Below are 56,809 nucleotides of genomic sequence, written 5' to 3'. Positions count from 1 at the left end.
ATATATATATATATATATATATATATATATATATATATATATATATATATATATATATATAAACATAATAAGTTCCAATCCAGGTTATAACCCTGGTTTATGTCCGTTTATTCTGTTAATTTTTGTTGTACCTTATGCTATAAAAGTTGTACTACATAATTTTTTGGACAAAAATATCCCTACCGTTATAACTCTGTTATCTTTTCACATTATAATTACCATGCACATGCATACACAATACTTTTTCTTACCTTCCTTAGTGGTAAGTTTGAATTTATTTAGGTTTTAATTAAATATTACCATAGTTATATTTAGTAATTTATCATTTCTATAATTCTTACTTCAATAATATTAAAATGAATTCTACAATTATAAATAAATAAATATTATATATATATATATATATATATATATAGGGTCATGTGTAGGTGTTGCCGCGCCTTCCCGTGCGGCTGTGCAGTTTACACCACTCAATGTTAAGAAATGCATCACTCAATATTTAGAAATGCACCACATAAATATGCATTATTAGGTACACATCACCAAAAACACACCACTAGGTATGAAAAAACATACCACACAGTGTTCAGAAATGCACAATTAGAAATAGGGGAGCTATGAGGTGTTTTTATGCATTTTCATTGTGGTGCATTTCGTAACATTGAGTGATGCATTTCTTAACATTGAGTGATGTAAACTGTGAGCTAATAAATCACGTAATAACATAAAAACGTGAATATGTGATAAACGGATCTTTAAAATACTAACCTCCATCCATAGCTTTTGATTGATGAAGTTTGTGTAGTCACGGGACTGCTGCAGCAGAGTAACAATATAGTTTCTCTCACTTTCTCAACCCTCTCTTGATGGTGTATGAGGAATGAATTGTCAAGCAGTGAGAGGACCAAAGGGCTCTATTTATACTAACCATATCCCATCAATATGGTAACTGTATCCCTTTCCTAATCATACTTCCAATCATAATTAAGTCTTACCTTAATTAACAGAAGCTTGTATGGAAGTAATGCACCAAATAATATATTACCTTAATTATTATAATTTACTACCAATATTATAATAATGTAATAGTGGTAAGTGTTACATTCTCCCACTTGGTGCAAAACTCCATAACCCAAAAACCAGAAAACACCAACCATAGTGATATGTCCTCCTTAAAACGAGTAGCATCCATTATGATCAAATGCAAACTATTTTTGAGCACTTAATTTAGGAAACAAAAAACTTAACGAAACAAACCCTATGTTTATTTCAAGTCCAACTGAAGTACATTATCCCAATAAAATAAAGGTGTACAAATTTAAATTAGATAAATGTCTGAAAGCAAAAGAATTTCATTAAAATTGAATACTAAATGTATATACAAATTACAAAGTGGGCGTAAGTCCAATTTCTTTAACTATGTCTTAAGTAGAGATCTCTTGATGTTAGCATAACGCTAACTATGTTCCATTACTAGTTTTATAACTTAACTTAAGCACTACCTCTAATGCCAAGAGCTTGGAGTTGACACGTCTGTCACTCCCACTCATCAAAATAGCCAAAAGATAGTTTAATTAGTCATAGAAGCATTCCAACAACTTAGACAATAAACTAAAATTCTAAGTCCATAAATGCGGAGTTTTAAATATACACCATAACTTCCCAAATAACTTTAAGGTCCACTTTATAATGAACTGAACATTATGAGTCTTACTTTTATGTCTTGCAAAATTGTCTTGAGCCTTAGAAACAAAAAATGGCCCAGGATCAATTTTGAAGAAACTAAAGACTCTATTAAATGCTAAAGAATTTATTTAAATAACAGTGTATCACAAGTTAAATGTTTTGTTCTAATAAACTCCTTAATATTGTTACAACATTTTCATAAATATGTTGCACAACCAAATGTTCAATAATTTGAACTTATGAATTTATATGAACAAATACAAGATTGATACTTGTGGAATCTTTAGTGGAGCATCTTAATGATCTTTTTCTAAATGATCACTCCCACTGATTAAAATATTCTTCAGCAGAATTAATGATATACGTACTCACAATTGATTTGACCTACTAAATAATGAAGATATAATTCCCCACCATTAGTTGGGCATACTAAATAATCAATATTTGGTTCCAATCTAACTAAAGTAATAACTAATGGGGACATAACTCCCACCATAGTTGGACATACTGAAATAATAAAATACACTTTTCAAAACCAAGTTGGAATTTGGCTCGAAGAGGTACATTTTATTCTTGGAAACCAAAAGAGGTATATCGAATATATCACGTAACTTACTACAGTTAGTCCAAATAACCGAGCAAGATTCGCGAAATAATTAATAAAAGTGGTTAAATTTTGGGAAGTAACTAAATACATGTTTTGCCAATGCAAACCATGAAAACATAGAATTATAATTGTACTAAATTTATAAATTCTAAGAAATTGTGATAAAATTATTATCTAATGGGTGAGGGATTTATTGACATAAAACTTGCCTGTATGCTAAAGTTTTAATTCTATTAAATCCAATTAAAACCCTTATGATAATATTTCATCTCAATTATTAAATTGACAGAAGAATCTAGAGACACAAAACTTGCCTGTGGGCTAAAGTTTTACTCAATTAGATCCAACTGAAATTTTATGATGAAACAACTATCAAATGTGTTAAAGAATCAAGTGATATAAGACTTGCCTGTAGGCTAAAGTTTTAATCAACGAGATTCATTATAACTATTATGATAAAACTTAAGAAATCATGTTCCTTTTCTTAATCCCTGTGGGTAAATTAAGAAATATGATCTAAAGTTTGCATCATAAAATTGAACTTTATGATAGAGATGGAAATTATTTACAAATAACCATAAAATAAATAAATTTATTTATTTCTATCATTACTGATAAAACTACTAAACTACATTCCGATACATAATTACATGTGGGCTAAATTATGATCATAGTCCAGTATTTAATCCTAATTAATCATACAAATATAACGATATTGCCCGTGGGCTAAATTCCATCATATTAAATACAATTAATCACAAATGATTTGTCTAAAATTTTATGTGATCAAGATAAACCGCTCAATATAATTTTAATTGATTAAAGGATGCTGTGGCTACTCCCCAACCAAATTAAAAATTATAAGATCACTAGACAATTATCAATTCATTGCCTAACCTTTATGTGATTCAAACTTAAGAGAAATCAGTAAATTAAAGATGCTATGGCTATTCTTTAATGAACTGAAATCAAATCACATTGGCAAGGAATAAAAAAAATAATAATTTAACAAACAGCTTATACCAGATCGTGATAGGAAAATCCAAATATATGATATTTAAGGGGACTAGAGGCACTAGATGTTCTTAAGTCATGGCCATAAAACTAGTATGCCTCCTCAATTCATATGCACTCAATGTATAACTGTTTGGGTGTATAAACCTAAAAAAAAAATTGTAGGGTATACACCAAATTTACATGGTTCACCTATGATTAAAGATTAAATGGGCGAACTAAATCAACGGTCCAAATGTACTAAGTTCAGGCACTACCGTAACTAAAGTTTATGCATAAGTCCAACTTAATTAGGAACTAATATAATGTCATCCTAAATTTATGCATTGCTAAAGGCATAAAAAAATATTTTTCATAACAAAATATTATGCGTTGGACAAATTAATATGCATAAAATTAGGCATTTAACTCATATATTCTAAACAAATCGCACAACTTTGTCTGAGCTCCTCAGTATTAATGCTCAACGACTCTCAATGAAAGCACCAATGACGGTAATATTAGTTACCGGAGATATTTTGAGTATTATTGAGTGATGTTGAGTACAATATTTGAGTACAGTATAGTGCTCAGTTCAGTGTGTGTTTTTTGTCTGGTCAAAGTGTCGTCCCTCTGCAAGTGTTGTGAGCGTCTTTTTATCTTCCTCAGCGCAGTAATGGAGCGTTAATGCTAAGGTGCTGAGGAGCCGTTGAGCATTAATGCTGAGGAGCTGAGGAGCCTTTGAGCATTAATGCTGAGGAGCTGAGGAGTCGTTGAGCATTAACGCTGAGGAGCTGAGAAGCCATTGAGCATTAATGCTGAGGAGCCGTTGGAGTGAAGTGCTGAACGACTAGTTTGAACATCCGTTGTCCTGTCTTCGGGTCAGTGCTGAACTGCTGATGATTTGGGTCAGTGCTGATGCCCAATTATCCTATCACCAGTCCCCTCACTCCCTATCCAACGAGAGTAGTAGAGGTGGTTTGGGAGTAATGACGTGTGAATTATTATTATTATTTTTTTTTTACGATAAGAGAATTTTGGCCGAGGCAACATACCTCGGCCCAAAAAGAATTGGCCGAGGCATGACCTCGGCCAATTGATTTTTGACCTCGGCCAATTTTTTTCTGAGGTCAAATTTCATTATTTATTATTTATTATTTATTTTTTTTATTTTTTATTTTTAACCAATAGGTAAAGGAGCATTATTTTCATTCAAAGAATTCAAGCCATGCAAAAATGTTGAGGTGTCATTTTTTGCAGCAGTAGAAGTATTAAATTTGAAAATATTGTCGCTGTGGCTACCGAGATTACCTGGACCAGTTGCATTATTCAAAGCATTTTGAACTCCAAAACTAGAATTGACATGGAAATTACTTTGAACGCCAACACTTGAATTAACCTGAGCAGTAGCAACATCACTAGCCCCTGTAGTGAATTCAGTCGACCGTTGGACTGCCCCGACACCACCTGAGGTTTGCATACTGTCTTGGACTGTTGTTGTTGAAGCAGAGTCGCGAATGAGAGGAGCTAGCGCCAGCTGAGTCTGGAGTTGCGAATGGATGCCAGTCGCCATTCTATGCTGCTGAGCCTGGGTCCGAACGTCATGTTGCTGACTGGAATTTCGCGACGCAACAGGGAGTTGAGCTCCATGATCGCCAGTGATAGAAGGGAGGGTGCCGGTCTCCAAGCTAACGCCAGTCCTATTCTGATCACGCATGGCCTCCATTGACACAAGACCTGCTTGAGTATGACAACTATTGGTCTCACGAGCAGACCGAAATTCTAGATGTTGATCGACATTCAGAGTCGTAGAAGGGGCATCGACGTTCAACTGGGAAATCACCGGCGGAGAAGCGAAGAGACCCACGAGTCGCAACTCTGCCTAGAACCGTCGAATAATGTTGCTGGCAGGGTCTGGGTCATCTGGAGGGCGATCACCCATCTCCATGATCGTCTCTTTGGTGGCCAAGTTGTTTGGAAAAGTGTTGGGACGAAACATGGAGGCATACGTGGACGACATGATTGTCAAAAGCCGCATAGGTGCCTCTCATGTCAAAGACCTTAACGAGGTATTTTCCATTATGAAGAATTTTAATTTACGCTTGAACCCAAAAAAATGCACCTTTGCAGTTAATGGGGACAAGTTCTTGGCATTTATGGTTACTAGAAATGGAATAGAACCAAACCCAGAAAAGGTGAAAACGATTCTTGACATGGAACCCCCGCGGTCCATAAAAGAAGTCCAAAGACTCAATGGTCGCCTGGCGGCTTTGGGTCGGTTTTTGTCTAGATCGGCCGAACGATCCCTCCCCTTCTTTCAAATACTGAAGAAGAGCAAGAGGTTTGAATGGACTCCAGAGTGCCAGTCGGCCTTTGACGACTTGAAAAAATACTTATTATCCTCGCCACTGCTTGCAAAACCAGAGGCGGGTGAAACCTTACTCTTATACCTGGGTGTGTCACAGGGTGCGATCAGCTCCGTGCTGGTCAAAGAGGAAGGAGGGACTCAGTGTCCCATTTACTATGTGAGCAAAGCTCTGCACGATGCAGAACTACAGTACACCGCCGTGGAGAAAACGGTATTCGCTACGGTCACCGCTTCAAAAAGGTAGGCCCATTACTTCCAAGCTCATCCCATCTATGTACTCTCACATCAATCGTTGGGGAGTTTCTTATGAAACACTAACTCTGCTAGGATGGCGAGATGGGCCATGCATCTCAGCCAATTCGACATTGAATTCAAACCGAGGCCCGCCATCAAAGGTCAAGCCCTCGCAGATTTTATAGTAGAATGCACAGCTCGTGAGGTGACCGAGCAGGTAGAAAATGAAGATGGTGGACCTTGTCTACGGATGGCTCGTCCAACAGTAAAGGCTGCGGTGGTGGGATAGTACTCATCACCCCAGAAGGATTTCGCGCCTACTATGCAATCAGGTTCCACTTCAAATTATCTAACAATGAGGCAGAATATGAGGCCCTCCTAAACGGGCTACGGTTAGCAGCAGGACTACGAGCAGAAAAAATTCGTATCCGATGTGATTCTAAGCTAGTGGTCGGCCATGTGACTGGGGAATATGATGCCAATGAAGGAAACATGCAAAGATACAGGGACGCAGTGCTGCGAACCTTGCGTGAATTCGAGGGATATGAAATTCACCAAGTACCTCGAGAGCAGAACGCTGACGCTGACATGCTTTCCAAGCTAAGCACTAGGATCCCCGACCACATTCACAAGATTGCTCGAGTGGAGGATTTGGAGACATCCAGCATCGACATCTTGTGGGTTTGCCCCGTGCAAACCAGAGAGCCATGTTGGATTGACCACATCCATGGTTGCAGTAGGCGCTAGGCGCTAGTTGGGCGCCTGGGTAGCGCCTAGCGCCTAGGCGGGGGCCTAAGCGAAATCTAGGCGGCGCTAGGCGGGCACAAAAAAAAAATGGCAGACTTGCAATTTTCAACATTCAATCAATCATCCAATGATTCAAAGTAGCAAACTATAAAAAATATCAGGATATGGTAATAATGTTTGTTAATTAATGAAGTATGAAATAAATCAAATAAATGAATAATTATTAATTAATAAATTGGATTATAGAATCAATGAATAAAATGTATTAACTAATGAAATAAATTAAATGTTTAAAGTTTAAAACTTTACCGTAGCAGTCTAGACTCCAACGACCAGTCAAAATCGGAATAACTCGGTCAAAATCGGATGAAATCGGTCAACTCGGCCGAGTTGACCGAGTTGGCCGCCTAGGCCGACTAGGCCGATTTTGCCGCCTAGCCAGCCGACTAGGCGGCCGACCGATTTTTTACCGCCTAGCAACGAAAGCGGAACGGCCTAGGGGCGCCTAGCGCCTAGACGGGCGCCTAGGCGCCGCCTAGGCCGATTTTTACAACAGTGACCACATCACAAAGTACAAAAAGGATGGCACTCTATCATTGGACGAGCAAGATGCAAAGTTGACAAGGTTACGGGCACCTAGCTACGTAATACTATAATACAAGCTATATAAACGATCCTATAATGGCACGCTCTTGAAATGCGTATACCTTGACGAAGCAGAGATGATGATGAGAGAAGTCCATGAAGGAGTATGAGCATACACCATAGCTCGACGCATCATGTTGCAAGGTTTCTTCTGGCCAAAGATGTTGAAGGATTGCGCAGAATACGCCAGGCGATGCCCTAAGTGTCAAGAGTTCCAGACACTGCCAGGACGACCTGCAACCAATTATACTCCGGTGAGTACAGCAATTCCCTTCTCAAGATGGGGAATAGATTTGGTGGGAGCCCTTCCTACGGGCTCGGGAAGCCGGAAGTATATTATTGTGGCCATTGACTACTTTACCAAATGGGTGGAAGCAGAACCTCTAACTAGTATCACAGCAGCAAGGTGTAAGAAATTCGTGGAGAAAAATATACTATGCCGCTTCGGCATCCCCATTCAAATAATCACAGACAACAGACGCCAATTCGAAGCAAGGGAGTTTTCAGAATGGTTGACGGAATGGGGCATCAAGCACAGCCGGGTGGCGGTGTCATACCCCCAGGCAAATGGTCAAGTAGAAAATGCCAATAGAACCATCCTTGATGGTTTGAAAAGGAAGTTGGAAGCAGCTGGCGGGGCGTGGGTTGAAGATCTGGACAACATTCTTTGGACCTAACGCACAACGCCAAGGAGGGCCACTGGTGAAACTCCTTTCGCTCTCAGTTACGGGTTCGAAGCTCGAGCTCCAGCAGAGGTGATGGTACCAAATAGAAGGATGGAAGAATACGAGGCAGGATAGAATGAGGTCCAGCAAGGAACCGACCTCAATTTCATAGATGAAAGACGAGAAGTTGCGTTCTGTAGGATGGAAAACTACAACAGGCAATTGAAGTCCTATCACGACGCCAAAGTTCGACCCAGGTACTTCCAAGTAGGCGATTACATTTTACGAAGGAGAGAAGCCAGTCAACCCCTGGAAGGGGGCAAGTTCGCGAAAAAATGGGAGGGTCTGTATATCATAGATGAAGTAATTCGCCCAGGAACTTACAAATTGATAACTGTAGGGGGCAGATTGATTGATAGGATATGGAATTCAGAGCGGGCAAGTTCGCGAAAAAATGGGAGGATCTGTATATCATAGATGAAGTAATTCGCCCAGGAACTTACAAATTGATAACTGTAGGGGGCAGATTGATTGATAGGATATGGAATTCAGAGCACTTAACAAAGTTTTATCGATAGAAAATTCAGTCCTGGTTCGTCCAGATTGTTTCAGTCTTGGTCCAAAGTGTTGGTTCGTCCAACCCATTTGAATAAAATTATATTTTCATTCTTTGTAATATAAGGGTTGCACTAGCAAAAAAAAAAAAATGTCGCACTTCGGCACGAGGTCCCACCTCGGCACAGGCCTAGATCCCACCGAAACGACCTCAGCCCTGTGCCGAGGTCAAACATAGCAAAAAAAAAAAAACAATTGGGCATGAAAACAATGAATCTAGTATTCAAAACACAATCGATACGAATCTAGTATTCAAAAACAATACGAGTGTTCAAAACACAATCGATACGAATAATAATGCGAGAAAACTAGTATTCAAAACAGAAATAATACGAATGTCAACAAAATAATGAGCTAAGCATCTTCCGCTACAGTGGTGGGATCCTCAGCAAATATGTCTTCCATAGAAACCGGGGTAGCAGTGTTGGTGTTTACAGGAAGATCAGAAATGCGAGACATCCCAGAGTCAACAACATCAGCAGCATCAGCAGCAACCTCATCTTCATTAATAAGTACGTGGCGATCAGACTAAGGATCGGGATCCTCCATAATCTCTGGCAAGCCCATAGCTAACGGATCAAAATCGGGATTTTTTTCCCTAAGCACCGGGTAGATATGTTGCTGCATGGTGTACATTCCGAGATCAAATGCTACCTGAGACTCGGCCTCAAGTGCAACCTGGCCCGCCTGGGACTTCAAGAACTCCTCTACAGCTTCAGGGGTGCTCATAAACTCTTTAACATCATTCTTGAACTCAGCGGATTGTTTGTAAGTCTCTCGTGCTTCTTTAAGAGACTCCTTTAGCTTGGTAACAGCAGCACGAGTCTTCTCATGCTCCTTTCGTTCCTCCTTCAGCTCCAGTATTGACGTTGCATGGTCAGATTTTAGCTTCTTCATCTTAGCGTTGTCAGCCCTTAGTTTCTTAAGCTCTGCGTCCTGCGACACTAGTAGCCGCTTGAGGTTCTTCCTTTCCCCAAGGGCCTTGTGGAATTTAGCTTCATACTGAGAGTGAAGAACTTGCCCCTCCAACATAAGCTCCATCAGATGTTTGAGATATCGCTCCCGTAACACGGTCAGCTCCTGCCCTTCAAGAAATTCCGCATCCGCTGGAGGGAATATATATTATCATTTGTAAATCAAAATCTCACAAACCTTAATTACATAATTAATTCTAATATTATGCACTTAATGTGATCAAATTCATGAAACAATCTAAAGAGTATGAACTAACTATAAAGTACGAATTTACACTAAAAATTCATTATTCATACTCAACCAAATATAGACATAAAAATCATAATTCAAAGAACTTAAAGAATTATGGAATTAGTGGCAATAGCTAGTTGCCTTAGCAAATATGTTTTTCCAAAATTACTAAATTGATTCTCCATAACCCAATTAATAATATTATTATCATTAATGGCAAATTGCAAATAATCCAAAAAACAATAGCCATAATAATATTATCACATTAAATAGGAGACGAAATATGGAAAAACAATAGTTAAAACCACTAATTGTAGAAACATTCTCAGATATAATTTTGAAACTTAATAAAATTTAAACTCCGAAAATTGCCAAAAACATAATAATGACCAAAGTATTTTCTTAACTGGAACATTGTCACATAAACTTAATTGGAAACAATTCAGGATTTATAACTGAATATCATATTAATATTAATGGTTTCATTAATTAAAATATTTGAGGGTAATAATCAACATTATAACCAACATTAATATTTAACAATGACAACCAAATTACGGTAAGACACCTTCTTAATGTTTCCATATTTGTAAAGATAAAATATGTGACTAGTCTAAATTAGTGGTTAACTTAAGGCTTGGTTAGGATTTTTAAGACACATAATAGAGAGAGAGTAACTGAAGTACATAATATTACCAAAACTGAATGGTGGAAACGGAATGGGTACGGTTTGGATAAGGTTTATCCACCTTTAATGACAAAACTACCAAGCTATATGACGATGCATAATCCCAGTGGGCAAATTATGATCATAGTTTAGTATTTTATCCTAATTAACCCTTTAAATATAACAAAATTGCCAGTGGGCTAAATTTCGTCATATAACGCAGAATTAACTACAAAATTTCTTGCCTAAACTTTATGTGATTAATCCTTAATATGTAATTTTATTAAATTAAAGATGCTGTAGCTACTCTTTAATTGACTAAAACTGAACATAATCACAATGGCAAGGGTATTTAAAGCCTAATCAAACAAATTAAACCAAAACATGATAGACAATTCTTATGTATACTCCCAGGAAAGTTGGTTGGTGCTAAGGCTCCATTAAAAACCAACTCCTTAGACAGAGTAGCATCGCAAGAGGACTAGTAGCAATATGGTGGTTTAAGCCAGCAAGGCGTGAAAGCCAAGGCCATGGAACTAGTATTCCTCCCCAAGAAACTTCCCTGAATCATGTGTTCTCATATTTGAAGTAAAATCGTTAGGTTGATCTATATGAATGTAGATTCACCTAAGGATGAGACTTTAAATATGGTAGTACTATGAAGAGTTTTATGTACTTTATGTGCTTTGAAATCCTCCAAAAGAAGTGGAGTATTGACTAAAATAGTAAGAATATGCATAATCTATTCTTAAAGACACTAAATTCACCTAAAAGGTACTAAATTCAATCTTAATGAACATGCTTTTCTAAAGGCATAATTATAACAATCAAATAATATAATTAGTGCAATAAAAAAACATATATAGGATGCTCAGACTATGCATATTACGAACTCAAACTCTACAATTAAATATTAAAATTGTAACACTGAATACAATTTAAATCGAATATTCAATATTAGAATTAAAATTCAAACAAATTTAGAACTTAATAATTTGTTCAAAAATAAATAGTAATTTCAATATTGACTTTAATTAAACATTCAAATTGTGACACTTAATACAATTTAAACTGAATATTCAATATTAAAATTAAAATTAAAACAAATTAAAACTTAATAATTTGTTAAAAATTAAATAATAATTTTAATATTGACTGTAGGCAAAATTCAATTGGATGATTTAAGTGAAGAAGTCCAAATATGATTAAGGTATTAAAAATTTTAGAGAGCCCAAACCAAACAAGCCCAGAATAAAATAAAGAATTTTTTTTTTTTTTGTAATTCAGCCCAGATTTTGGGCCATACCCGGCCCACCCTTCATCATCCTCTTCAATCTTCAACCTAACAGCAGCCATGGGCGTGAACCATCAGCGAAGCAGCCATGGACGTCGCCGACGTCGCGTGCAGGAGGAGAAACAGTAGCTTCGTCGCCGGTCAATCTCGGCTCTGCCACCGCCGCCGCCAACGACGCAACACCAGCGCCACCGCTCGCCGCCATCCTCCCGCACAACCGCAAGCCAATCTTCGCCCAGTCGTCTTCCTCCGTTGCTCCAGGTCGCCGGTGAAGCGAAGTCCGGCGAGCAGGCAGGCCGACGGGGAAAAAAAACGACGCAGCATAACGGCCAAAAATTCTAATTGATTTTTTTTTTTTAATGTAATTTTATTTTTTGTTTGTTGTTTCTTTATGGGAAAAAAAATTGAAGCAACCCAAACAAACAACAACAAAAAATTTCAAAAAATTGAAATATATATCTACTTAATGCGGAATAAAAAATTCAGCAGTCCACAACAATTGCATATAGGTATTCACATAATAATATATAACATACGCAATCAAAACACTTAAGGCTAGGCAGAGATAAATTAGGCTCTTGATATCAACTGTGAGCTAATAAATCACGTAATAACATAAACACGTGAATATGTAATAAACGGATCTTTAAAATACTAACCTCCAGCCATAGTTTTCTATTGATGAAATTTGTGTAGTCACGGGACTGCTGCAACAAAGTAACAATATAGTTTCTCTCACTTTCTCAACCCTCTCTTGATGGTGTATGAGGAATGAATTGTCAAGCAGTGAGAGGACCAAAGGGCTCTATTTATACTAACCATATCCCATCAATATGGTAACTGTATCCCTTTCCTAATCATACTTCCAATCATAATTAAGTCTTACCTTAATTAACGGAAGCTTGTATGGAAGTAATGCACCAAATAATATATTACCTTAATTATTAATATATATAATTAAGTTTGTGTAGAAATATATATATATATATATATATATATATATATATATATATAGGTACACACTATTATTTAAAAAAAATATTAATATTATAAATGAACAGCAACATAATGCATTTGCAGTTGAATTGAAACAGGATTTTTGGATATCAATCTGTGAAAATTGTTGAATAGAGATAGTTTAAATTAAGTACTATGTATATCTATATATGAATATGCATTTATAAGGGATATATCTCTAATTAGAAGAAGTTTACATTTAAACAAATTTTATTCATTTTCAAAGACAAAAAAGTTGTAATACAACATTGAGTACATTGGCGGAGCCATAGTGGGGGCAGTGGCTGCCCCCACTCCCCCGCCCCATATTTATAGTATATATATTAAGTATATTAATATTTAACCAAAGGTTAACGTAGCTTGGATGGTAAGGCTTCTTTGATAAGATGAAATAAGATGGTCTATTGGTTTGAATCTTGTACTTATCATTGAATTTTGTTTTCAAATCTTTTAATAGTGAATAGTGAGAATTCAATTCGAACCTGTAGCATTAGAATTGAATTTTGTTTTTGAAATTTTTTAATATCAATAGTCAGAATTTTAATTGAATTTTTTATTTGTAATATTTTTTTTAATTTCTTAATATTAATATATAGTGAGATGAGTGAAATTTTGTTTTTGACATATTAATATTTTTTTGTTTTCAAATCTTTTAATATCAGTAGTGACTAGTGAGAATTCAGTGTCTAGTTCGAACCTGTAGCATTAGAATTGAATTTTGTTTCTGAAAATTTTTAATATCAATAGTGAGAATTTTAATTGAATTTTTTATTTGCAATATTTTGGTTTTTTTTATTTCTTAATATTAATAGTGAGATGAGTGAAATTTTATTTTTGACATTTTTAAAATATTAATAGTGAGATGAGTGATTTATAATGTGTTTTCCATTCAAACTATTTTATCTAATTAATTATGTTTTATATTTTGTTTTAAATACTTTTTTTTTTATCTTAGATGTATTTTGATTTTTCATCTCTAGTTAATACTAGTAATATTTATGACTCGATCTCTAAAGTGTTTCATTTTTTGCAAAATATCTCGTTAGTTTATCTTTTGCCCCCACTGAAAAAGTTTTCTGGATCCGCCACTGGTTGAGTACCCTTAAAATTACAGTGGAATATATTCATCACAATGAATGAAATTTCAACAACTCAAAATAAAAAAATGCATTATATCTATTTCAAAATGATTTACTAATTGTGTTTAAATATTGGGCACAAGTCTTTGCGCAAAGCGCGTAGAAAAACCTAGTGTATATATATATATACACACACACACACATATAGGGGCGCTCTAATGAGAACGGGTACCCAATAGAGAAATAAGAACGATCCATAGCCGTCCACGTGTCCAGATCAACGAATCAAATGTAATTTAAAAAAACGACGCGGTGACATTTTCGTAAATATCTCGAACTTTGGTGCAAGTAAATGTGTTATAAATGCAAGTAGTTGGTGCACATTTGCATGTAAAAAGTGCAAGTAAAATCACTTACAAGTGCACATATTTTCACTTACAAGTACAAGTAATTTACATTGTTAACATTCGTGAACCTAGGTGCAACTAATTATACCATTAGGTGCAACTAGTTAAATGTTATGTGCACTTAGTATTTATGCTCAATGTACATTTTACTTGCACATGTAATACATTTTACATGCACTTGTGCACCTAATTTCACGTACAAATGTAAGTAATTTACCTTGTTAACATTCATGGACCTAAGTGCACCTAGTTATAACCTTAGGTGCAACTACATTTGGACACGTGGCGCGCTGCGATTGGTTCTCAGCTCTCTCTTGAGCGGTGCGTTCTCCAGTTAGATTCTTCTCACTCAAACCTTCTTCCTCCAAATATAGCCACAAAACCAATGAGTTAAGCTTGTGCGGACCTCTCACTCAAACTTGCCTACAATGGTTGGCAAACCTCGTGGACTAATTTTAAAATATAACACCCATTTAAAAATATTTTGGACTACCATCAATAAAATAGATGCATTTCACATGTTTATATATGGATTTCATAAAAACATGATTATACCCGGATAAGCATGATTGTACACACACACATATATGTTGGAATCCCAAACTGAGCCAGAAAATGCTTGACTCGTGTATGCCGGCACCTGCGGGCACGAATGTTGTCCGGAAAATTGAGAGATCGAACTGATCTCTCGGCCGAGATAACGGGCACTGATCTCTCGCGAGAAGTAGTGCGATCTCTTGCGGCTAGCGGAGTCAACCTCTCGCGAGAGGTCGTGCGAGCGCGATATCACGCGGACCTCTGCGATGTCTCGTACCGCGACTCCGGTGACCTTTCGACTGTGACCTTTCACCTACTGGATCCGTTGATAGAAATGACTCTTGGCATTACGGAATTAATATGATTAATTCCAATCATTATTTCAGAGTTTATCTCTTATTTAAATGGATTAGTAGTGGGTGTAAAAATGTTACTAGTGGAGGGAGGTTACACATGGGAATTAAATGCCAAATTTAATGCAATGATCCCATCCTCTACTATATATTCGTTGGTGAGCAGCAGATTTGCAAGAACAAGCATCACAGAACACACAAAACACTTTCTCTCCTTAAAACTCTGCTCATCCATTCCTTCAAGCCATCTGCGTTTCATCCCACGTTTTAGTTCGCCGGGCTCCAAGTTTGTGTGCTCAAACGCAGGAGTCGTAGTACGTTTTATCCTGGGAAACCTAGGCCGCAACGCTCCAGCATCCCGGGAGGCGGTAAATAAGGTTTTAAGGACAGTGGCAACACGACTCGTGCTTCCAACCACCCCGAAGCTCATACAGTTCAACCCACTCAACGTCCAAATTTATTCAACCTCGTGTGGCTTTATTTCTTGGATGTAATCAATCCTTTGTGGATTATTTCTGTTATTATTTTTGTTGTATTTTCCATCTTCTTTGTGATTTTCTAGAATCAGATTTCTACAATATATAGTCACGCTCCAATGAGAAGCATGATTGTACACACACATATAGTCATGCTCCAATGAGAATCGATCCACTCCCACATGAGAACTGTGGATAATTCAGAACTGTAGAAATAAAGAGATCAATGGTCTTGATTTAACCAAGGCCTATAATTCATTACTGTACAATTAGCAGCACAATTTGAGTGAAATTCACGATTAAAGGACAATTTAATCCATCCATGTGCACACAACATCCATTTAAAAAGGAAATTATTTTGGTTAAATTAGAGAAATTAATTATCATAATGAAACATATTCTGGTTCAAATGCATGGGATAACATTATTCTGTGTTACAATTATGGGAGTAAACCACCACAGGGGCAATAACCCTACACAAGGACAGTGTTGAGACATGATCTCCGAATATGTGCATCAATGTACAAATTTGTCTGCACTAATGTATTGAGATAAAAATTACAGATAGAGTGTGCATTAGCACTTAATGTGATGTGCACACTAATTTATTCAAATTGCAATGATGAATGCGCACATTTGTAGATGTAGTCATGAAGATGACTGCATCGGTACTATGAGACCGACCTTTTTATGAGTTTTGCATTGACAAAAAAGTGAATATGACAAGAATAAACTATTGTGGAAAAATTGATAAATAAAAATCGAGTATCAGATATCAAAATTTATTGAGTTTTTGAGATGAATGTCAAAACGTAACTACAATTGGAACATATTCCACACACGTCTTTCTAAAGTGCACATATAATGTCAAGCAAAATGCACACAACGAATAAGAATGTGAACTGACGTCCATAAGATGTGCACCATTGAACCAGGTCACAAACCAAGGCTAGAAAGTAAGAAATTATATGAAGGAATAAACCAGCACGATAATAATGCATGCATATGGCCACGTGAGTGCACACTATGGCAAACTAGCTACAACCGCACAACACAAGTGCACACAAAGGTAATCAAGTGCATGCGTTTGAGACATACAACAGTGCACATATTTGATAATACAAGTGTGCACACCACCAAACAGTCCACGCCACAGTATACATAAATTATGGAAAGTAAACCATTAAAGAAGTACTAAAAAAAAAAAACATTATCTATTTACAAACAAACCGTAAGAAAAAGATGGTAAAAGCAAATAGATTAAATAAACAACAACAAAACAACCATGTAACCAACAACATAGAGCAAGAAACTACGAGTCTAGGCAATTACAACTATCATGATGAGCAAGTTGCTTACAAGCCCTTCACAAACTTTCATTTGCTTCCCACTACTCCACTTTTTAGCAACATGATGCGGCCAGCCTACTGAAGATCCATTAAGAGTACCAATTGTGCCAATCACACGGTCAAAGTCCAAACAATTAAGACAACTTTTCATTGTTTATGTTCGTAGATAGCGGAAATCAAAGTCAAGCCCAATTGCAAAAGATGATGAAGAACTCAAGGCTTTTTATAATTGTTTAAGTGTTAATTTTGGGGATTAAATTAGGCCCAAATCAGTCCAATTATATTTTTCCATCATTAATTTAAATTCTTTGGCATGAAAGAAAAAACACTAGTTTGTATATAGAAAGGAATTCCTTAAATCCCTTTCTAAATAAGATTATATTTACTTGTTTTATAGATTAGGTTTATGACTCTTTTTTCCATTGTATTTAGGATTACAATGCTAAATATAGAAAGAATACTTCACAATGAACTCCATGAAGAAAACCCGGCCTCAAATATATAGGAGATTTAGTTGAAACCTTATAGGTGAGTAAATTAAAAGATGATTCAATTTAGAAGATATGCCTTATTTTAAAAGAAGACTTATTGAGTTCTAATAAAAAATGTATTTGACCATAAAATTGACCACCAAAAAAGGTATTGGATTGTAATGTAACTCAATTTTTATTCAAATTTTCCCTCTTTTTTCAACAAATTAAAATTAAAACACGTATGAGTAGTTTTATTTTCACTCACTCACTCTCTCTATCTCTCTCTCCCTCGCTCTCTCCATAACCGCGATAGTTGTCTACATACAGTTGGGCTAAAGGGATACTTCGCGCAGCCTCCCTCACAAGTCCCTACCTGGCCTTTCGTTGTGTGTATATATGCAGGTAGAGCTGCATAGAGATAACTTTGAACGTCGATCTCCTCCAGTAGCAGCTTATTGCACACATTCAATCTCTACAGCGTGAAGTAATGATATTCATCATCGCATATAAGTGTTTTTTGCTTTGTTTTGTTCTTTTTTTAAATTTATTTTATAATGTCTTCCGTGTCTGGTTTTTTAATATGCTGGAACTTTCTATTTTTTACCTTGTTATTGGTTTTACAGCCATGGGGTAGCTATACGGTGGGCCAACATAACTGTAAAATAATTCAAAGGAAAAGCAAGGGGGAATTTGACAGAGTAATTGCAAGTGAATTTAATTTAGAACCCATTTCAATGTGCCCCACGGGGTATTCATACAAGATTTACATGCCTTGAAAAGGAGAGAAGAAAAATTACCAAATTTGGACTTAAGAAAGCCTCCCAAACTGCCACACTTCTTTCCTAATGTTGAAAAAGGAAATCCCGCGCAAAATCTGGAGGGGGGGGGGGTGGATATCTGAAAGATCTCTTCTAATCGCCTCTGAGTGTAGCACTTGGTCAAGGGCCACAGCCCAACCGCCAACTCTAGGTGGGTAACCAGACTGTCGGACCGTTCCTGCCAACCGAGCAGCGTGGTCGAGTTGCCGGCTCCTAGTACTGAGATATACTCCTGACTAGGTACCCTACTCGGGGTATCCATCACTTGTTGTTCTTTATTTGAGTTGGATTTCAAGTTTTTAAGGCCAAGAATAATACATGCGCACACGTACTGATTCTCATTTGTTACACTGCCACCTTACTATCCATAAAATAAATTATGCAATACTATACTTCGACAAAACAGAAAAAAAAAATGACGAATTTACTTATAGTCGGTGACTCCATCGAAACAAACAAATGAAAAAATGACGGAACCTTTATTGATTACAAAGCTATAGAAAGAACCTAGTCCAATACTAGGATTCCAAATGCACAAAAAAATTAATAATCCACCCCTCCATAAATACATTTAAATAAATAATCCAACAAATATGAAAAATCACAACTCGTAAACGAACCCAAGACATGGGCTCAGATTATTTCACAGTTCTCATGTGGGGAGGAGTTCTCATTTGATCTTGAATATATATATATATATATGACTGCATTCAAATGAGAACGCACCGCCCAGGAGAGAATTGAGAACCAATCGCTGCGCGTCACGTGTCCAGATGTAGTTGCACCTAAGGTTATAACTAGGTGCACTTAGGTGCATGAATGTTAACAAGGTAAATTACTTGCATTTGTACATGAAAATAGGTGAACAAGTGCATGTAAAATGTATTACATGTGCAAGTAAAACATACATTGAGCATCAATACTAAGTGTACCTAACGTTATAACTAGTTGCACCTAATGGTATAATTAGTTGCACCTTGGTGCACGAATGTTAACAGGGTAAATTACATGCACTTGTAAGTGAAAATAGGTGCACTTGTAAGTGATTTTACTTGCACTTTTTACTTGCAAATGTGCACCAACTACTTGCACTTATAACACATTTACTTGCACCAAAGTTCGAGATATTTACGAAAATGTCACTTCGTCGTTTTTTTAAATTAAATTACATCTGATTCGTTGATCTGGACACGTGGACGGCTGTGGATCATTCTTATTTCTCTCCTGGCCGGGCACCCGTTCTCATTAGAGTGCGCCCCCCTCTCGTAAGAAAACAAATAGTGTTGAAGTACTTACCATGTTGAACTTTCATTGAGCCTGATTGCAAGCCCTTGCACATTATCAGTTAATAATTGGTATTTCCTACATGCAATCAAAAAATATTAACATGCCCATTTTATTTTTTTTTGAGTAAAAAATTATGGTTCGTTCGGAAAGTATGAAAATGACTTTTGGAAAATGTTTTCGAGAAAAATGAGTCATTTTTCAGAAAATATTTTCCTTTCCACTGTTTGGCTGCACAACAGAAAATGTATTTGGGTGTTTGATCCATTTTCCAGTTAATGAGCATAATATGACAACAAAATTCACAAACAATGAGCAGGGAAAACAACGAAAACAACCCAATAGTGAAAGTGCTAGCTAGCTTTAAGTGAAACAGAATGTTAAGCCCAAACTCCACCCTCGACTAGCTCAACTTATGCTCTATCTCAACCCCATCCGACTTCAATTTCGCGGTCATCTTCGCCTTCTCTGCCAATTACTCCCAACTCCAACCTCAATTCTTCCACCATCTTCACCTTCTCTGCCAACTCCAACCTCAATTCTTCTTCCACATCTTCGCCTAGAATTTAGAGCTTTAGCCCCACTCCAAAATTTTACATGAACTGAGAATTCGGGATTTGGTTCCAACTTGGAAATCTAGATCTGTGGGTTTCCAAGTCAAAAACCAATACGTTTCCTGCTGTCAATTTTTGTATTGTGGTGGACTGCAAAAGGGTCCTGATGAGGAATCATGAATTGGTGGAGGGAGCGCAAGTCTGGTTTGTACGATGGTCACTGGACTAGAGATCGTGGATGGACTCGCCATTTATTTCAGTGGAAATCAATATGATGAAATCCTTGCTAGAGAGACTATGGGTTCAAATTGTGAGTGAGAAGGGTGTGAAGAAGGGATTTTGGCAGAGATTGAAGTATGATTTGGTGCCCTGATTTTGTATTGGATGTTGTAGATTTCGGCATTTCTTGAAGGAATGTCGGATGGGGAAAATAGGGGTGGAATTGCAACGGAGAAGCCAAATGCGAAGGTCGTGAATAGCGGAGAACAAAGCCCAGAAAATGAAAGGGGAAGTCATTTTCTAGAAAAGAGCAACTATTTTACATTGACTACAACTCATTTTCCTTTGACTTCTATTTTCACTTCCTATCCAAACACCGAAAACCAAAAAATTGATTTCCATCCAGGTTTCCAAACACACCATAAGTTTTACGTCGGAATTGAACTTATATAGTTTCAATCACATCATCTATAGCAGCAACAGAGTCTGTGAGAAAGGTAGCAATCAATTCTAGAAAAAAATGGTAAGCTAGAAGTCTCATTCATCCCATAACACATTTGCAGATAGTAATTAACATAGCCCTGCAACAAATAAGAATCAGTACGTGTGTGCAAGTATTATTCTTCGCCTTAAAAACATGAAATCCAACTCAAATAGTTTTGGCTAAAAAGTATACCTGTATATTCAATTTATTCAATCTGCACAGGTAAGTAGAAATGAGATTTTGGATAAGACAATTGAATTACCAAATTCAGTCCATAGAATGAGACATATTGAGCAATGAGCCATGTCGAAATAACTTGAAGGGAAATGAAGGCGTTGTGTCGAAATGATTCCAAGAATTGCAGGAATTCCACGCTCCAAAGCGAATTGAACCTGGGTCTCATGGTTATCTCTTGGTGCAAGAGAAACTGTAAGAATCCCATGATCTAGTAAATCCCCTCCCCAGCTTGCAGTTATGCACCTTAAGCATTAAAATGACGCACCTTAAGTACACAAATCACGCACCTTAATCACACAAACAAAGAACCTTAAAATACATACCATGCACACCTAAAGCTTTAGGCCCACGCACCTTAAGTACACAAACGACGCACCTTAAGAAGGAAAACCACGCACCTTAAGCTTTAGGTCCACTCGCCTTAAGTTTCACCACTGACGCACCTTAAACACACAAACCACGCACCTTAAGAAGGAAACTACGCACTTTAAGAAGAAAAACTACGCACATAAAGCAACCTTACAGCCGCAACAGAGAAGGCCAACTGCACAGGAACTCATTTTTATATATGTGTGCATGTGTGCGCCTGTGTGTGTAGTCTTTTTTTTTTTTTTTTATATAATTACCTTTGATCTGTTAGATTTTTTTTTCTAATGAATGCCTCTGATTGGTTCTTAGTTCAATTCTTTCCTAAAAGTTCTCACTTTTAAACCCTAAAGTGCAATTAACAATATTATAGAGTACAACTTCAACACAAGTACAAGTAAGTAAAACTACAGAGTGTATTGATAAGTCCAGAAATTAAATACAAAGCTAAACCATAAAATTAAAACCTCTAAATACTTCATAGTAAAAAGTGAATCATTAAACTAAATAGAAACAACTAAAACATAAAGTTTAAAAGGTGAACTCTAAGTGAAATTGACTTTTACATTTCATGCACTTTATATAGTTATTGGATGTACTTTTTATTGTTGCTAGGTGCATTTTCAAGGCAAATCATAACTACAAAAAGTTGGGGGAAAAAAAAAACCTAAAATGATATTGTAAGTGGCTATTTTGTGTTACAAATATATGTGGAGTTTACTTCCGATTTGAGTCGGATCAAAGTGGATTCAGATTTTTCGTAGTGAGACGAAAAGATTAATATATTGTATGTTTAAAACAGATAATGAGTGAATGAGAAACTGATTGTCAAAGTAGACCCATATGAATTAGAAAATGAAGGTAGAAAGGTTTATAAGTAGCCTTTGTTTTGAATTTTAAAAAAAATTTGAGATTTGTGGTTCTATATATACAAGAACCTTTTAGAAGCGTTTTAGAAGGAGTTTAAATTGTTAAATTAGGTATGCTCCCACGTAGGGGTGTAAACGAGTCGAGCCGAACTTGAACCTAGGGCGGCTCGAGCTCGAGCTCGTTAAGGAAGGCTTGGCTTGAGCTCGAGCTCGATCGAGCTCGAGAATTGATTTATATAATGTTATTTATATATATCGCTCGCGAGCGGCTCGATGAGACACGAGCTTAAGACATTCGAGCTCGAGCTCGAATTTGACCGAGCTCAAGCCGAATTTTGACCGAGCGGCTCGTGAGCCGCTCTGACTCATTTACACCCCTACTCCCACCCCAGTTAATGTAAATGAAAAATTTCTAAGCAAAATACTACCGCTCAGTATAATTACTCCACTCTTGAATTTATTAATTAAACAAAAACTATGAATTTTGTCCAGAAGTGACTAATGAGATCTTTAATATGTCAATTTTTAGCAAATTCATTCAAATCTATTCTTATCAAATCTACCCAAAATTCTGTCCTCTGTTAATCCCTGGGATCCGAAGAACATAACACAAACCATTGGATATGCAAAGAGCATAACATATACAAACTAAGTTGTTGAGAGTTCAAGAACGTGAGTTTATAAATGTATTATCGAACATGACAAAATCTTTTATAAGATGAAAAAATCTCTTAAGAGAGAAGAGAGAGATGGACACTTATAACATATAGCACTTGTAACGCACAGTCTGCACTTCAAAGTCGCAGCCAACTGAAGTGGCCATTGCAACTATTTTATTATTTATGTTAAAAATTTATAATTATCAATCAAATGAAATTTTGACAAGTTTAATTTAAATATAAATAGCAATAATTATAATTATAATTATACTTTTTAGAGATTGAATGAGGCGGATACGGGACTATAGCGTCAATTTCAGCATCATCAAATTAAGAAATACTTAATTCAAAGCCAAGTATGCAAATAAAGATTTCTATGAATTTAATACTATGTGCCCTCATGTGAATAAGGGCCTATATGTAGGGAAGGTTCCTGTGCGGTTGTGCAGTTATGCACCTTAAGCATTAAAATGGTGCACCTTAAGTACACAAATTACGCACCTTAATCACACAAATAAAGCACAATAAAAACACAAACCATGAGCATCTAAACCTTAGGCCGACGCACCTTAAGTACACAAACGAAACACCTTAAGAAGGAAAACCACGCACCTTAAGCTTTAGGTTCACTCGTCTTAAGTTTCACCACTGACGCACCTTAAACACACAAACCACACACCTTAAGAAGGAAACTACGCAATTTAAGAAGAAAAACTACGCACATAAAGCAACCTTACAGCCACACCGGAGAAGGCCAACTGCACAAGAACTCATTTCTATATGTATGTGTGTGTAGTCTTTTTTATTATTATTATTATAATTACCTTTATCTGTTAGATTTTTTTTTTCCAAATGAATGACTTTGATTGCTTCTTAGTTCTTTCCTAAAAGTTCTCACTTTCAAACTCTAAAGTGGAATTAACAACATTATAGAGTACAACTTCAACACGAGTACAAGTAAGTAAAACTACAAAGTGTATTGATAAGTCCAGAAATTAAATACAAAGCTAAACCATAAAATTAAAACCTCTAAATACTTCATAGTAAAAAGTGAACCATTAAACTAAATAGAAACAACTAAAACATAAAGTTTAAAAGGTGAACTCTAAGTGAAATTAACTTTTACATTTCATGCACTTTATACCGTTATTGGATGTACTTTTTATTGTTGCTAGGTGCATTTTAAAGGCAAATCATAACTACTAAAAGTTGAAAAAAAAAAACATAAAGTGACATTGTAAGTGGCTATTTTGTGGTACAAATATATGTGGAGTCTACTTCCGATTTTAGTCGGATTAAAGTGGATTCAGATTTTTCGTAGTGAGACGAAAAGATTAATATATTGTACGTTTAAAACATATAATGAGTGAATGAGAAACTGATTCTCAAAGTAGACTCATATGAGTTAGAAAATGAAGATAGAAAGGTTTATAAGTAGCCTTTGTTCTAAATTTAAAAAAAAAAATTGAGATTGCAGTTTTATATATACAAGAACCTTTTAGAAGCGTTTTAGAAGGAGTTTAAATTGTTAACTTAGGTATGCTCCCACCTCTAGTTAATGTGAATGAAAAATTTCTAAGCAAAATACTACCGCTTAGTATAATTACTCCACTCTTGAATTTATTAATTAAACAAAAACTATGAATTCGTCCCGAAGTGACTAATGAGATCTTTAATATGTCAGTTTTTAGCAAATTCATTCAAATCTACTCTTATCAAATCTACCCAAAAGTCTGTCCTCTATGCTAATCCCTGGATCCGAAGAACATAACACAAACCATTGGATATGCAAAGAGCATAACATATACGAACTATGTTGTTGAGAGTTCAAGAACGTGAGTTTATAAATGTATTATCGAGTATGACAAAATCTTTTATAAGATGAAAACCTCTCTTACAGAGAAGAGAGAGATGGACACTTATAACATATAGCACTTGTAACGCACAGTCTTCAAAGTCGTCGCCGCCAACTGAAGTGGCCATTGCAACCCTTTTATTATTTATATTTAATATTTATAATTATCAATCAATTTTAATTTATATAAATAGTACTCTCATTTTATTTGTCCTACTTACTAATCATCGGTCAAACTAACTCTTTCTTCTTTGTTTATTTTTTTTAGTATTTTTTTATTTATTTTAAATTTCTTTTTTATGTGTTTAATAGTACTTTTAGTGTAGTTTATAAATATATAAATTTTGTATACTAATACTAAACTTAATATTTTGAAATATTGGATTAGAAATAATTTCAGTCAATTTCATTAACCGAACCAGACACATAAAATGAGAGGAAGTAATAATTATAATTTTTAGAGATTGAGTGACATAGTGAAAGATAAGGCGGATATGGAATTAAAGCGTCAATTTCAGCATCATCAAATTAAGAAATACTTAATTCAAAGCCAAATATGCAAATAAAGATTTCTATGAATTTAATATATATAGCTTTCAAAAAAAACAGAATTTAATATATATTTAAAACCAATAAAAAATCGTGTGCTTTTAGAATTTGAATTTCAGAATCTGTGAATTTTATCGGCCTTGATTAGAGGATTAGCCTTGGCGATGGCATCCCGTCCTTGACCCTTGAAGTCAAAGGTACAATCATGCTTCTCCGGGTACCTGTGGACCCGGCAGAAGGTACAACCGCATCTGCACTTGAATTCCATAAGTCCCACTTTCTTCTTACAACTCCAGCACCTACTCGGCGCGGGCGGAGGAGCCGCCGCCGCCTCGCCACCGCTAACTGCCGGCTGAGACGGATTCGCCGCCAAAGAATCGATTTCTACTCGCAGATTAGCGGACGTATTTAGCGTGAGCTTGTCCATCGCCTCTCGCTCTTCCTTCACGCGGAGATCTCGGTAGCACTTGGAGCACAGTCCCTTCGTCGCCGCCGCGCCAAAGAAGCCGCAGCCGTTTTCGCAGAGTGAGGGTTGCGACGGCGGAAATCCGGTGCCGTAGTCATTCCCGTCGGAACTCATATTGATTTCTATCGGTGTCGGCAAAGAGAGAATAAAGAGGCTCAGAAATCGATTGAGCGGTCAATTTGGATGGATTAGGGCTTGAAGCTGATATATATAAGGGTAAGTTAGTCGGTCGAAGACTACTCCGAGTAGGATTAGTGTTAGCTTCCTGATTTGACTACAGTGCCCTTGTACAAGATTTTTTTATTTTTTTTTAATTATCTCTTCTATTCAATTTCAATGACTTTTCATAATTTTAGTAGGATTCAAACTTTCATATTTTAGTTGGAGGAAGATTTTAAAGTGATCAAACAAAACAATTTAATTAACTGTTGAATATTAGGAAACTCCTAGTGGGCTGGATTTAGTTTCCTATTCCTATTATGGTAGATTTGGTAGCTAGTTTAGTATATATAGAGGCATAGAGAAGAATCATATATTATATTATTCTCTGGTTTTCTTACATACTTTGCTTCCGCTAACTGGCGGGTGGTTGTTATTCTCCACCCGCCAGGTCTTTCAATCCCTCAATTTCAACATGGTATCAGAGCCTAAACCCTAGGACCCAATCCCCATTGCCGTAGCAGCCGCACCTCGCCGGGAATTATCGTCGCGCCACCGCGACTGTTTCACGTTCACCGTCGATCTCGTGGTTCTTCCTCCGATCTAACACCACAGAGCCCTCGAGAACATCATTGCGAGTCTTCTGCCGCAAACCCGGTCGCCGTCCGCCGCCGCACGCGCCCTCACGCGCCGCCGCCGCTGTTGGGAAGTTCGAGAGTTTTCCGGCCATATCTCTGTCACCCGGTCTCCGATCAGGACGCCGCGACCACTACTGGAATCGTCTCGAGGAGACGCACCTGCCCGTGTTGTCGGAATTCCCCGTCGCCGCCACCGGCCGCCGGTCACCGCCGCCGTCGCCTGTTCATTCCAGTGTGATTGGAGTCTGTTTGAAGTGTATTTGGGTTTTGGTTCATAAGGTTTTGGGTTCACAGTTGCTTCCAGTGTGTTTGGAGTTTGGTTTAAAGTGTTTGGTTCAGCAGCAGTGTGTTTGGAGTTTTGTTTTTTTGTTAAGCAGTTCACAGTAAACTCCTTTGCTATTCTTTGCTCCCTTTTTCGCCTATACCGCTCTCAATGAAGTTCAATGAAGGCTTTGTTAACATGTCCTACTCTATCCTTGGTGTGTTCATCTCCATTCCCGAGGTTCGTGTTCAACTCCATCCTCGGTGTGTTCATTCCCAAGATCATGTTCAGCTCCGTCCTTGGTGTGTTCACCTTTATTCCCAAGGATTGTGTTCAGCTCCATTCTTGGTGCATTCGTCTTCATTCCCAAGGAAGGGTCAAGCATAGTGAAGCCATCCATCCTAGAGTGCTTATGTTGCTGTGGTGGTGTTCGTGTTTACCCTTGGTGCCATTATTCCCAAGGATGTTCGTGACAAGCTTTGTCCTTGATGCATTTCCAAGGGTTGTGTATAGCATTGTCCCTCCGAAGCCATCCAGCACTGTTATCCTCTAGTTGCTTTTAATTTTCATTTGTAATTTTGAGTGAGGTAGAGTGTTTGTTTTTATCCAAGCTTGGAACTTTCAAATGTTCCAGCTTGAGGGGGAGTGTTGAATATTAGGAAACTCCTAGTGGGCTGGATTTAGTTTCCTATTCCTATTAGGGTTACCTATTCCTATTATGGTAGATTTGGTAGCTAGTTTAGTATATATAGAGGCATAGAGAAGAACCCTATTGCACTCTTTCATTATAATACATTCATATATTATATGATTCTCTGGTTTTCTTACATACTTTGCTTCCGCTAACTGACGGGTGGTTGTTATTCTCCACCCGCCAGGTCTTTCAATCCCCCAATTTCAACATTAACTTCACGAAGCTAATTCATATACTTTTTTCCCGACACATTCAAACATTTCATAAATAACAATTTAAATATAGATAACAATGAAATAGTTGATTGATTATCAAACATTTAAAAATGGACATTAAGCATATTATAATGTGTTTTAAACTTTTAAGTTTATGATTTTTTTTTAAAATCATATAAAAACATGTGAAATGCATCTATTTTATTGATGTTAGTTCAAAATATTTTTAAATGGGTTTTATATTTTAAAATTAGTCTATGAAGTCTGCCAACCTGTATAGGCAAGTTTGAGTGAGAGGTCCGCACGAGCTTAACTCATTGGTTGAGTAGGCTATATTTAGAGGAAGAAAACAAATAGTGTTGAAGTACTTACCATGTTGAACTTCCCTTGAGCTTGATTGCAAGCCCTTGCATCCTTTCATAGTCATCAATCGGTATTCTCTACATGCAATCAAAAAAATATTAACATGCCTGAATGATTACCAAAGGCGGTCTTCTCTTCCAAGTGATGCATAAAAATTTGGTGATAAACCCAGAAGTCATCCATAAAACTCAGCAAGGCACTCCCTGCTGTCTCATCTACCAACTTATCAATCCGAGGTAAAGGGAACAGGTCATTTGGATATGTCTTATTCAAGTCTGTGTAATCCACACACATACGCCATACAGGCGGTTTAGGCATTAGAACTACATTAGTCAGCCAGTTTGGATATTTTACCTCGTCACGAATGTGTCTGGCTGCTAGTAGGGTCTCGACCTCCTTTTTAACGATTTCTCTCCTATCCGTGGATATATATCTTTTCTTCTTAATGATTGGCTTATGGATTGGGTCTATTGCTAACCGGTGTGAAATTATGGCTCTGTTGACTCTCGATATATCCTCTTGACACCAAGCGAAGGCCTTTCGGTTTTTACTCAACACTTGGATAAATTTCTTCATGACTTCTTCAACCAGGCTAACTGCAATCTTCATCTTTCTTTCTTGGTGTAAAGGGTCAATCTATACCTCCTCTAACTTGACAACCGACTCAGGACGATCAACCAATTCCTCTCGCTCAGTCTGTCCAGAGATGGCATGCACTCGCATCTCCTTCTTCCCCATCTTTCGACAAGCATAGACATAGCATTCCCAGGCTGTTTTTTTGGCGGGAACGACATGCTTTCACATTTCAATTAAAAATTGGTATAACAAAAGATTGAAAAAAAAAAGAATCCTCGAAGAATCTATAAATATATAATACAAATGTTATTGGCTTGGGGAAATGCACAATGCAAAATGCAAAATGCAATCGAATTTCTACGATATATTTTTTTATGACCTAAGTTTATCGGTTTAGTCAAAGAGGTGGTCTCCTATAAGATCGTTTTACAGTCTCAATCCATGAGACGAGTAGACTATAATAAAAATCAATCATAACAGAAATTGGAATATAATCAATAATTTAAGTCTTATATATAATATTTTATATCATAAGTGTACTATTTTTATAGCAAAACTGTAATAAATAATATACAAGAAATAAATTAATAACATAACATAATTATATATATCATAAATGCTTTAAGCATTATATATAATACTTTATAGTATAAATGTAGTATTTTATAAAAAAAAAAACTTTAATTGAAAATTTGCAGAAATAAAGTAATAAAATAACATAATTATAGATACTCTGTATGATCAATACATTAATCCTTATATATTATACTTTATAGCATAAATTTAATATTTTGTAGCAAAACTGTAATAGAAATTTTATAGGAAAATAAAATAATAACATAATTGAATTATTGTAGATATAATCAATACTTTAAGCATTATATATAATACTTTATAACATAAATGTAATACATATTTTGCTTGGAATAAAGTAATAACATAATATAATTAAATGTGTTGTATGCTAGAAAGGTGCTTCCCCATAAGAAATGTGGTGTGATAAGTGTATTCATGTCCATGTGTCTACCCCATATATAGACCTATTTTAAGAAAAATACTTTGGTGTTATCTAAAATGTGTCTTAATTCATCTGTTTATATCTTTAGGCGCATAAATGGTTGGATTGAAGACAATTGTATTTCTTTGGAGACATTTTTTATTTATTTAATACTTAACATTGCATGCAGTGATTATTTATTTAATACTTCGTTTTTTACCATACCACTTTTATGTACATTTATTCTGATGTGCACTCTAAGTTAGATTTATTTAAATCTATTCCACTTGGAGTTATTGTGAGAAAGTGCCACACAATTTAATTTGATAGAAAAGTCTATTCACCCATCTAGACTTTTCACCATTCATCATGTAGATTAAATCAATTAATTAAAATTCCTATTATAAAATATTGAACTGCAATTTTGAGAGCCACTCTCTATCTCTCTATCCATGCCAACCTTATTGATTAGGGTGAGACTTCAACCCGTGACATTCTCTTTGGAATGATAGCAACAATACAATCAAACCACAAGGTTGATTGAATTAGGAAAGGGAAAAGGAAAAATATAGATATAATTATGAAAGTTGCTATTTATGACAAATTGATATGTTATCGACCAGAGTCCAACATATGCATGGTGGATCATGCTCATAATATGTATAATAGTAAACAGTTAATATATTATGTAATTTCAGATAATAAATTATGTACATATTACAATTAATATATTTTATACATTCAATTTATTTATAAATACAATGTCAATCCCAGGATTCACAGGTATATAATCTAAATGTTGTTTTGAATTGGAGTCCACAGTTAATGAGTGGATGGGCGGGTTTGGGCCAAAATAGGCCCGGAGGAATCTAGTCTAAATTGCATTCAATCGTATAGATCGAGTCATTAGTGCGAAAATTGTTGGGCCTTGGCCTTTGAACACAGCCCATAAACAAACTCCAAAGTATTAGAAAGTTCGGTAAGAGCTTTGAGGTTAAAACGTGTTCAAATCTCACTCATATTATGGTCCCTCTTTCTAGCCAATAGTTATACCATGGACCCGGTCCATCTTGTAAGGTGGATCTGTGTCCATTTACATATTAAATGTTCCAGTGAGATCCATATATAAATGGGTGGGATCCAGTGAGACCACCATCCGATGTGAAATTACATCTTATGCATCTAATCAAGATAAATTACTGGTCATGATTTATCATTTTTTTCCATTAAATTAAGATTGAATTAATTGATAGGGGTGACATAGTAATTTTGGTTTCCTCATACTAATTTTGGTTTTATTTATTTATTTGGTGAATTAATTATCTTATATTCTACAGTGTATGAATGTTTGGCTACAGCATGTTTCACACAACGGGTGTGCATTGTACAATGAAGATGAGCTATAGTGTATGCATGTTTGTTGTATAGTATTTGCAATGGTGAAAAAGGTGAGTGATGTAATGGGGGGCGGGGGCTGGGGGTAGTCAATTAAGTCAACGATTATGGTGGTGACTGAGGGTGTGTGCAATTCTGTTATGTATATTACCTCAAGATTTGTGCATTTTGAAGAAAAACAATATGTGAAAAGTGCATTTACTAGATGTCCTAGAAGAAAAGATTAAATTGTTTCCTCACGATTTGTATGATTTGAAGAAAAATAATATGTGAAAAGATTTGTAGTGTTGTATATTAGTCTTCCCCCAAACCTTACAACTTACCAACACACACACACATAAAAGATTATATTATATAACATCTTTTCTAGTGCATTTTGCTACAATCTCTTTATATTATTATTATTTTTTTTTTTTTTTCGAGTGCAGTATATGTAAGTCCATAATTTCATATGCTCAACGACAATTTTTATAGGAGATGTGACCAAAATTAACATTAAAGCATCACATTAACGCTGATGTAAAATCAATATGTAACTTTCATAACACACTAATTAATTTGAAATTAACACAGTGATTACGAATGGTAATTTTTCAAAATTAAAATCATCGTCCGTCTGGCTGCTCTTGCTGAAATCATTACTCTTCATTCTCCCGTGCTCTAGCAATTGCACTCATATATTTATGTGTTGTTTCAATGACTATAATTTTATTAGCTGTCCGAAAATCCAATACCATTTGCCATTTAATTGTGGAGAAGGATGAAACTATAGTTTTATTAGCTCTCCGAAAATCCAATAACATTTGCCATTTAATTGTGGAGAAGGATGAAAAAGTCCCAAAAGATAGAAGCTCAGATACGCTGTTAGTCATCTTATGTTTTTCAGATAGACAGTGGCGACCCAATCACCACATGCGCAAAGTTCATCACTGCTTCACAAAAGAAGTGCACCAGCCGGGAATCGAACCCGGGTCTGTACCGTGGCAGGGTACTATTCTACCACTAGACCACTGGTGCTTGTTGTTATAAAGATAGACATTTTGCTTATTGTTATCTGATAATTTAAACTGAACAAGATTATATAACATAGTTAAAATGTAAATATCAATATAAATAAAAAACTAAAATTAAACTTTCACTAAAATATCTATCAAGATTGATAATCTTGTTTCACAAATATCTCTGAAATCAATACAATACATATGGGTGCTTGTTTTCTTTGTGGTCATTTCTACATTTTTACAAAGCAAACTTTAAACTTATGTTAGGCAAAAACAAGACTCATCTATTTTTCATTTATTATTTTTTATTTATGTTATAAAATAATAGTAATAAAACAATTTAATTGAGAAAGATAAAAAATAAGTATATTTTTTGTTCAATATTTTTCTAACAATTGCAAAGTGCCTCTATTTAACGAGTATATACTTTCATTACTCCCTAGCTGACTCCACTATACTCTCAACTTGGGAGTAGGAGGTTGGTGACGGAATACTTGGATTAGTCATTGAGCCCGATCTGAAGCCCATTTGGATTGACTCAAAATAGTCAAAGCAATGAACATGGTCAATTATATTGAAGTAATTATTGGTCAAGTTTTCCATTTTTATCATTGGTAGATAATTATTTTGTAAATAATACCTCACTTGGAGTTTGGGATCATGATTTGCTTTAGTTTGTGAGGAATTTTTTTTTTTCTTTGAATACAACTGACCCTATTTACATTGTAGTATCTGTTCATCTATACTTTTTTCAACCTGTTGAAGAACAAAGAATTTCGATATCTCCTCCACTGAGGCTCGAACTCATGACCTTTCATTTGAGGGAGGCCACTACATGCCATTTGAGCACAAGGTGCTTGGCTTGTGAGGAATATAATAATGGTGCAAAAAAAGAAATCTAAACCAAACTATAAATATGATATTTAACCTCGTACACACTAAGAGAGATAAAGTTTGAAATTATAGTTTGAGCAAATACCAATTTTGGTCCCACGACTATTAGCAAAATGACAATTTTGGTCCACATGTTTCATTTCTACCAATTTTGGTCCCACGACTATTGTTTTAATACCAATTTTCATCCACGACTATTGTTTTAGTGCCAAAATTTATCGCGCCGATCATCCATCCGTTTAAAACATGCAAAAATCTAAAATTGTTAAGCGTATTTTCATCATTTTCAACTTAATATCTTAATTTGAGTATGAATAAATGGATTTAAGTCGTAAAATCGATCAAAATTCGTAGTAAATTCGCAGTTTTTCTCCTCATTTTACCTTAATTTGAGGAGGAGAATTGTAAATTGTGATCGATCTTAGGGCTTAAATCTCTTTATTCATGCTCAAATTGGGATATTGAGTTGAAAATGACGAAAATACCTTCAAAAATTTTAGATTTCGGCACGTTTTAAACGGATGGGTGATCGGCGCGATGAATATTGGCACTAAAATAGTAGTCGTGGGACCAAAATTGGTACTAAACAATAGTCGTGGGACCAAAATTGGTAGAAATGAAACATGTGGACCAAAATTATCATTTTGGTAATAGTCGTGGGACCAAAATTGGTATTTGCTATTATAGTTTTGACTCTTCAAAAGTGTGCTCTTTACCATTCAACATTTTTATCTTACCAATAGTTAAATTTGCTACTTTTGTGTCAATTCACTCCATTGAAAGATTAAATCAAGTGCATGTATAATTAAAGAACCTACTCCCTTAAGAACCTACTCCCTATATGCATATAATTATAGGACTCGATATATTATTTCTTCAGTTTTAAAATACTTAGACTAACATGATATTGGCACACAAATATACTTTAATATGTTTATATTGATGATTATAACTATACTCAAAAGATTGAAATTGAAATTTTATTCAAATTAATTACTAATTTGATTATATTATTTTGTAAACCTTTTAAAAAATTACCATGTGATTATTTGTTGTTTCAATGACTACTATAGTTATATTAGTTGTCAAAAAAAAAAAGTTGCACAAAATGTTACTAACAAAGTGGAAGGAATTATGGACTCCCAAATGTTATTCCCTTATGTGACGGACAATAAGCTATTTTTTTTTATGTGGGTCTCAATACAAGTGTCTTTATTAAGATTTTGTACATGATAGTAAAAATTGGTAATACACATCCTATTTCGTAATATAGTTAGCTTATTAGGGCTATGTTTGGCAAACCTAGCTGAAAAGATAGCTGAAAGCTGAAAAGTAACTGAAAACTGAAAAGCTATAAGCTCGAAGCTGAAATATGAAGAGTTGTTATGCTTAAAAGTATTTGGTAAAATTAGCTTTTTGATAAGCTGATAAATGTAAAAAGACTAAAAATGACATCTTCATATAATTTAAATAATTTTAAATTTAAATAGGTTTGTTTATATATTAAAATATAAAATAATGAAATCAATATATTTAAATAAAATATAAAGTAAGAACATATATTTGAAAATATATAAAGTAAAAAAAAATATTTATAATTCATAAGATTAGTTCATACAAAAATTAATGTTCAAACATAAATATTAAACTGAAATTACAACCAAACATAATGAAAAGGAAATGTCAAAAGGGTTTTAATTGAGAGGGGTAAATGATATCATTTATTTAAAATAATAAGGATAAAGATGGAAAAAAGTTAAAAAGCTACTAGCTTATTTTGAAAAGCTACCCCAAGTAGCGTTTCAAAATAAGTTCTTATTTTAAGCTAGTAGCTTATTTTGAGAACATTACCAAACAGAGTTTATAGCTTATTAGTAGCTTAAAATAAGCTATAAGCTCCTAAATAAGCTCAGCCAAACAAAGCCTAGGTAATTGTGACTAATCTATTGTTCTAAAAAACTCAAATTCAAAGCACCTTTTTGAGAAAGTGCAGTTCCTGAAAATAATGTAGAAGCTCAAAATAACACTTCAGACACTCGCAGCTATGCAGTCGTCATCACTACTACTAGATAATGCACCAACCGAGAATCAAACACAGGTCTGCACCTTGGCAGGGTACTGTTCTACCACTAGACCACTGGTGCTTCTTACCATTTTGATAGAACTTGTTTCTTTATGTACATGGAAAATAAAATTTAGTTTTAGAAAAAAAAAGTTGCACAAAATGTTACTGACAAAGTGGAGAGAATTCATCGTAAGAGTTTTACTATATGGACTCCCAAATGTATGTTACTCCCTTATGTGACGGACAATACGCTATTTTTTTTTTCTCATGTCTCAATACAAGTGTCTATATTAAGATTTTGAACGTGAGAGTAAAAATTGGGAAAACATATCCTATATATTTCGTAATATAGTTAGCTTATCAGGTAATTTTGACTAATTTATTGCTCTAAAGCACTGAAATTCTCGTCACTAAAATTCAAAACAACTTTTTGAGAAAGTGCAGTTCCTGTAAATAATAACAAAGGAACTAATGCAGAAGTTCAGATGCTGCAATTAATCGTCCTACTTCAGAGACTCGGAGCTACGCAGTCATCATCACCGCTTCTAAATAATGCACCAGCCACCCTCCGAACAAATGGTACACCCATTTGCAGGTGTTCATTATGGTACCGAACCGAACCAAAACGAATCGATCCGATCCGATCCGATATGAGCATGTAATACAAAATCGAACGGTTCGGGATTCTTGTAAGCCGAACGGTTCTGTTAAAAATTGAACCGAACCAAACCGAAGGTGTAGTAAAAATCGAATTGAACCGAAGTTTGTTAGGTTTTAATAATAATAATAATAATAATAATAGCAACAACAACAACAACAATAACAATAAAAAATAATAGTAAAGAAGTAAATTTAAGTCCCTTGATGCCTGCTCCGTCGTTTAATTCCTATTCTCACTGGTATCTCTCTTAAATTTTTTATTTGATTTCTTTATAACTTGTTCTCTACTTTGCGCTTTTGTTGTTTGCTGCAATTGTTTTTACCTCACAATTAGTACTTAGTAGTATGTGTGGACTATGAATTACTATTTTGTCATATAATGTTTAGATTTTGGATATGAATAATGTGATAGTATGTTCGGAAAATTAGGAAATGCTGAAATTTGGGGACCTAAATCGAATCGAATTAAATGCGAACCGAAACCGAGTCGAACTCTAATGTTAAACCGAATGGTTTAAATTTTTAAAAATCGAAAGAAACCTAACCGAAGCTCGAAACGTCCACCCCTATCCAAGGCCCTATAAATAGAGAACTCTGTAATGAAGAAAAAAGTGAAGTTTCCAGGTAATTAAAAATATAATTGAAATATTATTTGGAATGTGGGGACTGGTGTACTATCTAGAGAAGCCGACTCCACTTTATATTTGAACAAGTTGTGTCGAAATTCAGGTTGGTTACAGTTTGTTTAATTGGTAGAACTAGTTCAAATTGTACATGTAAACTTTTTCAGAGAGTTGTTTTATGAGGTTAATGTTGAAATATGTGGTAGACCTACTTTTGTAATTCATTGAACCTTGTAATTGTAAAAACCGTGGGTTAATCTTGAGTGAAAAAGTTTTTGGGCGTAGCCCCGCAGATTAGGAGGTGCTCTCCAACTGCATAATCAAATTCAGCTGTGTATTTATTTTTTGTGCTTCATTTATTGCTTTATATTGTGTTATATATCTGCATTACATAATTTTAGTAATCAAAGGGGTATCCCATCTGTCGGGAAAATTATACCATGGACTAGGGTTTACCTTGCATTGTATATCCTAGTCCAAAATAACCTTCAGATTTTGTATCTGTAGTTTATACATTCTGTACCTGCAATTGACCGTTTTTGTACCTGTAGTTATCATATTATGTGTTAGCAATTATCAAGTTATTTGTTTAATTGTACAAAAACGGTTAACTGTAGGTACAAAATATATTAATTGAAGGTACAAAATTTTTGTATTAGGGTTCACAATGCAATATGAACCCTGGTCCATGATATAACAATTGCTTCTGTCAGGATGTTTAAACAAAAAACTGGTAATCAAAATTATAAAAACAAAAATATGATTTTAGGGATTTAAAAATCGCAATTGAATGGTAACAATAAAAATCATCAATTGAATAATACTATCATTTCCCATCTTATTCTATGTTTACTCCTATGTCTCTCTCTCGTCTGGCCCTTCTTTCTCTCAATTTTCTTTCATCTTTGTTCTAAAACCAAAACATGCTAGAAGTTATGTAATCCCGATACACAGCCATATCGGTTTATTTTTACAATTGGGGGTTGATTATATGTGTGAAATGCCTATTAATTAGGAGTACGTGTGGAATAATAGTGTGCCTATGATTTGTTTGTTTATATGATGTCAAAAAAGGGTTCATAGGATAGTGGATTTTTCAATTGAATATGAGACTAAAGCAAAGAATCATTTGATCTGATGGAGATAGGAGCAGCCCGTTACGTTGCGTCTGCTAAAAGAAATAAAAGATTTTTGTCTATGAGCTTTAAGGATTCTTGAACACAAGATTCCAAAGGGCTTTTGATGATGCACTCGTCTCTAATTTGAACACAAAAGTATTCTTTAATTTATAAAAAGTTCACAATCGTTACTTAAAGGTAAAGAATTATAAGTAAGTAAACTAATATAAGTTTTATATACTGGACCGAGTCGAATTAAGGACAATATGCAACTTTTCATAAAAATCGAACTTAAAATTTTATAATTATTAAATTAGCTATCCGACCTACTCCTTTTGGGATTGTCAAAAAGTACAATCCAACAATTGATAATCCGTGTTGAATTTGTTCTTGCAACTTTTATGTACACTATAAAAAGTGTTATGAGAATGGAACATCTTAATTCTGTCTAGAGACAATTGCATGGGCTTTAACATTGTGGGGTCAAAAGTTTACAATTATTACCCTGCTATTATTGCATGAATATGTGGGTATTTAATATTAAAACTCAATTTTTAAATGAAACGTAATTTATTTTCTTTATTATTTGGTCATTTTAATAATTTCAATACTAACTGCCTTAACAGACTGTTTGGTTCACGGAATAGGCAAGGAATGATATAGCATTCCAGTAATAGCCTATTCCGTTGTTTGGTTCGCATATGTATTCACAGGAACATTGTTCTTGGGAATGAGCTATTACCAGCACCCCCTGGTATTAGCCTATTACTGACTATCAGGAATAGATATTTTATTTTATTTTCATTTTTACCCTTTTCTAAACCTTAATTTTTTAGACTCATTTTTTTTCTCTATCATCGCATCACATCACCTTTCTCTCTGTCATTGCACGCATCTCACTTCCGTCATTGCAAATTGCAAATTGAAATTCTTCTTCAAGGTATTCTTCTAAATTTCTCCTTTTTTTTACAAATAATTTATTTATATATATAAAAATTATCGCGGCTGCGGCGTGGTGCGTAGTAATAATAATAATAATAATAATAGTAATAAAAAAAATTTGTACAAGGGCATTTATGTCTTTTAAATATATATTCCATTTCTATTCCTTTAACCAACCAAACGCTGGAATATAATTCCCAAGTCTATTCCTTCAGCGAACCAAACACTATAATACAATTTCTATTCTATTCCTTACCTATGCCATTTCTTATGGAATAGTATTCCTATTCCCTCCAAATTCATTCTGTGAACCAAACGTGCTGTAAAAGTACAGAGTAATAATTACGTTACGCATTTCATGTGATTTACTCGTACACTGAAAAAAATAACTGATTTTATCAATAAATACTAATAAATAAAATATATAAAATGGGACAAATCAAAGTATAAAAGTACACGTACAGTACGTGAGAGGTGCACATACAATTGCAAAAATTTACATGGTATTGGTTGATTGAATAACACATTTATAAGATAATTTCGGTCTTTGTATTAGTTATAGAGAAATAGTAAATAGTCCATTTGTGATATGTCATAAAAGTTATTACTTTTAAGTTTTAATTACTGTTATGAGTAAAGTGACACTACTTTTGGTCATTATGTTGATGATTATATTAAAATGTATCGTTATATAATTAACAAATTTTAGTTAACCAGAGATAGACACATAATTTTACCTTATATTTGTCTTCTTCCACAAAATCACACTTTAATTCCACAACTTAGTGACTACAAATACAAAATATAAACCAATGACATCTCTTTTTTTTGAAATCAAAAGCATAATAACTTCATTAAGAATTTAATAAACCGACAATACAGTCAGGAGGTAAAAGAGACCACGAACCCCGGACAGACAAAGAACATGTCGCCCTTGCAAGAGCATGAGCTACATAATTCGCTGACCGCTTGACATGGCGAACAGAAACGTTCCCAATGTCCCTAGTAATAATACGACATTGCTTAACTATAGAACCAATGTATGACAAATCATTAAAACAGGAATTGAAAGCAAGACAAAAGTTTAAATAATCAGACTCTAAAATAACATTGATATGCCCAAGATCCTTCAGCCAAGACAAAGCTTCTTTAGCTGCCAAAGTTTCCGCAAGCAGAGGGTCACGAACATGGACAAGTCGATCACTTTTAGCTGCCACAAAGAGACCCAAGTGATCACGAACCACCGCTCCAAACCCTGCATCAGATTCAAATATTGCAGCGTCAATATTACACTAATAGAAAATTAAGAAAATCAATGTAATAAAGTTAGTGATTTGCATTTCTGGTCACAAAGTGTGGAGTTTGAGGGTAATTTAGGAAAAAAGTGAAAACTAAAAGAAAACAAAGTGGTCTAGTGGCACGAAGGGTGATATTGACTCTATTAACTATTTATGTTTCAGTAGATTGAGAAAGTAGTTATGAACATTCAATGACTAGCCAATGACCTTATGGTCTAGTGGCACAAAATGTTTCTTACACATAGGAGGTCATGCGTTCGAGTTTCAGTGGAGTCGATATTGACTTTATACTACATTGTAATGACACTTATAACACATTAATTGAATTTATTAGTACTCTATAACTCAAGAATTGAAAAGTACTTCTAAAAAAAAACTATATTAGAATTAACTTAAATAAGATAGCATGATAGAACATTAGAACTCTAGTCAATCCTGAATCATTATCGCTTTACCGCAGTCCTTTATTTTCTTTCTTGCCTATCTTTTTGTTGCTCCCATGCTTTTTTCTTTTAATCACTTTTGAAGTTTGGTAAAAAATATTTCTTGGTAGTAACTAGTAAGAATCATATTAACAAATATGGATCGTTTTACCCTAAAAGAGTGGTCGAGTAAATGAAATATAACTCTCATATCTAAAAGTTATGAATTTAATTATTGTTATTACTATTCCTCGATTGAGCTTGTCACACAGTCTTTTTATTGTGATTTGTCTCTCGACAAACTACTTTCTCAACCTACTGAAGCAACTTGGCAAAGCAACTTAGTGCCACTGGACCACAAGGTCATTGACCAATATTTCGTTCTTCTAATCACATAATTTAATTTATACATTTATATAATACATTTATATATACATTTATATAAAACATTCTATTTATTATTTATAAATATTAAATAATATGCAAATGGTACTTTTGGTATTTGTAATACAAAACTTATTCCCAAGAGCATGGAATAGCTAATACCAAAGTCCCTTAGGAATGGCTATAAATATTAAATATCATAATTGACAGTGACTATAAAATTTCTATCAGCCAAAGATCTTGTGGTTTAGTGGCACCCGGTTGCATACCCACTTGGGAGGGAGTGGATTCGAGGCTCAGTGGATGCAATATTGACTCTTTCTGTTTCATTTGGTTGAGAAGTAGCTATGAACACATACCACATTATAACAAAATTATATAAAGAAGTATATAAACGTTTAGTGAATTATGAAATATAAAAGAAAAAAAAAACCTAAATGACAAAAATGTTTATAATTAAATAATAAATAAACATTACAAATATTCGGTATTATTTAACTGTTTAATCACACTTAATCTCTCAGAAGAAAAGTTATATGTGCACGCACATATATGCACGTGGACCAGACGGTTGAACTTTTGGTAACACTTGTGTCCAATCTCAATGGATAGACACAAAGCTGCCCATTTCTTTTTTACTTTTCTTGTTCTGGAAGAACACTTGATGCTTGAGTAGAAGAGTGTTCTATATATATATATATATATATATATATATATATATATATATAAAAGATCATATGAAATAATTGTTTTTGGTGAAAAATGAGATGAAATTATATTCGTAGATTGAGTCCAGATTAAAGGTTCAAATTGGAGATTTTTTTAAAAAAATACGGTGGTTTTATTGTAATTTTGTGTATGTACGTTAAATGTTTTTTTGCCTTCCAGTGCACATTGTTACTTTTTTCAGTGCACATTATTACTTTTTTCAGTGCACATTGTTATGCCATACAGTGCACATTGTTACTTCTTCGAGTGCACATTGTTATGCTATACAGTGCACATTGTTATTTTTTCGAGTGCACATTGTTATGCCATACAGTGCACATTGTTCCTTCTTCCAGTGCACATTGTTATGCCATATAGTGCATATTGTTCCTTCTTCCAGTGCATATTGTTATGCAATACAATACACATTCTTCATTCTTCTAGTGCATATTGTTCCTTCTTCAAGAGCACATTGTTGTGCCTTACTGTGCACATTGTTCATTCATCCAGAGCACATTGTTGTGCCCACTATTGAAAAAAATCGACTGCCTAGGGGCTAGGCGCCCCTACGCCGGGGTGAATTACTCCCTAGGCGGCTGCCTAGCGCCTAACTCGGGCGATCGGGCTGAGTTAACTCGCCCAACGCGACAGAGTAAGCCAAGTTAAGTCTGGCCAGTCGGCTTTGTTAGATTTTTTATATTGTATTTATATATATTTAGATTTACTTATTTATATAAATAAGAGAAGTAAGAGAAATATGTATAATATATACTCCGTATAATATAATATATGACATACACCCACACACATGCACTATTTTTTTGTTTTTACAGGTTGTCGCTTAGGCAGCTGCCTAGACCACCTAGGCGCTAGGCGCTAGTCTACCACCCAACTAGCACCTAGCGCCTACTGCAACCATGGTTGTGCCTTACAGTGCACATTGTTGTGCCTCCCAGAGCATTTTTTTTAAAATTGTAGATGGCGGTTTTTTTTTTAAAAGATCAATTAATTTTGATCACTAACCCACTTCCTCTTCTTCTTCTTCTTCTTCTTCTTCTTCTTCTTCTTTATCGTTACACATATAGGAGTCAAGATTCGAGTAGGACCAAGCACGGGACTCGGACAAATTCCCAACCCATTGTTGCACTATAGGAGTCACGATTCGAGTAGGATCGAGTCCTGGAATCAGACCAATTCCCAACCCATCATTGCACATATATAGAAGTCACAATTCGAACAGGACCGAGCCCGAGACTTGGACATATTCCCAACTCCCCTCCCCTTCCTTTCCCACTTATTTATTTATTTATTTTCAACCCTCTCCACGGTTCACATCAAGACAAATCACATAATTATAACTCAAATTGTTATTATTTTTGACTTGGATACATGTGCACCAATGACGTCATTGAGCAAATCTCTCTCAACGGAATCAACTACTCATTAGGTGTCGTAGGGGTCGGACGCCATGGTCCTGTTAGAGTTGTGTGCAATAGTGAGCCGCTAACTAAGACTTTCATTGCTCTCGTAGTAAAGGGATTACTATATATGTCGGATTGGCAAGGTCTGATCTCCCACACCTTTAGGCCATGATGATTTTTTTTTTTTTGGATGAGAATGATCGAGGTCAGGCATCGACCATTTGTTAAGACTTGTAACTTGGATGCCCCCCCCCCCCCCGAGTTAACATGGAAATGACATATTTTATTTCTAGACGATAAGATTAATATCTGGATTGACCATGATCAATAGTTACACAAATCAAATTGTGGATCTTCTATTTCTTAACAGATGACTTGTTTTCTACGTTGTGCGGGATCCTCTTCTAACTCCTTGTCTTCTTTCTCCATGATCTACAATTGATTTACCTTCCTTGAAGAACCAGGGTTATCCTCAATTAGAACTTGCAATTCATATGTGTGTAAGCTTCCCATGAGTTCACCAACAATCTTGTTCTCCCATCTTGAGTTCTCTTGTATAGTAGTAAGCTTCATACGTAATCTTCTTTGTAAAGAACAAAGGATTTTCTTTACAACTCGTGACTTAGAAAATGGTTCACCAAGAATTGAGGCTATATTCATCAAATCTTGTACTCGGCTATGGAAGTTAGTGATTGTCTCTCATCTTCGTACACATTTAATCCTTCAAATTCAAACAACACTATTTCGAGCTTCAACTATTTGATATCATCCGATCCACCAAATCTCGTTAAGATCTCCCACACCTTCTTGGCTTCATCTATACCAGTGACTAGGGTGAATACAAACTCATGCAACGATTCCACAATTGAATTCAATGCCTTGTTGTGGTAATCTGAGAGGGTTATTTCGGCATATGACCATTCAGCTTCTGGTTTTATAACTACCATATACGATTTAGTCCAACTTGTGTAGTAGGTGTCCAACCAGTAATTACAACACGCCAAACCCTAACTCCTTAGGCTTGAAGGTAGATATGCATCCTGACTTTCCAAAATAAGTAATTGGTACCATTCATCTCGGGTGGATTCATGTTGCTATCCATCTTGTCAAGTCATATTCCAAAACTACAGTATATGTAGAATAGAATAATAGTCTATATTTCTAAATTTTTTCAAGAAATGATCACAATACCCTTAACTTTTAACCAAGAATATCACAAAATACTGAAGTAGAACTCCCTTATTGATCAAGTCACTATATAGACTTAAAAGCTCTGATACCAAGTGTGATTTTGTATAAATGTGATACTCAACCTTCTTGATTATCTTTCTGACTTATCTGTTTAATAGATTGTCTTATCGCAAACCCTAAACTTGTTTGTTTGAATAGTTATTGCAACAATGGGTCAGCGATACGATTAAGTGCAGAATGTAAATCAAATAGAAAGTAAATGACACAAGGTATTGTTTACCAGTTCAATATAATCATATCTACATCTAAGGGACCACTATTAGTGAGTCTAATATACTATCTCGACATCAAATCAAACAGACGGTAAAGAGGATGCATTCTCAACCCAATATCCGATATACCTCACACGGTGAAGACCCAATCTGATGAAGCTATTAAGATTTGTGTAATTAGCAATCCAAGAAATCCCTTCTTGGAGATCCGCACTGTCTCTGTCCGTCTTGCTAACTCACCTACCACTGTGCTACAGTGTTATGGTATACAGTCAAAAGATAAAGATTTTCAGAACTTTCTTCTCAAGAGTCTTATTAAACTCAGATAATCAATGGTATCTTGAGAAGATGATATCTTAGAGTATTCTCTTGTAAAGCGTAGAGATAGAGGTTCTTGACATTCAAATCTCGTAAGGATTAATTTCTCAATTCTTCATCTCTGTAGAATTATCTCTAACCATAATATATATAATACTCTCCTCGTCCGTAATTGGTTGTCTCATTTGCTTTTTGCACTTTTTTTAAGGAATTAAAGTAAATGGTACTCCGTATTTGTTTTCAATTATGCCTATTTTTCACTTTTGGAAATAAAAGCAATAAAGAAAGCAAAAGTCATAAGGGTAAATATGAAAAAGTAGAATGGTGGTGATGTTCAATTTTGGAAAGAAGACTACATTTTGGGACAAAATAAAAAAGGAAAGTAAGACAGTTAAAATGGGACAGAGTGAGTATTATGAATCTTGTTAGACAAGTAATTCATAAGATATTTCAAGTAGAGCAAATTAATATCTTACCCTTGAGATATTTCAGTCAGGTAATGACTTTCTTGTAAAATAACCTTAGACCATGTAACTGCTCTGCCAGCTGTTCCGGATAAGTCGGTGTAGTTCCAACGGCTAGCTTTCAAAGGCTCTAATGTAGTGTCTAATCTGTCAAATCTTCAATCAGTACTCTATTTGACACTAAACCTAACATATCTAGTTTGTCATAATAATTTTGCGAATTACAAGTGGGGGTTTACAACACTAAACACTAATATTGTTATTATATACAAGGGTTATAGTCTTAATGCCGCTAGATATATGATATATCTCTTCATTCCCATTAGAGAGATATACTATATTTAATATAGTAGAGCTTATAACGTATTTTAAACTACTAATAAGCTATCAACTCTAAAATAAGTTATTTTTATAGCTTTTCAAAATAAGCCATGAATTGTTCATTTTTTTTTTCACTTTTATCCGCATTAGTTATTACTTCATACTTTACAAAAATGATATCATATACCCATCAATATTAAAACCTAACTCCTCTCCATTCTAACTACAATATTATATCTTTATTATGAGACTAGTTTTACACGTGCATTGCACGAATGGGTTAATGTCCAATGTTTATATTTAAATAAATATTTGAAACTATATCAATGCAAGATTATATATGAGAAGTTTATACATAGGCAATTGAATGTCGAATTTGTTTATTTAAATATGTAACTCAAAGTATATGAATTCAAGATAATATATGAAATTCATTATAATTGTCACTAAAATAAATGTTTGCAACTTTGTAAAATCGATAGTCTAAATACTTGGTCTAAAAATGATAGTCTAAATAAATACTATATTTGGTTTGAATTTTTCTAAGTATTCTTAATTTTCTTTTGAGTAACATTGTCATTGTTTTCATCTTTACTATTTGTCCTCTTCCTTTTTGTTGGTAGTGTGTTATTTGCAATTGAGTTACTGTTGGTAGCATAGATGACAACGTCATGCAATGAGATTATGATATAGGTGCTATGGACTTTCTTTAAGGTGTTCTGCTCAGGGTTGTTCATTTGGTTCAACCTTGTTGAAAGAGTTATTGTGGATAAAGAAATCCTCACTTTAAGGAAAAAGATTAAATAAATTAGTAAAAATTTGAAAAATTTAAATATGATGTATTCCAAAGATATTAAAAGGTAGTTTATGGCTTCAATTTGTTGGGTAATGCCGTAATGGGTTATTTGAGTACTTTCATTGTCAACAAATTCCCAAAGTAGTTAATATGATTGGTTTTAAACTATTCTCTCTTATTTTTTTCATGGTATTAATAAAATACTTGGTAAATAAATATATAACATTATTTTGTATTATAACTTTGATATTTTTTTTGAAACAAAACAAAAATAACTTTGATATTTAATTACAAGATAGTGTAAAAAAAACATAATGAACAATGTAATGAATATCAATTGATGAATTTGAATGAGCAGAATCTTTGCATTAAAGAAAATAAAGACAATATAACTAATGCTATTATTTTTCTTATTTAATTTATTGGTAATGAATATTTTTTAAATAAAGGCATTGTAGACACATAATTCTAAATTAAAGAAATGCACATGTATCATTTTTTGTTGTAACTACTAATTTATTTAATTCAATAAGAGTAAAATAGAGTGATCTCGCTTCAATTTGTTGGGTTATTTGAGTGCTCTCTTTGTCAACCAATCCCCAAGTAGTTAATATAATTAGCTTCAATTTTTTTTAATTATTTTTCATGGTATTAATAAAATACTTGGTAAATAAATATATAGCATTATTTTGTATTATAACTTTGATATTTAATTACAAGATATTGTAAAAATAAGATAATGGACAATGTAATGAATATAAATTGATAAATTTGAATGTAAAGAATCTTTGCATAGAAGAAATTAAAGACAATATAACTAATGAAATTATTTCTCTTATTTAATTTAATTTATTGATAATGAATAATTTTTTTCAAATAAAGGTATTGTAGACACATAATTCTAAATTAAAGAAATAATATGTATCATTTTTTGTTGTAGCTACTAATTTATTTAATTTAATAAGAATAAAATAGAGTGAGGAACTTAATTATGCCAAATTTGATTGGGATGAGGTTCGAACCTCAGACCTTTCTTATAGAAATTAATGGGTAAGTTAAAAGTTAACAGAATATTAACGGATGAAAGAATATTTAATGGAAAACTTAACGGATAATAATATAATTAAGGATAAATTAGGAAATCTAAAATATAAATCTAAACAATCCAATTGATTAAATAAATTTATTATTATTAACTCTAGTACAATGTAGTACCTATTGAAGCACAACGAGTCAACAGTTGACTCTACTGAGGCTCAAACCCACTCCCATCATCCATGTGAAAGAGTGTTAATTGAGACACTGAATGCCACTTGACCACAAGGTCTTTGGCATTTAAAAATTATTTATTAATATACATATATTATTAATTTTACATATAATAATATACCTTTTATAAAAAAGTTTCAAAATATATTATAAATATAATTCTTTGAAATCAAATATGTACAATAATTTATTTTAAAAATTTAAAAAATTATTTATTTATTTTTTATTATAATATTACTAAACAAAATTCTAATTCTTTTCAAAACCATAAACAATGAACACTTGAGCTCCACATTATCTTAATCTCTAATTAATTCCAAATTAAATGCAAATAATGATTTAATATACTACAATAAATATTTTATATAAATATCCATATAACATTATTTGATAAGTTGAATATTAAAACCAACTTACACTAAACATCTTACATCTATATATTTTATTATTTTTTATGTAAATTTCAAAAAATATATTGAAACAATTATAATATTATATCATCTAATTGATTTTAAATTAAATATATAGAATAATTTAATATAATAAAATATTTAATTATATATGTGTTTATTTTTGCCTTTTGACATTTATCAATTTTCTTAACATTCAATTTTACTAAACAGTACACTTTTAATTTTAATCAAGTTGATAATCGTATTTCAATATTTAGTTTTAGCTACTAGCTTTTCGACTAGATTTGTCACACTGAACCATAATAAGAAGAATAGAAACTCGACCTAGTATTTAGAAGCTAAGATCACAAATCCATAAGTTCAAAATCTTTCAATTATCATATAATGAAATTAGGTACACTCAAATTCAGGTAGACTTCTGCACTCTTGTTTATTATTTTTGTGTATACATATTTTTTGGTAAAAATCAAACTCATTACGAGGGCCGCTTCGTGATCGGATGAGTGAGTGTGGCCTCAGGTCATCCATGGATGGGCGGCTAGAGTTGAGCAGGAGTGGGCAGGGCAGGTGGGGATTTTGATTCCTTGGTTGACTAGGGCAAAACTGCAGAAGTATTGGTACGATGGTCCATACATACTCTCAAATGCATGGTTGTTTAATTTGTGTAGTGTATGTAGTAGTTGCTGTAGTAAAAGAAGGAATAAGTGAAGTTTTGAGTGGTTCTGCTACACTTCAAAATAGCATTATTAGGTTACACTACAAGCTATGGCCACATATATAATGTCTACACACAAATAAGTACTCCATACCTATTGGCCAATACTACTATGACTAATTACTCTCTATATATAAAGTAGAATCCATGGTTGAATTTTATTTTATTTTTTAAGTTACATTTTTAGGGCGGGTAAACTTGAAATTCTTTGAAACAAATGACATTTTAAATCATGGTGATACACAAATACATGTACTAACTTCACCACAAAAGTTATTTCATGAGTATAAATTTGATTCAAACCTTATATATTAGCCCAGATTCTCTTCAATAATCGATATAGGACGTATCATGTCATATCTAGCTTTTAATAATTTTTTCTTGTGTAGCTTATTGTACATCAATGAAAAATGTTATTTACATCATGATTTTCGTGTTAAATCTTATACAATTTGGTATGGCTTGTGACACGTGCCATTACTTTTCATATTCATAGGTTATCATATTGGTAAATTAACCAACCCACAATGAATTGATCAAATAAAACCCCATCGAATGATGCAAACATTTGGTGAAAATTAAATCAAAACAAGTAATGTTGGTAAAATAGATGGTTGCTATTCTAGAATTAATCATCACAATAAGTTAATAATGAAAGTTGTGTCATGGTCATCTCCTTGAAAATATTTCAGTGCTACCAATATAAGAATGATAACATGTCATCTCCCAAAATTTACAGTTTTATTTAAGCAAGAGATTTTTAACCAAAAAAAAAAAACTATAAATTCAATATTTATGATAGGAATTGAACCCTACCTTACAGTTCGAAGTCTTATAAATAAAATTTCTCATTTATTATACCAATGCACTGGGGTGCAGTGGTTATACTGTGGACCATGGTCCACAATGCATTATGGACCATGGGTCATAGCTGATACTGCAGTTGTGTTGAAAGGGAACTGCAATTGAGCGGAACAGAGGTCGTTCATCAGTTCAATACAACTGCAGTATCAGTTCAACACAACTGCAGTTCCAGACAGGTGAAACTGATGAACGACCTCTGTTCCGCGCAATTGCAGTTCCCTTTCAACACAACTGCAGTATCAGCTCAACATAACTACACTATCAGCCATGACCATGGTCTACAATGCATTATGAACCATGATCTACAGTATAATTTGCGCCTGGGGTGAGCAAGAGATATTTATGATAGGAATTGAACCCTGCCTCAAACTATTGCCAAACGCTCACTATTTGCATTTCAAACAAGTAATGTTACCCTCGTTGAAAGCATGTACTATATATTGTATTGATCATAATGTCACATATGAGATATATTGGTTAGGGTTGTCAAAAATTGCGGCTTTCATTGCCACAAGTAACAATAATACACCTTTTGGTTGTGACAAATTCCTTATATTGTGGCAAATGTATTTTGGTATCAAGTGAAGTGCCATCAAGTACCAATAGAGACTTTGTAAATGAGTGGGCACAATAATCTTTGTCTAGGACTAGTATAAAATACTTATTAAATGAATGTGTAAAATTTTATTTTTATTATTTTTATTTTTAGTACAATTAATTCTTTGTGCATATATACTTAATTATTAGTAATCATGACATGCCATCAAATATGGATAGACTTTGTTGAGAAAGAGTTATAATGAATTTGACTCTTTCATGTTTGTGTTCAAAAAATATATGATGAAAGAGATAGGATAAATAAATAAATAAATAAATGTTAGGAACAGAAAATAAGGGAAAAATTATATTTGTATTGCATTTTTATATTAAAAATAATTGTATTGTGTAATGTGATTTGTGACATATATGAATCATTATCTCTATGCATTCATTGATTATTTTTAAAGTGGTTGAGTTTCCTTTGAGTTATGTCTAATAAAAATGATAAATAATAGGGATAAATTCACTTTTAATCCTTATGTTATTGAGCAAGTGTTTTTTTTTTTAATAGGGAGAGGGAGGGGATCATCTCAAGGTTCAACTAGTGATGTCGATCTAGTTATGTGTCTTCTATTTGATTGTAAGAAATTGAATGCACTCTACAAATTAATGCAACAAGTAACATGTTAATTAATCATGTCACGGAGCATTAGTTTAATGGATGAAAAGTCTCACTTAAAACTTGTTTCTAATGGTAAGGTGGGAGTTTGGGTTTGAGACCTCCTTGTGCAGCTGTTCGCAAAAATATATAGTTTGGTGTTGAATTTCAAAACTAGAGTGATTCAATTTACTACCTCATGAAACTTTGGGACAAGTTAATGCGTATGTGAATTATAAGAGTATAGTTGCCTTAAAGCACTCACTTGAGAACATGGAGAACCTTCTGAGTAATTAGATGCCTTAGTGCCAAGAACTGATGGGATGGGTGAAATTGTATTGCCTTTGTTTCCTTGTCTGATCTCTTGCTTATTGTTTTTTTTTTTTTTTAAATCCACTCACTTAAATTTAATAATAGAAAAAATCCTTAGCTACAATATATAAATAATCACATTAAACTTTTATAAAATAAATAACACCAACTTACCAATAATAAGACTTAAAAATATATATAACGAAAAATTATTTTTAATGAGAGTTGAACTTAACATTAGAAAACTTCAATATCAACTAACTCGATGGATTAATACACGAAGAATTAAAATTACACTAAGGCCCTGTTTGGTAACATAGTTAATTTATCAGTTAATTTTGACTTGCTTGACTATTATTGATTGTTTGACTTGGTTAAACAGTCTATGAGTGTTTGATTAATTAGCTTTATGTAACAATTTATAGCACTAAAATGCTAAAATTCAAAAAGTTGCTCAAAGCAGCATTTGCCATAAACTTTTTGAGAAAGTTATTTTGCATGTAATAAGCTATTAGCTAACAGTTAATTTACCAAACATCTTTTTACCATCAGCTAATGCTATCAACTAGTCAAACTCACTAACCAAATTAACTATCAATTATCAGCTAACAGCTATTTACCAAACAACCCTAAAAAAAATTATAAACACACTAAGATACTCAATACAAATAACATAACCCAAAGGAAAAATTATAAGCAAAAAAGTCCAATGTCACTTCGAAAATTACATCTCTTACTAACTTTGATGCACTGAAGGGGCCAGGGGAAGGGGATGGGGGAGAGACAATTAGATGGTGGCATATATATTGCGCATATTATCTACATTTTATAATAACAAATAAATTATTTATTGCCCAACATTTCAATACTACGTGTGCAGTGTGCAAAATCTCACTCAAAAGTCAAATCACACATGCATTGCTACCCACTAAACCCCCAAATTGCATTTTAAACTAAAAATTCAACTTCTTTAAAGAAAAGGAAAAGTATGATACTTCTTCCACTTCTAAAAAAAGTGATTGAACGGTCTTATTTATTTATTTATGTTTGTTATTTTTTTTATGGATGGACACAAATATTAAATTATGGGTCGTCCACACCCCGACTTAACAGAGTATCACACAAATAGGACCAAATGTCGATACGCACAAAAGATCTACCCACATTGGACATAAAATATTATTAAATTATATCTAATATAACTATATGTAGATATGTCAAGTTGTGTCGAGTACTATTAGTATGTATCAATACTGACTATATTCGGTTCCACTAAACATATCTACATGGTTGTGCTAAATACAACTCAATACTTTAAAGAAAATCATATAATTTATGTTTTTAATATGCTGGCTAATTTCATCGTTTTGTTATCAATATTAACCATTCAGCCAAATAAATTCACTTTTTTTTTTCAATCATATCCAACCTTTATCAAAATCATTATTTTAGCACACCATTTATAAGGAAAGAAAATTAGCTCTACGAGACAAAAAATGTAGTTGATTGAACTCATAAGTGAGTATGAGAGTTGGATTATATTTTTCTTTTTTAAGTTTTGCATGCATTTTCTATTTACAAATGGCATATTAAAATGGAAGCGCTAAATAGTCAGGTAAAAGGAAAAAAAAAAGTTTATTTGGATAATAATTTCGTAATATCAATAATAAAATGATCAAGTTGATCAAAATATTGAAAGCATAGATTAAAATTGACACCCAAAAAAATGATTGTACACGGCAGAATATTCATTCCAAAACGAGGAATTGAATAGGGGGAAACTCCCTCTAATCACTCCAAAAAGAGGAATGCAACAAGGAGATCCATTAGTTGCTTACCTTTTCATACTCACAATGGAGAGATTATTTTGGAAAATCCAGAAAGTTTGAGAGTAATTTGGATCAACGAGCTTTTTGTTAGCATTTCCCACTTGTTCTTCACATATGATCTTATGTTGTTGGGAGATAACACAATCTCCCAGAGTCCCAGGTTCAGCACATTATGGATTGTGTATAGGTTCTCTAGAAAATTGGGGATTAAATTTATCTTCAAAATTTTCATTTTTTATTCTGCCCTCCTAACACAAAACCAATAGTTAAGGGCATAATTAGGGATTGTCAAGATCTCTATTACTAATAAGTGCTTAATTGTGTTACTTTTTTGTGTGTATTTATTGGTCAATTTTTGTTTAGAATTGCTTTAATTACGTTTGAAATGATCAATTATGTGATAAAGTATGTGGGAGGAGCTAATTGAGAGCATTATTATATTGTGTTTCGTCGGTAAAAAGACAATTTCAAAAGTAAATTGGAGAAAAACGAGAATAAGAAGAAGAAGAAGAAAAGAAGAAAAAAAAAAAAAAAGAAAGGAAGCCAAAATGAAATCCAAGACTATAAATAGAGGGATTGGAAATCATTTGAGGCATTAGACATTACATTAGAATTTGGATTCCTAGACACTAATTAGACTAGGGATTAGACTATACAATTTCCTTTCAAGTTCTTATTTTAGCTTTTAGAATCCTAGTTTTAGTTTTTTTTTTTTTTTTTTTTTTTTTTTTTTGAAAGAGATGACTTCATTCATAGAATAAAAAACAAGAGCATCACAATCTACAATTTTAGATTCCTATATTTCAATCTACAATTTTATATTTCAATTTCAAGTTTCATTTACAAGTTCTAGCTAGATTCAATTTCCATTTCTACATTTGAAGCAAGGATTGAAAAATTGAAGATTCAATTTCATCTCCAATTAACTATGTCACTTCCAACTTCCATTTATTGCAATTTTATCTTTGTCCTGGTTTACTTTGATCTATCATCTTGTGTTTGCCATTGATTGTTTGTTTGATCTTGAATCTATCTCTATTTCTACTTTGGTCATGCTTGAATAGTCATCTTTGGAGGGACATAGGGATGTAAATTATGTTTATGGAGATGCAACTTTGAATTTGTTGATTAGGAGTGATGAGACTTGGCTTGGATGATATTGATCAACCTGACCTTTGAGATAAGAGGTTGATTAACCTTACTTCACTTTTGAGAAAATGCGAGTATGGGATGTCAAAACCAAGGTGTTTGATTAAACGCCTCTTAGACACTTATGAGTCATGAGAATGTCCTTATGTGTTCTAAGAGTGTAGAATGACCTTGAGAAATGCTTCATCCCGGTTAAATGGCCTGACATTAATCATTAAGTCAATTGAATCTCACTCTTGTACCTAGTTGGTTGCATTACCTAGAATCCTAGTCGCTATTTCTCTCTTCATTTCCTATTATTGTTATTCATTGCTTGTGTTTGTTTGTTATTTGCATTAGCCATATTTTCTTGAGGGATATATTTTCATAAGAGGATTTAGTACTTTTTTATTTGACAAACTTAAGCTCTACATCTATTGTCAATCCTTTGAGAACGACAATATTGACCCTAGAAAAAAATACTTCTTCATTAGTTAATTACTTCTCATTTTTGTAAGTATATGGATTTCCCTATCTTTTAATGCTAGATCTCTAGAGGTATGTTTTCTTAAATCTCTATAAAATAAGGAAGAAAGGCGTAAGAAGATGATAAAGAGAGGGTCCACTTGGTAAATTGGAAGGAAGGTTGCTCCCCATAAGACAAATTGGGCCTTGGTTTGAGAAGGCTGAGATATTTTTGCTCGGATTAGCATAAAGTTTCTAGCTCGGATAAACCTTGGGTTTAAGTCTTGTGCAATAAGTACGTTCTCGATGGTAGCTTTTCACCATCTAGGTTCTAGGTAATGCTTGGTAAAGGATTGGGGCCGGGTATCATTAAAGGGAGGCATGTGATTGAATTAGGGGCTAAATAGAGGATTGGGATATTAATTGGCGATTGTCATATTGGCTTTGCATGTTCATCTGTTTGCTTGCTAAAAACAACCTTCTCAATAATGTTCATCGTGGAAAAACCGATGTTTGTAGCTGCCATAGGTGCAAGAGAGATGCTGAAACATTGGTTTATCTATTTAGGGAATGTGATTTTGCTAAGGATTTCTAGAGAGCTTGTTTGGGTCGTCGGAGGATCAGTTCTATATATATTTGAAGGTTATGAGTTTAATTATTTTGTGCACACCTTTGAATAGTGGGTGCGGATTTTTCTCGTCACCCAACACCACCTCCCCCCCCCCCCCNCCCCCCCCCCCCCTAAATGTATCATTTTAATATTCACATTATGTGGTATTGTCTAGTTGGACTTTTCTCTATTTGATTATTATGTATATTCTTTCTTTTTTTTTCAAAGTCGTGGTCCTATAAATTAATCCTTGTCACCCAATAAAAATAAAAAGTTTTATATGAACTTAAGAGGAGGTCAACTTAGGAGTTAAAACATAATAGGAGAAAGTTGTTAGAATAATTATCATTATTATTATATTGTTAATTATTTTTTTTTCTATGGCTCATAAATACTTATTTAAATTTAATAATAATAATAATAATTCTATTATTGGTCAGATAAAATAAAGAGCAGTTTCAACTGCTCAGATAACCATCTCGGCTTTGGTCATCTCCCCAACCTTCCGTAAAAACTAAGATTCTCTCTATATCAGAGTGCTTAGGCTAAGGGAAAGCTCAAAGTCTGGAGGGAGAAACCAAGTCTTCATTGAAGCATCTACAAAACCATGGAGTCAGGTATGTTCATTAAACACTAACTAAGGCATATGTGAAAATCATGTGTTCTAAGGATAAAAACCTTATAGTTTAGTGATATAAGAATACGAGTCTACGTAAAACGTTTCGGGATCAGTTTTCATCTATTATATGTAAAAAACATAAAATTTTGACTTTCAATTTCAAATCACTTTCATAGCGTACGTAGTCAGCAATTTCATGTATAAATTAAATTATTTCATTTTTTATTTGTCAAAGTGACCGAATTGATAGCAGATTATTAGAAATAAAAATATTACTATAATCAATGAACTAAAATTGACAGTAATTTTTTTAAATATTTACATCTATCACTTTTCCTTTAATGTAATATTTAAAAAAAAAAATGTGTGACATGTTATAGCTCTAAAAGCTATGGTTGCTTAATTATGAAGGAAACAAGGCTACTAACACTATAATATATATATATATATATATATATATATATATATATATATATATATATATATATATATATATATATATATATATATATATAAAATCATTTATTTCAACTTTGAAAAATGATTAAATTCCAATTATCAATGATTATTACTTTTGAAATTCAACTCAACAAATATACGATCTAAAAATTAACATACATGACTTAAACTAACTTAAATCGAACCAAACATCATCCACTATCTTCAAAATTTGATTTATTTTGAGAGTATGTAGTAATATTTTTGAAAGAGTTGTCTCGAATGATACCAAATCAAGATTTGCTTAAATTAGTTGTATCTTATGAGATGCAAGATACAAATACTAGTGAAGTATTAAAAAAAAATTATTGATTTTGTGCACAAGCCCATAGGAGAATAGGGTATGTTTCTCTTTATGGCATTTCAAGGTTCCAACTTTTTGAATACTAAAGATATTGTGTACTCAAATGCAGCTGATGTAAATAAGTGTATATAACTTTTTCAATGAATTACATCATTTTAAAGTTGAAAAATGTGGTGAACAAAATTATTTTGAAATTTCACCAAATATTAATATGGTATATTGTAATTAGCCGATTTTTGATTTAAGATATAGGCTCATCATCTTAAGTTGAGTAAATGCTGGCAACATATCATGTAACATTTGATTTTAAAAAAAAAAAAACAAACAAACAAAAAACTCTATTGAAAGCCTTTCAAAAAAAAAAACTCTATTGAATTAATTTTATTTTTACCATTCAATTATAGTAGCATTTTTATCCATAGCCCTAAACTATTAATTTGATTACTTTGGCACATTGAGTTTTTAAATGGATAAAATTCAGTTAAAATTCTCTGAGATATTCTCAAACGAAGAAAAAACAAAAACAAAATAGAGAAAATAAGGGCATTAAAGAGATTTCGGATTTATTTTTATCAATTTGAAAACGTTGCAAGAACCCCCCCACCCCCCC

The 56,809-nt window shown here is 33.8% G+C and overlaps 1 protein-coding gene and 2 non-coding genes across 3 annotated transcripts; all 3 read right to left on the bottom strand.

Moving 5' to 3' along the window:
• Positions 1-25,427: 25,427 nt before the first annotated feature.
• On the bottom strand, positions 25,428-25,892 carry LOC116001622 (zinc finger A20 and AN1 domain-containing stress-associated protein 7). Its single transcript, XM_031241512.1, has one exon. The coding sequence runs from the start codon at positions 25,890-25,892 to the stop codon at positions 25,428-25,430; it is 465 nt and encodes a 154-aa protein (XP_031097372.1).
• A 6,033-nt stretch (positions 25,893-31,925) lies between these two features.
• Positions 31,926-32,012, bottom strand: LOC116003224. Its single transcript, XR_004094655.1, has one exon. It is a non-coding gene; the product is annotated as a small nucleolar RNA snoR114 (small nucleolar RNA).
• Positions 32,013-32,023: 11 nt separating this feature from the next.
• On the bottom strand, positions 32,024-32,094 carry TRNAG-GCC. Its single transcript has one exon. It is a non-coding gene; the product is annotated as a tRNA-Gly (tRNA).
• Positions 32,095-56,809: the final 24,715 nt, after the last annotated feature.

This window comes from Ipomoea triloba, chromosome 13 (assembly GCF_003576645.1).
Source record: "Ipomoea triloba cultivar NCNSP0323 chromosome 13, ASM357664v1".
NCBI lineage: Eukaryota > Viridiplantae > Streptophyta > Magnoliopsida > Solanales > Convolvulaceae > Ipomoea > Ipomoea triloba.
The sequence above is the reverse complement of the archived record's forward strand: the minus strand, read 5'-3'. Positions and strand labels throughout refer to the sequence as shown.

What these genes read in the sequence shown, in the direction of transcription:
- LOC116001622 (XM_031241512.1), bottom strand. Translation starts at nt 25,892, where the DNA reads ATGAGTTCCGACGGGAATGACTACGGCACCGGATTTCCGCCGTCGCAA.